The sequence below is a fragment of the Panulirus ornatus genome, chromosome 37 (assembly GCF_036320965.1).
Source record: "Panulirus ornatus isolate Po-2019 chromosome 37, ASM3632096v1, whole genome shotgun sequence".
Taxonomy (NCBI): domain Eukaryota; kingdom Metazoa; phylum Arthropoda; class Malacostraca; order Decapoda; family Palinuridae; genus Panulirus; species Panulirus ornatus.
Window position 1 is genome coordinate 31048674 of NC_092260.1, and position 72089 is coordinate 31120762.

Consider the following 72089-nt stretch of genomic DNA (forward strand, 5'->3'; position numbering starts at 1 on the left):
CCCTTTCTAATCTGCCCACCTCCCACCTTTCTCATGCCACAAGCATCTTTTGCTCAAGCCATCATTGCTTCCCTAAATACATCCCATTCCTCCCCCACGCCCCTTATGCCATTTGCTCTCACCTTTTTCCATTCTGCACTCAATCTTTCCTGATACTTTCTCGCACAAGTCTTCTTTCCAAGCTCACTTGCTCTCACCACTCTATTTACCCCAACGTTCTCTCTTTTTTGTGGGAGATATCAAGAGTATATGGTGTGGGAGGTAAGTTGCTAGAAGCAGTGAAAAGTTTTTATCAAGGATGTAAGGCATGTGTACAAGTAGGCAGAGAAGAAAGTGATTGATTCCAAGTGGATGTCGGTTTGCGGCAGGGGTGCGTGATGTCATCATGGTTGTTTAATTTGTTTATGGATGGGGTTGTTAGGGAGGTGAATGCAAGAGTTTTGGAGAGAGGGACAAGTATCCAGTTTGTTGTGGATGAGAGGGCTTGAGAAGTAAGTCAGTTGATGATATAACGCTGTGGTTGATTCGGGTGAGAAACTGCAGAAGTTGGTGACTGAGTTTGGTAAAGCGTGTGAAAGATGAAAACTGAGAGTAAATGTGAATAAGAGCAAGCTTATTAGGTTCAGTAGGGTTGAGGGACAAGTCAATTGAGAGGTAAGTTTGAATGGAGAAAAACTGGAGGAAGTGAAGTGTTTTAGATATCTGGGAGTGGATTTAGCAGCGGATGGAACCATGGAAGCTGAAGTGAAGTCACAGGATGGAGGAGGGGCGAAAGTTCTGGGATCGTTGAAGAATGTGTGGAAGGCGAGAATGTTATCTCGGAGAGCAAAAATGGGTATGTTTGAAGGAATAGTGGTCCCAACAATGTTATATGGTTGCGAGGCGTGTTGGAAATGAGATGTTTGAGGACAATATATGGTGTGAGGTAGTTTGATCGAGTAAGTAATGAAAGGGTAAGAGAGATGTGTGGTAATGAAAAGAGTGTGGTTGAGAGAGCAGAAGAAGGTGTATTGAAATGGTTTGGTCACATGGAAAGGATGAGTGAGGAAAGAATGACAAAGAGGATATATGTGTCAGAGGTGGAGGGAACGAGTGAAAGGGTGAAAGGCGTGCAAAGAATAGAGTGAATTGGAACAATGTGGTATTCCGGGGTCGACGTTCTGTCAATGGATTGAACCAGGGCATGTGAAGCGTGTGGCGTAAACCATGGAAATTTTGTGAGGCTTGGATGTGGAAAGGGAGCTGTGGTTTCGGTGCATTACACATGACAGCAAGAGACTGAGTGTGAACGAATGTAGCACTTTTGTCATTTCCTAACGCTACCTTGGGCGCACGCGGGGGGAATGGGGGGATGCCATTTCATGTGTGGCAGGGTGGCGACGAGAATGGATGAATGCAGGAAGTGTGGATGTGTACACGTGTATATATGCATATGTCTGTGTATGTATATGTATGTATACGTTGAAATGTATAGTTACGTATATGTGCGTATGCGGGCGCTGCAAAATCCACTCCAGACATCCAAAGCACTTCACTTCCTCCAGTTTTCTCCATTCAAACTTACCTCCCAATTAACTTGTCCCTCAACCCTACTGAACCTGATAACCTTGCTCTTATTCACATTTACTCTCAACTTTCTTATTTCACACACTTTACCAAACTCAGTCACCAGCTTCTGCAGTTTCTCACCAGCAACAGCCATCAGCGCTGTATCATCAGCGAACAACTGACTCACTTCCCAAGCCCTCTCATGCACATCAAACTGCATACTTGCCCCTCTCTCCAAAACTCTTGCATTCACCTCCCTAACAACCCCATCCATAAACAAATTAAACAGCCATGGAGACATCACGCACCACTACCGCAAACCGACATTCATTGGAAACTAGTCACTTTACTCTCTTCCAACTCGTACACATGCCTTACATCCTCGATACAAACTTTTCACTGCTTCTAGCAACATACCTCCCACACCATATATTCTTGGAACAATCCACAAAACATCTCTATCAAACCTATCATATGCCTTTTCGATCCACAAAAGCTACACACAAATCCATTCGTTTTCCTAAGTATTTCTCACATAAATTCTTCAAAGCACACACCTGATGCACACATCCTTTACCACCTCGGAAACCACATTGCTTTTCTCCAGCCTGATGCTCTGTACATGCCTTCACCCTCCCAATCAATACCCTTCCATATAATTTCCCAGGAGTACTCAAAACTTATACCTCTTTAGTTTGAACACTCATCCTTATCCCTTTGCCTTTGTGCAATGGCACTATGCATGCATTCCGCCAATCCTCAGGCACTTCAACATGGTCCACGCATACATTGACTATCCCTACCAACCAATCAACAATACAGTCACCCCCTTTTTTTAATGAATTCCACTGCATTACCAACCAAACCCGTAGCCTTGCCGGATTTAATCTTCCGCAAAGCTCTCACTAACCCTTCTCTCTGCTCTAAATCATTCTCCCTGACCCTTTCACTTCATACACCTCCCCGGCCAAAACACTCTATATCTGCCACTCTATCCTCAAACACATTCAACAAGGGTATGCCAGATGTGTGGTAATAAAATAATGAGGTTGAGAGAGCAGAAGAGGGTGTGCTGAATTGGTTTGAGCATATGGAAAGAGTGAATGAGGAAAGGTTGACAAAGAGGATGTATGTGTGAACAGTGAAGGGAACAAGGAGAACAGGGTGACCAAATATGATATGAAAGGATGGAGCGAAAAAGAGTTTTAGTGATCGGGACCTGAACATGCAGGAGGATGAAAGCCTTTTAATATTACACGCTGCTTTCTTCCGATAAGTCGGTCTCTGACCCCTTACTTTGACCCTCCCCGCACTGGACCCTACCAGCCTTGGTCCTAAAAGTTACCTGAGAGTTGACCTATAGCTGTGCTAACCCGCTACTTATACTGCTCGAGATCGTTTGAGACTATGTCGTCAAAATTACCGAAGACATATTCTATCTTAGCACCTGCATGACATAAGTCCTTCCTATTTCTACTCTTCGCACAAAACTCTAAGACCTGGCAATTCGGTTCTAAACTTATCCAAGAGGACTCGAAGTAGGGACCAGTCTGTGTTACACGTCACAGCAGCCCATCTTTATCACATCTGTGACTCAGGCAGTAGCCTGTCTGTCACATCTGTGACTCACTCCGCGGCCCACCTGTGTCACATCCATAACAAGAGATTAACAGCGATTTCCGATGAACGAGTCGCAACTGATTACCTTTCCGAGTGGATTAATTAATGGCGGAGACGCTCGGAGAGGGGTAGAGAGAGAGGGGGTTGGGGGTTGGGGGAACTCAAATAGGTGAAGTGGAAGAGCAAAATAGAGACAGAAAGAGGGGGAAGGGGAGGTAAGAGAAACAAGGAGGCGAGAGGATAAGAAAAATAAAGCATATACAGCGATAGAAAGTAAAGATAAAGAGAAAAGTGGGGGAGGGGGCACTAGAGAAATCATTATGTAAACAAAGGAGAGACGAGATGGGGCCACTAGGAACAACTGGCTGAAGCAGAGAGACTGGTCACTGCAGTTACCTTGAAAAATAACCAAAACAAAAATGATGACCACATTGCATCAACATCATTACACAACAAGTGAGCAGCTTGAGTTTACACACAAACACAGCAAAATAAAGAGCAAGAGGAGGAGAGTCTCAAGAACGATGTGCTTAGTTCAAACCAACAACATACATGACAGGAGCCACTGGGTGGAGAGGCGACAGGTGAGACACAGAGGAGAACATGCATCAACGCAGACAACAGGGTGACTGACAACAGGTTGTAGACGGAGACAAGATCTTATCGATAAAGTGGAGTTGTATAGAAATATGTCGACCAACGATTCTCTCTTAAGTAACATACAATAAACATTTTGTCGACCTCAGACTCGGTAGAATGAAACTAATCTGTATTAATGTTTTTTCAAGGATACTTTACGTTGAATGGGGGCTGAGAGGTAAGGTACCTTTTTACCTGAGACAGTGGTTTTTAGAAGTAAAGTAAAATTTTTTCCTTTCTTGTTGTAGCAATCATGATAACGCAGAGTGAGCGCCAGTTGTGTCTGCCGCACTGATGATAGACGTACGCGAGACAAGGTCAGTAATCAGGTCTAGCTATAAGTTAAGATGAACTTCAGAGAAAATGTTAACAGTGATTTCTGATTGTTGTGAGATTCATGTGGTCACGGGATCAATTTAGGTCGCTTCGGGTCACGGACAGTAGTATCTGGAGGTCGATTTGCGGTTGTAAAAGGGCATTTATCACTGTCCGTTATTGCTGCAAGCACGTCATCCACGAGGCAAAGCCTTCCTTTATTCAAAAGAAGTGCGATAACCTCTCCTCGTCATGCACTGATAGATCTTTCTGGTCTTTAGCTAAGGGTATCTCTAACAAATTCTGTCGCTTTACTTTCCCTTGACTTTTCCGCTCTGACGGTACTACAGCTGTCTCTCCCGTAGACAAATCAACTCTCTTTGGTTCCTGTTTCTCTTTTAACTCCACCTTGGATGACTCTAACATTCCTTTACCCCATGATGCTCCTCTTACTAAACTTATGCACCTTCCCGTCATCTCCTTTCGAACTGTCCGAAAAGCACTTCTTTTTCCGGACGCAAGAAAGGCTTGTAGTCCCGATGGCATCCATCCCTGTGCACTGAAAGAGTGTGCCTTTATGCTTGCTCGTCTGTTCCGTTTCTGCTTAAAAAGCAAAACTTTTGTTTCTCCTTGGAAGCTCCATCGATACATTCTATCCCCAAGAAGGGTAACCGTTCTAACCCCTCTAACTATCGTCATTTTGACATCTGCCATCTCAAAATACTTTGAATCCTTCCTCAACTCCTATATCTTAAAACACCTCGAATATCACTGTCTTCTCCCTGATCACCAGTATGGCTTCTGTAAAGCAAGATCCACTGGAGATATTCTTTCCTATCTAACTAATGACTGATCATCCCTGAAAGATTTTGGGGAGACAAGTATAGTTGCCCTTGACCTATCTTAGGCTTTTGCGCCCCTCTTTTGGCTTCCCTCTCTCTCTCTGAGCTCCTTCATATCTAGCTTCCTCTCCGGCCGATCTATCTCTGTGGTTGTTGATGGATCAGCCTCCCTCCTTTTCGCCGTCAACAGCGGTGTCCCTCAAGGTTCTGTCCTGTTCCCTAAAAATTTTCTCATTTTTTTCAACGATTTCGTCTTCTCCACAAATAATCTAATGCACTCATTCGCTGCATTCAACCACATCCTTCATTTATGCCACCTCTTCTCTCACTTCTCTCACTCGATCTGCATCTCGTCTTAACACAGCTTCCTCTTTAAACTTACACTTGGACAGGATATCTCTGTGGGGTACACAAAATCTTTTTAAGTTCAATGCCTTCGAGACCCAGCTTTTACCCTTCTCTCCATCAGCATCTCCTCACAACTTTCGTCTCCTCTTTGACGGTTCCCTAATTCTACCTCTTGACTCAATGAGCATTCTTGGCATTACTGTAACATCCACCCAGTCTTGAAAACCCCACATTACCGAGATAGCTAAGTCTGCCTCTAAGAAACTGGGAGTCCTGTTCAGATGCCGAAACTTCTATTCTGAACAGTTGCTCCGTTTATACAAGGGATTGATTCGTCCTTGTTTGGAGTACTGGTCTCACATTTGGGGTGGTACTAGCTCTGCATCCTTACTTGACAGAGATGAATAGAAAGAGATCCGCCTTATAAAATGTCCCAGGATAATATCCAAACTTGACCCCTTTGCCCTACTTTGCAATATTGGTTCACTTTCCCTCTTCTATAGGTATTATTTTGCTTTTTTTTCCAAGAGCTGGTTGCTTGTGCGTCCCCACCACTAGCTAGACTACACAATACTCGGCAAGCTGCTGCGTCACGTCATTATTGTGTGGTCATCAGCAACTCAGGGGTGGACCGGTTTGATACCTGGTTTTTTTCCCTACAGGTCGAAGCTCTGGAACTCTCTACCTTCTCATGTCTTTCTCACTAACTATGACCTGGCACATTTCAAAAGACAGGGTCTTCACTTTCTGAAAAATTCGTAAATACTTTCCCTTGTCTTTTCTTTTTCCTTTTCATTATTCCATATTTCAATTAAGGCCAGGCCTTGATGTGGACTTTCGTTCGTGATTGGAGCCTTCAACATAAAACAAATCCAATCATGTGTCGTGAAAGGTAATTCGAAACATTGTCCACTGAATTAGGGAAATATTTTCATGCGTCTAAAAGAAATCAGCGAAATCAATTTGTTGGTCTTTTTCTCGTTTTATTGAGTATGTGGTTATAACTTCATGATAAAGCGGTTCACGTGTGTTGGGCCGGCATCCCAGCCCCCGTGTACCCTCATCTGTCTCCCTAACAAACTAAACTTTGTGATAACTTAATACCCGACAGTGTTTACAGCATCAACGCAGATTAACTATCTGGACAGGTGGTAGCTCAAGGTACTTTAAGCAACTGTGACCATTTAAAAAAAAATGAAATTTTTGAGGTGATCAAGATTCTGTCAACAGTAGAGCCAGGTGAAATGGCAGGGTGTCCACCTGTTGGCCAGTAGTGCTGATCGCTACCACTACCATAGTTTTATGAGACGAGGAGGTTTCTTGCCTCGGACAAGTGTATTTTCATGGCCAAATGCGGTACCACCAAGAGAAACGTAACCATCAACAAATGTGCCATGATACTTCCTCCTCTCCAAGCAAAACACAGCAGTGAAAGTCTCTTCCTTCTTTCGTCTTTTCCTTTCCTCATAGTCTTTATATATATATATATATATATATATATATATATATATATATATATATATATATATATATATATATATATATATATATATATATATATATATATATATATATATATTTTATATATATTTATTTTATTTTGCTTTGTCGCCCCTTCCCCACCCTGTGACTCACTTCCGCTTCCATGGTTCCATCCGCTGCCAAATCCACTCCCAAAGATCTAAAGCACTTGACTTCCTCAAGTTTTTCTCCATTCAAACTTACCTCCCAATTGACTTGTCCCTCAACCCTACTGAACCTAATAACCTTGCTCTTATTCACATTTACTCTCAGCTTTCTTTCACACGCTTTACCAAACTCAGTCACCAACTTCTGCAGTTTCTCACATGAATCAGCCACCAGCGCTGTATCATCAGCGAACAACAACTGACTTACTTCCCAAGCCCTCTCATCCACAACGGACTGCATACTTGCCCCTCTCTCCAAAATTCTTGCATTTACCTTCCTAACAACCCCATCCATAAACAAATTAATCGTGGAGACATCACGCACCCCTGCCGCAAACCTACATTCACTGGGAACCAATCACTTTCCTCTCTTCCTACTCGTACACATGCCTTACATCCTCGATAAAAACTTTCCACTACTTCTAGTGACTTACCTCCCACACCATATACTCTCAATACCTGGCAGTGCTACCGCTCTCATCTCAGGACACCGCAATTCAGGTTCGCCAACCCGCCAAGGGGCGCTCATTACTGCGCGTCTTTATTTTTTCCCTCCGTAACTTTCATAATGTTTAATGAACTTAGTCTAAATATTTCGACGTATTTCCTGAGCATGTGACTCACTTATTTGCAAGATGATTTTACGATGGTGGTGCCAAAAAGACTTTTTAGTGAGTCATTTAATGAGCCAGACCACATTTTGAGCAGTCATGGGAAATTTGAACATTTGTGTGTGTCCCATACTGCAGCAGCACCAAATTTCACATAGTCCTTGTTATGGATGAAACTTTCATTTAAATGGAAAATTAAACCAAGAAGCGAACCACCTGATGAATAAATGATAAATGTGTACTCTTCTTAGGCGTTGCCCTGCATTCCTTCCTTTACTATTCTACTCCATTATAGGTGTAAAAGACCAAGTGTTGATATTACTTGAACATCACTATAAACGCATTGGTCCTCAAGGCGAAATTTCAAAGTTGTGTATGTCAGTTGCTCATATTCTCATAGTCGGTCCCCTCTTGTGATGTAGTTAGTAATCAAGAAGTGAACACTCATATTCCTATATATTTTTTTGCTTAATATTCACTTCCTGTTGATTATCAATGTAAAATTTGAAGGTAAATATTTGGTCTCTAACATTGTGTTAGAAAACCCTTTTCTATAATGAGCTCCATGAGGCTGTGTTGACAGTTCCCAATCTCAAACTTTGCAAGATAATGTTTGTTGAGCAATTCCGAGTTGGGAAAGGATTTTGCACTATAGTGACAAGTCTTGTTACGTGGTTGATTCTAGATTACATCAGGTTAGGAGGTTAAAGTTGGGATATGTTAGCTCTGTTTTTGTTAGGCAGCTGGTTAAGTAAGCTTTAGTTCAGTTTAAGCATCAGAAAATTACGTCCATAATAAGGGAAAATAGGCCACATTCCTAAAGATATTGTAAAAGAGTTCCATCCCTCAGAGCATGGTGTACCTAACTTGATCATCGCTGGTGTTGTACTCACTTACGACTAAATAAATGTTTATTGATTAGAAATGGAATAAACTGGTACAATACGTCGCTATGGGCAGCCATCAGTATGAATACAAATCTTCGAGGCCAGATGGGCGTTTGTCGAGATATAAACTATTTTCATTACCGAAACGGGACGACTTTGCTAACGAACTCAAGCTGTAACTTACAACCCAGTGGACGTCAAATGAATACCTATCCAACTTATTTGTAGATATAAGTATGAAAGATTTGCTGAATGTAAAGGTATTAGGTTTCAAATGGCGAGCGTCGCGAAGCTTTTATGATATAGGCTTCGACACCTGGTACTGTCATATCATTTCCGCTTGAGAAATACTGCTTAAAAATTGCATAGATTGTCCAGTGAGTGTATTCCCACGTGCATTAATGCAGCGAATAGAACTTTTTTCAGTATTCGTCATTTAGTTGTTTATCTCAATTAATGGACAAACTTGATTTGATATGATATCTGCTTATCATTGATCCTTTCCTCTGGAAGGCGATGTAATGCTTTTCCTCAGTCTTCCCACAGCCAAATTTTGCGCGACTCTGTCATTTTGGATCCGTATGATCTAAACTTTAGCAGGCGTATACTCTGGTTCAGGACGCCGAGACTCCTCTTTCATTTTGTCTTTACTTGGGTCTCATAAAAGGTTTTGTTATGTCAAAAGTCAAGCAACCAAAGTTGACTTCTTGATCTACATTTCCTTATACAGTCAGATGAGAGGAAGCACTATATATAAAGGAATCTTAAGCCCAAAGGCCCAAATGATGTACAGGGAACAAAATTGTGTTTTCAACCATTGCTGCTGTTTTGCAATGGTCAAAAATAACTAAAAAGAGACAATCTCTTTTTTCTCACCATTCATTAGCCATACTACAGCCACTGTTCATGAAATATAACAATACACGTCCTCACACAATCTCCAAGTAGTGCACATCAAATCTGGGATTTGACCAATTTTGGCAACCATTTATTGGTCAAAGGACACAAGGAAGAACAGCTGGATTTTTTGTCCATTTTTGAGAGTGATGCGTATGGCCCAGTCAAAGATTAACACAAAGTAATTGCTTTGCCTGATGAGTCTTGGCAACAAATGGTACCAGATTTACGAGAGCTATGCGACATCGTTAAGTTAGAGGTCTTAGATATAGCCACAACGGAAGAGTATAGAGCAACGGGTGACTTGTTTATAACCTTTAAGTTTCTAAACCATTTTGATGATGTGGACAGTGAGCAGATAACAGCCGAGTTGAGTTAAAGAGATAGGTAACCCCCCCCCCCCCTCCCACACACACACACACACACACACACAAACGAGCGCACACACTCGTCTCTGTTGGGACGAAATGCCTCAGATGTTGGGGTTTGAGAGCCCTACACACCACACCTGCTTACACTCCACACCTGTTGTGGTTGAGAGCCCTGCACACCACACATGCTAGATTGGAGAGCCCTACACACCGCACCTGCAGTGGTGGAAAGCCCTAAACGCCACACCTGCTAGTTTCGAGAGCTCTACACACCAGACCTGCTGTGGTGGAAAGCCCTACACTTCACACCTGCAGCGGCTGGGCGCCCTATACATCACACCTACTGTGGTGAGGTGCCCTACACATCACACCTGCTGGAGTTGAGAGGGAGTCTGGGGGTTATGGACGAGGCGCCAGTGATGAAGGCAACAGTCGCCGTCGCTACCATTGTCTTGTAAACAATGGGAAGTCATCAGGCCACACGGGCGGCTGCTTCCTCTCTGCTGCCACACTCCGCTGTTACTTCGCCTCCCCTGCAAGAGACAAAGAAATTGTTCAGGTCCAAAAACAATGACAGTATCATCCTGTGACGCGAGTGAATGTTTCTCTGTTATAACTCATGTTAGCTTACCAGTGAAAGGACCACCAGTGGTGACTGTGCCAGTGAAAGGACCACCAGTGGTGACTGTACCAGTGAAAGGACCACCAGTGGTGACTGTACCAGTGAAAGGACCACCAGTGGTGACTGTACCAGTGAAAGGACCACCAGTGGTGACTGTACCAGTGAAAGGACCACCAGTGGTGACTGTACCAGTGAAAGGACCACCAGTGGTGACTGTACCAGTGAAAGGACCACCAGTGGTGACTGTACCAGTGAAAGGACCACCAGTGGTGACTGTACCAGTGAAAGGACCACCAGTGGTGACTGTGCCAGTGAAAGGACCACCAGTGGTGACTGTACCAGTGAAAGGACCACCAGTGGTGACTGTACCAGTGAAAGGACCACCAGTGGTGACTGTACCAGTGAAAGGACCACCAGTGGTGACTGTACCAGTGAAAGGACCACCAGTGGTGACTGTACCAGTGAAAGGACCACCAGTGGTGACTGTACCAGTGAAAGGACCACCAGTGGTGACTGTACCAGTGAAAGGACCACCAGTGGTGACTGTACCAGTGAAAGGACCACCAGTGGTGACTGTACCAGTGAAAGGACCACCAGTGGTGACTGTACCAGTGAAAGGACCACAAGTGGTGACTGTACCAGTGAAAGGACCACCAGTGGTGACTGTACCAGTGAAAGGACCACCAGTGGTGACTGTACCAGTGAAAGGACCACCAGTGGTGACTGTACCAGTGAAAGGACCACCAGTGGTGACTGTACCAGTGAAAGGACCACCAGTGGTGACTGTACCAGTGAAAGGACCACCAGTGGTGACTGTACCAGTGAAAGGACCACCAGTGGTGACTGTGTTAGTGTGGGAACCGCCTGTGGTGACTGTCAGTGTGGTGATCACTAATGGTGACTGAATCAGTCCGATAAGTAACTGCCTAATAATGTGTATATTGACCCCAGCAAATCTTGAATGAAGTTCAAAGTTTCTGAAATGATGTACAAGATCTTTTAGATAATAAAACTGTGTAAAACATGGATACAGATTAGGTAAGGTCAAAACTCAGAGCAGTGGAGATGGCTGATTTGCGTACTATAGTATGAATTATAAGGACAAAGAGCATGAAGAATGGAAATATGAAAAGGATATGTAATGTGGGCAAGTCATTAGAAATGTACATGGGTGAAGGTTTAACAGTGTACACCTGTGGCAGATGAAATGTTACTTAAGAAAAACAAGTAGAAGTAGAAGGTTAGGAAGAACAAGAAGTAGATCTCTAAAGAGACGGTTAGATACAGTGGTGAGCGCTGCGGATGCTTAAAATGAAGGTGTTAGAAGGATAAGGAGTCTTAGATTCAGAATATCTATTGTCTAGATATGCAAAGACAAAGCAATTCAGTGAGTGCATGGCTTAAGTGCACAAATACAAAGCTGATTTAATGGAGGCATATTGTGTATGGAGGTGGTATGGACTGAGGAGTTGGTGTGACTTGAATTAACTGTGTACAAAATGAAAGAGCATTAAGCAAAAGATGTATGTGGTTGCTTTCAGAGGTTGACCGCCCCTGACCATCCCTAGGCAAACCGGGAATAAAATTAATGATGATGGAATGACAGACGGAGAAATCCGCAAATACAACTGTATCGGCTCATCTGTCAGTTCCCCGAGTCTTCGTCTGAATAATCATATATCTAAAGTTTTCATTCACGTTTTGTTCACCTCCCCACATGTGACCAAGTCAGCTGCCTAACGAGGAAGTAGAAAAAAATTGTCTTCACTTTGGGTCTTTAATGAGCGAGCTCATTACCAACTCTTGCATGACAAAAATCTTTTATTCCTTATTATCATGCCGTCCCCTCAGTGGCCTGCCCCGACTGAGCCTTCACTGCTCACGCGCTTGTTTGAGTGTCAACACAAGTCATGTGTGGCCTTGTCCCTGTCGGACTCTTGGTGTGGCTAGTTTCCTTGAGATATACGTCACAACCAGGACAGTCTTTCCCAGGGGGACACCATATCAAGCGGTCGGGTATATATATATATGGATTTGTATGTAGCATTTATGGATCTGGAGAAGGAATATGATAGAGTTGATAGAGATGCTCTGTGGAAGGTACCAAGAATATATGGTGTGGGAGGCAAGTTGTTAGAAGCAGTGAAAAGTTTTTATCGAGGATGTAAAGCATGTGTACGTGTAGGAAGAGAGGAAAGTGATTGGTTATCAGTGAATGTAGGTTTGCGGCAGGGGTGTGTGATGTCTCCATGGTTGTTTAATTTGTTTATGGATGGGGCTTTTATGGAGGTGAATGCAAGAGTTTTGGAAAGAGGGGCAAGTATGCAGTCTGTTGTGGATGAGAGAGCTTGGGAAGTGAGTCAGTTGTTGTTCGCTGATGATACAGCGCTGGTGGCTGATTCGGGTGAGAAATTGCAGAAGCTGGTGACTGAGTTTGGTAAAGTGGGAGGAGGAAGAAAGTTAAGAGTAAATGTGAATAAGAGCAAGGTTATTAGGTACAGTAGGGTTGAGGGTCAAGTTAATTGGGAGGTAAGTTTGAATGGAGAAAAACTGGAGGAAGTAAAGTGTTTTAGATATCTGGGAGTGGATCTGGCAGCGGATGGAACCATGGAAGCGGAAGTGAATCATAGTGTGGGGGAGGGGGCGAAAATCCTGGGAGCCTTGAAGAATGTGTGGAAGTCGAGAACATTATCTCGGAAAGCAAAAATGAGTATGTTTGAAGGAATAGTGGTTCCAACAATGTTGTATGGTTGCGAGGCGTGGGCTATGGATAGAGTTGTGCGCAGGAGGTTGGATGTGCTGGAAATGAGATGTTTGAGGATATATGTGGTGTGAGGTAGTTGGATCGAGTAAGTAATGTAAGGGTAAGAGAAATGTGTAGAAATAAGAAGAGCGTGGTTGAGAGAGCAGAAGAGGGTGTTTTGAAATGGTTTGGGCATATGGAGAGAATGAGTGAGGAAAGATTGATCAAGAGGATATATGTGTCGGAGGTGGAGGGAACGAGAAGTGGAAGACCAAATTGGAGGTGGAAAGATGGAGTGAAAAAGATTTTGAGTGATCGGGGCCTGAACATACAGGAGGGTGAAAGGCGGGCAAGGAATGGAGATAATTGGATCGATGTGGTATACCGGGGTCGACGTGCTGTCAATGGATTGAATCAGGGTATGTGAAGCGTCTGGGGTAACCCATGGAAAGTTCTGTGGGTCCTGGATGTGGAAAGGGAGCTGCGGTTTCGGGAATTATTGCATGACAGCTAGAGACTGAGTGTGAACGAATGTGGCCTTTGTTGTCTTTTAATAGCGCTATCTCGCAAACATGAGGGGGGAGGTGGATGTTATTCCATGTGTGGCGAGGTGGCGATGGGAATGAATAAAGGCAAACAGTGTGAATTGTGTGCGTGTGTATATATGTATATGTATATGTATATGTCTGTGTGTGTATATATATGTGTACATTGAGATGTATGGGTATGTATATTTGCGTGCGGGGACGTGTATGTATATACATGTGTATGGGGGTGGGTTGGGCCATTTCTTTCGTCTGTTTCCTTGCGCTACCTCGCAAACGCGGGAGATAGCGACAAAGCAAAATAAAATAAGTAAATATATATATATATATATATATATATATATATATATATATATATATATATATATATATATATATATATATATATATATATATATATATATGAATATATATATATATATATATATATACATATATATATATATATATATATATATATATATATATATATATATATATATATATATATATATATATATATACACGAATAATGTGCATATGAACGCGTTCATATGCACTTTGTTCGTATTCATATACCTCCGAGTTGTACAGTTAGGTTCGGTAAAATTCTATCTGCTGGCTATGTGAGTCTGATAGGAAATGACCGGTGTAGACCCCATTGCTCACCACCGTGAGACGAAGGGTATTTGAGTATATGATATTCGAATAGTATTTCTCTATTAGGGGCGATCATAGCCTAGCGGTAGCGCTGGGGTCCCGGGTTCGATCCTGGATGTTGGGGGTTTGTATGTTATATATATATATATATATATATATATATATATATATATATATATATATATATATATATATTCTTTTTTTTTTTTTTTTTTGCTTTGTCGCTGTCTCCCGCGTTTGCGAGGTAGCGCAAGGAAACAGACGAAAGAAATGGCCCATCCCACCCCCATACACATGCATATACATATGTCCACACACGCAAAATATACATACCTACACAGCTTTCCATGGTTTACACCAGACGCCTCACATGCCCTGATTCAATCCACCGACAGCACGTCAGCCCCGGTACACCACATCGCTCCAATTCACTCTATTCCTTGCCCTCCTTTCACCCTCCTGCATGTTCAGGCCCCGATCACACAAAATCTTTTTCACTCCATCTTTCCACCTCCAATTTGGTCTCCCTCTTCTCCTCGTTCCCTCCACCTCCGACACATATATCCTCTTGGTCAATCTTTCCTCACTCATTCTCTCCATGTGCCCAAACCATTTCAAAACACCCTCTTCTACTCTCTCAACCACGCTCTTTTTATTTCCACACATCTCTCTTACCCTTACGTTACTTACTCGATCAAACCACCTCACACCACACATTGTCCTCAAACATCTCATTTCCAGCACATCCATCCTCCTGCGCACAACTCTATCCATAGTCCACGCCTCGCAACCATACAACATTGTTGGAACCACTATTCCTTCAAACATACCCATTTTTGCTTTCCGAGATAATGTTCTCGACTTCCACACATTCTTCAAGGCTCCCAGAATTTTCGCCCCCTCCCCCACCCTATGATCCACTTCCGCTTCCATGGTTCCATCCGCTGCCAGATCCACTCCCAGATATCTAAAACACTTCACTTCCTCCATTTTTTCTCCATTCAAACTCACCTCCAAATCGACTTGACCCTCAACCCTACTGTACCTAATAACCTTGCTCTAATTCACATTTACTCTTAACTTTCTTCTTTCACACACTTTACAAAACTCAGTCACCAGCTTCTGCAGTTTCTCACATGAATCAGCCACCAGCGCTGTATCATCAGCGAAAAACAACTGACTCACTTCCCAAGCTCTCTCATCCCCAACAGACTTCATACTTGCCCCTCTTTCCAAAACTCTTGCATTCACCTCCCTAACAACCCCATCCATAAACAAATTAAACAACCATGGAGACATCACACACCCCTGCCGCAAACCTACATTCACTGAGAACCAATTACTTTCCTCTCTTCCTACACGTACACATGCCTTACATCCTCGATAAAAACTTTTCACTGCTTCTAACAACTTGCCTCCCACACCATATATTCTTAATACCTTCCACAGAGCATCTCTATCAACTCTATCATATATATATATATATATATATATATATATATATATATATATATATATATATATTTATACTTTGTCGCTGTCTCCCGCGTTTGCAAGGTAGCGCAAGGAAACAGACGAAAGAAATGGCCCAACCCCCCCCATACACATGTATATGCATACGTCCACACACGCAAATATACATACCTACACAGCTTTCCATGGTTTACCCCAGACGCTTCACATGCCTTGATTCAATCCACTGACAGCACGTCAGCCCCGGTATACCACATCGCTCCAATTCACTCTGTTCCTTGCTCTCCTTTCACCCTCCTGCATGTTCAGGCCCCGATCACACAAAATCTTTTTCACTCCATCTTTCCACCTCCAATTTGGTCTCCCTCTTCTCCTTGTTCCCTCCACCTCCGACACATATATCCTCTTGGTCAATCTTTCCTCACTCATCCTCTCCATGTGCCCAAACCACTTCAAAACACCCTCTTCTGCTCTCTCAACCACGCTCTTTTTATTTCCACACATCTCTCTTACCCTTACGTTACTCACTCGATCAAACCACCTCACACCACACATTGTCCTCAAACATCTCATTTCCAGCACATCCATCCTCCTGCGCACAACTCTATCCATAGCCCACGCCTCGCAACCATACAACATTGTTGGAACCACTATTCCTTCAAACATACCCATTTTTGCTTTCCGAGATAATGTTCTCGACTTCCACACATTCTTCAAGGCCCCCAGAATTTTCGCCCCCTCCCCCACCCTATGATCCACTTCTGCTTCCATGGTTCCATCCGCTGCCAGATCCACTCCCAGATATCTAAAACACTTCACTTCCTCCATTTTTTCTCCATTCAAACTCACCTCCCAATTGACTTGACCCTCAACCCTACTGTACCTAATAACCTTGCTCTTATTCACATTTACTCTTAACTTTCTTCTTCCCCACACTTTACCAAACTCAGTCACCAGCTTCTGCAGTTTCTCACATGAATCAGCCACCAGCGCTGTGTCATCAGCGAACAACAACTGACTCACTTCCCAAGCTCTCTCATCCCCAACAGACTTCATACTTACCCCTCTTTCCAAAACTCTTGCATTACCTCCCTAACAACCCCATCCATAAACAAATTAAACAACCATGGAGACATCACACACCCCTGCCGCAAACCTACATTCACTGAGAAGCCAATCACTTTCCTCTCTTCCTACACGTACACATGCCTTACATCCTCGATAAAACTTTTCACTGCTTCTAACAACTTTCCTCCCACACCATATATTCTTAATACCTTCCACAGAGCATCTCTATCAACTCTATCATATATATATATATATATATATATATATATATATATATATATATATATATTTTATACTTTGTCGCTGTCTCCCGCGTTTGCAAGGTAGCGCAAGGAAACAGACGAAAGAAATGGCCCAACCCCCCCCATACACATGTATATAGCATACGTCCACACACGCAAATATACATACCTACACAGCTTTCCATGGTTTACCCCAGACGCTTCACATGCCTTGATTCAATCCACTGACAGCACGTCAGCCCCGGTATACCACATCGCTCCAATTCACTCTGTTCCTTGCTCTCCTTTCACCCTCCTGCATGTTCAGGCCCCGATCACACAAAATCTTTTTCACTCCATCTTTCCACCTCCAATTTGGTCTCCCTCTTCTCCTTGTTCCCTCCACCTCCGACACATATATCCTCTTGGTCAATCTTTCCTCACTCATCCTCTCCATGTGCCCAAACCACTTCAAAACACCCTCTTCTGCTCTCTCAACCACGCTCTTTTTATTTCCACACATCTCTCTTACCCTTACGTTACTCACTCGATCAAACCACCTCACACCACACATTGTCCTCAAACATCTCATTTCCAGCACATCCATCCTCCTGCGCACAACTCTATCCATAGCCCACGCCTCGCAACCATACAACATTGTTGGAACCACTATTCCTTCAAACATACCCATTTTTGCTTTCCGAGATAATGTTCTCGCTTCCACACATTCTTCAAGGCCCCCAGAATTTTCGCCCCCTCCCCCACCCTATGATCCACTTCTGCTTCCATGGTTCCATCCGCTGCCAGATCCACTCCCAGATATCTAAAACACTTCACTTCCTCCATTTTTTCTCCATTCAAACTCACCTCCCAATTGACTTGACCCTCAACCCTACTGTACCTAATAACCTTGCTCTTATTCACATTTACTCTTAACTTTCTTCTTCCCCACACTTTACCAAACTCAGTCACCAGCTTCTGCAGTTTCTCACATGAATCAGCCACCAGCGCTGTGTCATCAGCGAACAACAACTGACTCACTTCCCAAGCTCTCTCATCCCCAACAGACTTCATACTTACCCCTCTTTCCAAAACTCTTGCATTTACCTCCCTAACAACCCCATCCATAAACAAATTAAACAACCATGGAGACATCACACACCCCTGCCGCAAACCTACATTCACTGAGAAGCAATCACTTTCCTCTCTTCCTACACGTACACATGCCTTACATCCTCGATAAAACTTTTCACTGCTTCTAACAACTTTCCTCCCACACCATATATTCTTAATACCTTCCACAGAGCATCTCTATCAATTCTATCATATGCCGTCTCCAGATCCATAAATGCTACATACAAATCCATTTGCTTTTCTAAGTATTTCTCACATACAATTTTCAAAGCATATATATATATATATATATATATATATATATATATATATATATATATATATATATATATATATATATATATATATATATATATATATATATATATATATATATATATATATATTATCCCTGGGGATAGGGGATTAAGAATACTTCCCACGTATTCCCTGCGTGTCGTAGAAGGCGACTAAAAGGGGAGGGAGCGGGAGGCTGGAAATCCTCCCCTCTCGTTTTTTTTTAATTTTCCAAACGAAGGAACAGAGGAGGGCCAGGTGAGGATATTTCCACAAAGGCCCAGTCCTCTGTTCTTAACGCTACCTCGCTAATGCGGGAAATGGCGAATAGCTTAAAAGAAAGAAAATATATATATATATATATATATATATATATATATATATATATATATATATATATATATATATATAATCCCTAGGGATGGGGGAGAAAGGATACTTCCCACGTATTTCCTGCGTGTCGTAGAAGGCGACTAAAAGGGGAGGGAGCGGGGAGCTGGAAATCCTGCCTTCCTGTTTTTACTTTTCCAAAAGAGGGAACAGAGAAGGGGGCCAAGTGAGGATTTTCTTTCTAAGGCCCAGTCCTCTGTTCTTAACGTTACCTTGCTAATGCGGAAAATGGAAAATATATAAGGAAAGAAAAAAAAAAAAAAAAAAAATATATAGATATATATATATATATATATATATATATATATATATATATATATATATATATATATATATATATATATATATATATATATATATATATATATATATATATATATATATATAGTGAATTGGATCGATGTGGTATACCGGGATCGACGTGCTGTCAATGGATTGAATCAGGGCATGTGAAGCGTCTGTGGTAACCCATGGAAAGTTCTGTGGGGCCTGGATGTGGAAAGTGAGCTGTGGTTTCGGCATTATTACATGACAGCTAGAAACTGAGTGTGAACGAATGTGGCCTTTGTTGTCTTTTCCTAGCGCTACCTCGCACACATGAGGGGGGAGGGAATGTTATTCCATGTGTGGCGAGGTGGCGATGGGAATAAATAAAGGCAAACAGTATGAATTATGTACATGTGTATATATGTATATGTCTGTGTGTGTATATATATGTGTACAATGAGATGTATAGGTATGTATATTTGCTTGTGTGGACGTGTATGTATATACATGTGTATGGGGGTGGGTTGGGCCATTTTTTCGTCTGTTTCCTTGCGCTACTTCGCAAACGCGGGAGACATCGACAAAGCAAAAAAAAAAAAAAAAAAAAATATATATATATATATATATATATATATATATATATATATATATATATATATATATATATATATATTTATATATATATATATATTTATATATATATATTCTTTTTCTTTCAAACTATTCGCCAAATCCCGCGTTAGCGAGGTAGCGTTAAGAACAGAGGACTGGGCCTTTTTTGGAATATCCTCGCCTGGCCCCCTCTGTTCCTTCTTTTTGAAAAAAAAAAAGAAAAAAAAACGAGAGGGGAGGATTTCCAGCCCCCCGCTCCCTCCCCTTTTAGTCGCCTTATACGACACGCAGGGAATACGTGGGAAGTATTCTTAATCCCCTATCCCCAGGGAATATATATATATATATATATATATATATATATATATATATATATATATATATATATATATATATATATATATATATATATAAATATATATATATATATATATATATATACGTACATATATATATGCATATATATATATATATATATATATATATATATATATATATATATATATATATATATATATATATATATATATATATATATATATATATATGTATATATATATATATATATATATATATATATATATATATACGTACATATATATATGCATATATATATATATATATATATATATATATATATATATATATATATATATATATATATATATATATATATATATACGTTGGGGTTGGAGGTGGGGGGGTGGAGTGGGGGGGATTTTGTGTGATCGGGGCCTGAACGTGCGGGAGGGTGGGGGGAGGGCGGGGAATGGAGTGAGTTGGAGCGATGTGGTGTGCCGGGGTTGACGTGCTGTCGGTGGGTTGAGTCAGGGCGTGTGGGGCGTCTGGGGTGAACCATGGAAAGCTGTGTAGGTATGTATATTTGCGTGTGTGGACGTGTGTATATACATGTGTATGGGGGGGGTTGGGCCATTTCTTTCGTCTGTTTCCTTGCGCTACCTCGCAAACGCGGGAGACAGCGACAAAGTATAATAAAAAAAAAATAATATATATATATATATATATATATATATATATATATATATATATATATATATATATATATATATATATATGTATGTATATATATATATATACATAGAGAGAGAGAGAGAGAGAGAGAGAGAGAGAGAGAGAGAGAGAGAGAGAGAGAGAGAGAGAGAGAGAGAGAGAGAGAGAGATACCATAGTCTGAGCCAAGTACCCATTTTATCGACCAACCCCTAGGGTGGATGAACAGCTGAGTTGACTGTGGACCGACTGCCGCAACCAGGATTTGAACCAATATATGACTGTATATCCATCATTACTCAGCTCAACATGACAGAGTTAGATTATTATCATTCCAGTTTATGTTCCTTAAGACATTACGTATATGTAGTCCAGAGTTCATATTGATAATTTTGAGAAAATATATTCTATTGGATCCAAATCAAAGTATCACAGATCTTTCATTGATAAATCCCTTAACGTGGCAAAGAAATCATTTGATAGAGTTGAGCCCAAACCTCAGCTTGATACCAAAAACCTTTTAGTTCTCCCTTTTGATAATAATTTTGCATTACTTCCCATGTTGCTTAAATCCTTTATTGTGAATGTTGCCTTCAGCAACAACAATACAATAAAGAATATCTTAATCAAAAACTCACCCGAAAGTTCTGCTGGCTGTATTTATAGAGCACCATGTAAAAATTGTAATGTTTTGAATTGGGCAGATTGGTAAGGATCTTTTTGTTAGACCTAAGTAAACTGAATATAGCGTAATAACAGGACAAGTATCAAAAGCCTTGTTTCATCATGTTACAAATTATGATCATCATATTGACTGGAGTAATGCCATCTCAGTTGTTAAGTCTTAACTCCCGTACCAAGAAAAATATCATTGAATCTTCCATTATTGAATATATAAAATGAGTGAAACATTTATATTATTGAATGTCTATACAAATTGGATAGCTTTATTGTTCATAAAAATTTTGAATCGTTCCATTTTTTGTCCACATAATAGATTTTATAATACGAATGTTGCCAGACTTGATCGCACCCGACATCCATTCAGGTAGTCACTTGTTTACCAAATTGCGTCTTCCCTAGGTCTCTTCCATGTATAACAACTAACTTTATCATATCTTTCTTACAGTATTTCATTCTTCCGGTGGATTAGAAGGAATCGACTTTATCACTCGCTCAATTGTGATCTTCACTCTCTCAATCAATACCTTCCCATACAAACCCCTAGGAACACTCAACAAACTCATGCCTCTGTAGTTTGAACACTCACCTTTATCCCCTTTGCCTTTATACAATGGCCCTATACACACGTGCCGCCAATCCTCGGGTTCCTCACCTCGATCCACACATACAGTGAATACCTTACCAACCAAACAACAACACAGCCACCCCTTCCTTAACAAACTCCACCGCAACACCACCCGAACCCGCTGCCTTGCCGGATCTCACCCTCTGCAAAGCTCCCACCACCTCCCCCTTCTCAACCAAACCTCTCTCCCTGACCCTCTCAGTCCGCACACCACCCAGACCAAAACACCCCATACCTGCCACTCTATCATCAAACACATTCAACAAACCTTCAAAACTTTCACACCATCTCCCTCTCACTTCATCACTACCTGTTACCACCTCCCCCCTTGTCCCCTTCACCGATGTCCCGATTTGTTCTCTTGTCCTACGAACATTATCCACCTCCTTCCAAAACATCCTCTTATTCTCCCCAAAGTCCAATGATACTCTCTCACCCCAGCTCCCAACCGTCCTCCCTTTCAACCCCTGCACCTCCCTATCGACCTCCTGTCGCTCCCTCCCATACATATCCAAGTCATTTACACTCCCTCCCTGTAAGCATCGTCTAAAAGCCTCTCTCCTCTCTCTCACCAACAAATTTACTTCTTCATCCCACCACTCACCACCCTTTCCAATCTGCCCACCTCCCACCTTTCTCATGCCACAAGCATCCCCTGCATATGCCGCCACTGCTTCCCTAAATGCATTCCATTCCTCACCCACTCCCCTCACGTCATTTGCTCTCATCTTTTGTCATTCGACACTCAATTTCTCCGGGTACTTCCTCACGCAAGTGTCCTTTCCAAGCTCATTTACCCTCACCGCTCTCTTCTCCCCAACATTCTTCTTTTTTGAAAACCTTTACACATCTTCACCTTCGCCTCCACAAGATGGTGATCAGACATCCCACAAGCTGCCCCTCTCAGCACATTAACATCCAAAAGTCTCTCTTTTACACGCCCATCAACATAAAATCCAATAATGCCCTTTGACCATCTCTATTACCCAGATACGTAAGCTTATGTATATCTCTCTTTTTAAACCAGGTATTTCCAATCACCAGTCTTTTTTCAGCACACAAATCCACAAGCTCTTCACCATTTCCATTCACAACACTGAATACCCCATGTACACCAATTATACCCTCAACTACCACATTACTCACCTTCGCATTTAAATCGCATTTAAATCACCCATTACTGATACCCGATCTCGTGCATCAAAGCTGCTGACACACTCACTCAGCTGCTCCCAGGAGGCTTGCCTCTCATGAGCTTTCTTCTCATGAACAGGTGCATGATTCAGTCTGATAGTGTGCTGTCAGTTGGTTCACCAACCCTTCGTGACCCAAGAGATAATATGTCTGTTTCAGTAATTGTGTCTTATAAGGCTGGTGGTGATAGAGAAACATCATGAATCAAAAAGATGTTAATATCCTTCCCAAAGAATACCAATATAAACCAATATATACCAATATATACCAATATAAACCTATATATAAACCAATATAAACAGAATACCGTCGGTTAGATTCGGTGCTACACACCTAACACGCAAGACGTGTGATCGGAGCGGCGACCCTAGTAGCCCACAAGTGCCGTGGATCCGTTTCCTGTCTTACTGATTAATTGCCTTCATTACGTGACCCAGAATACAAAGCTGCCAAGAATAATTAGTATTGGGCGCCAGACTTATCCATAAAGCGGGAGGAACGGGATGCAGCTCAGTAGGACGCTGATGACAGGAGAACCCGGCCTCCTTTGGCACTCCACCACAGCTGTTCTCTCACTTCATTACGGCGGCGACATCTGGGACCTGGGGCGATAAGTAGGCCGGCATGGGTGGCTCCCTCAATTCTCCCGGTCCTCCCTCTGGCACCTATGAGAGCGAGTGACGCCTATAATCAGCTGGGAGATTGTGATAATGATATATATTGTCGGTAATGGTAGTAAAGTGTGTGTTGTTTAGGAAAAGCTGCATGATATCTCTCCTAACGCTACAGATACGGACCATTACCTGCCCTCAGCGACTCCAGGAACTATCTCCAAAATGAGGCGTAGTGGTTATACAGTGTCAGTAGGTGGAGTCCAGGTTTACATCCCTTCACCGCACATCAGTAATGAAATATGCACTAGATCCTTCATTGAGTTGTATTATGTGTGTGTGTGTGTGTGTGTAAATGAATAAAATGACAAAAATATAGAAACAGTTTATCGAATTTAGGCAAACACTTGGTCTAAAATACACAATAGAGATATACGAGGAGTGGAAGGTCATGGTAGTAACTAGATGATTAATCACAACAGAGCTTATGATCAAGGTGGAGCTGGATGTTTCTACGCTTTGGAAAATTACATGAATGACGTACAGCTTCACAGTACAGGAAGTTTTACAGAACAAATTCTATGGTTTATGAATTATGCATTTAATGGAATGTCTTTAAGCGATGAAAAGTTGTACATTTGTTGAATCGTAGTAACACTGTGGTTGACATGCATTATGTTTTTAATGGTGAATACTAAGTGATGAACAGTTTCACGTTGGTTAAGTTACAGTAATATAGTAGTTGATATACACATAACCAAGATAGAACTAAGCTATATCCTTGCTTAACAGTGCACTTATTCGTGGATTGTTTATGACATTCACAGTGGGAGGTATGGGAATATTCTTGTATCGTCTGTACGAACGTCGGTCAGCAGATGTTAGGGTGGGATGAGGCCTCGGTGACAGGTGAGGACCGCGCTGTTGCTAGTATCTGTTCGTGTCATGGTGTCTGGCCGACTGTAGCTTTGACCCTCTAAAACTGATGAAAAGATTATCATTGAGTCGCTGGGTCATTTGTTCACGTGTGGAGGGTCGGAGTTAGCGTCATCGTGTTTTACTAGCGACCACAGATCCAGCTCCAAACCCACACGCCTCTCGAGAAATTCTCAGTCACTGGTTCACTGATAAAGTTATCAAGCATACACCTTTTTCACAATTAAATTCACTCGTAGCTAGCAATCTTGTGTGAAGTTGGCAGGTTCAGTCAGACATAATCCATTATCTAGTGGGGGGAGGGGGTAATTGGCCTCTGGAGGCTCGAGAGCTTCACTGACACACGTCTGACCCTGTGTGTGTGTGTGTGTGTGTGTGTGTGTGTGCGTGATTTCTGCTTCATCTGGGACAGGACAAATATACTCTCTGATATTGCATTGGGAAGCTTTGTCACTCAGAATGTTCCAATCCCAAAATATAAATTGGTCAGTACGAGCCTGGTGAGTGCCGTGAGTGTTCTGGGCAGACACCACCTCCCGGTTTTGCATCTGTTGCTTTAATGTCATCACCTGGACTTGGGGTTCCTCTCTTCCTCATGAACTGTTTACGTAGAGAAGACATCTCCCGTCAAAGCCGAAGCTTGGTCCATGGTCGAAAATGGTCGTTTCTCGTCACATACGTACAAATTAAAGTTTTTTTTTGCACAACTCTGTTTGTAAAGTCGTAGGTAAACTGTCGTTTTCTCGGTTAGAACTTGTTTAAAATATTGCCAAACTTTTAATGTTCTAGTCGTCGTCCGCAGCGGAACCCTAGAAGAGGAAAATTATTAAAAGTCGTTACCAACTTCCTTCCCCGGAGTCTCGACTAAAAATAGTTGGTAAAAGTGTAGTTATCATGACAACCAATTTGCGGTTATTCAGTCATGTGGCACTGACAGGATGGCACTGATCTGGTTCTTTGGAAATGACTTGTAGGTATGTGATTGCATTTTGGTTATTAAGCCTGAATGAAAAACATAAGTGACGCGTAAAGGATGGGAGAGGTAATGAGATACATGAGGGAGGCTTCACATCTGCACTCGGTGCTGCAGTTCTTCCTAGGGAATCTACTGTTGCATCAAGTTATGTGTCTTGTCTTCAAAATGATTCTGTTTTATTTTCATCCCAGCAGCATTTGCTCCAGCAGATCTCTTGGGCTTCTGCTTACCTTTGTATCGTGCGTTGAATTGTTCTCATCAAGCAACACCTGGCAGTGATGTAAATAAAAGGAGTCAATAATAACAGATGACAAGAACAGACATTATGAAATATGTCCGGGACGCAACCTTCCCTACACGGTATAACAGAAGATAATTCATCATGTGATCAATGTGCTCCATGGACCTCGGACTTTATCAAAACGTCGCCTCAAATAATAATCTCTGGTTTTTCATCATTTGAGTCTATCATGATGCCCAGCTAATTACCTGAGATTCCGTAGTTTTTCCAGGAACTTATTGTCTTGTCTGGAAGTCTGATATCATCACGTGGTGATACACATTCACTATCGCTAACCACCCACTTTGACAAGGACTGCCAGTTAGACGATATATATATATATATATATATATATATATATATATATATATATATATATTTTTTTTTTTATCAAACTATTCGCCATTTCCCGCGTTAGCGAGGTAGCGCTAAGAACAGAGAACTGGGCCACTGAGGGAATATCCTCACCTGGCCCCCTTCTCTGTTCCTTCTTTTGGAAAATTAAAAAAAATTGAGAGGGGAGGATTTCCAGCCCCCCGCTCCCTCCCCTTTTAGTCGCCTTCTACGACACGCAGGGAATACGTGGGAAGTATTCTTTCTCCCCTATCCCCAGGGATAATATATATATATATATATATATATATATATATATATATATATATATATATATATATATATATATATATATATATATATATATATATATATAGCAATGCTAGGCGGACGGTGGCGCTGATCCGCCGTAGATGGTGAGATAAACATTTCTGGGTAGGTGGTGGGTCCCGCCACACAGTGCAGGTGGCGGCATAGCCATACTGGGTAGGTGGTTCAGGATAACAGTATAGGACGAGGTTGGATCATGCCAACATAAAACGATGAACTGGGGGAGCGTCGTTGGCTGGGTGTGAGGCGCTGAGTGTAGCAAGGAGGTTGTGCCACTGGTACAAAAACGACACTGAGGGTCAAGGAAAATGAGCCATACGCAATATGCTGCCAGCAATATAAGGGAAGACGGGGCTTAGCACTGGCATTTTCGAACATGAGAAGAATATTAGATAAATGGGAGAATAAAGCCGGGAAATGGAAGTAAAGGGGCAGGGCACTGCAGAGGGATAAGGAAAATAGCGGCAGAATACATAGTTGGGGAGAAGTGAAGAATTAGTTGGTGGATAGGACTTTGGCAGATGAGTAAGCTTCACTAGGATTATGTTACTGGGACGAGAGGCTCACCTGCTGATATATGGAGTAGTTTGTTAAGAAGGTTTTCGTCACTTTTACATCATATCTAAAACTTTCCCATCAATTTTTCAGTTTGTTTCACATCTGAGGCGGAAACGAATCTTTTACATCTCTACTAAGGCTTGTTGCGTTTTGTATCGAGAGGTCGAACCTTGAATCCCAGTTTTTCATTTGTTTCGCTTAAAAACATTATTGCAGTAACACCCGTCACCAGCCACCTGGGCCCCGCACTAGTTGCCTACACCCGCATCAGCTGCCTGTGCCCAGCATCATCTGCCTGCACCCTACTCCAGCTGGTTGAAAGGACATTCCTGAACGGAGACCATCTTCACTTTTTGTGAATGCGACGGGCTTTTGAATGACAATCAGTGGAAAACAGGAGTGAGAGAGAGAGAGAGAGAGAGAGAGAGAGAGAGAGAGAGAGAGAGAGAGAGAGAGAGAGAGAGAGAGAGAGAGAGAGAGAGACTACGTAGGATGAGAGCAATAGAGAGAAGATAAGAAGGGGGGAGTGAGTTAGATGTGTTGGATCACAAGAGGACACATCCTGCAGTTTGAAGGGTGGATCAGTCTGACCCTTTAGCTGTGAACCCCAAGGTGGATCACCGTGTCTCACCATGTGTGAACCTTAGGGATCGGTACGATTGCTAAGTACGAACCCTCATTTAACGTGAGCAAAGTCAGGGGTTGATGAGAGGACAAGAGCTAAAGAAGGAACTGCACTACTCATGAAGCAGGAGTTGTAGGAGTGTGTGAAAGAGTGTGAGGAAGTGAATTCTAAATTGATGAAGGTAGAAATAAAAGTGATTGGCGAGAGATCGATGGTCATTAGCGCTTATCCACCCGGCCTTGGCAAGAAAGATTACGGGAGGCAAGTGTTTTGAGAGCAGCTGAGGTTAGCAGTTTTGATGCAAGAGATCGGATATTAGTGATGGGTGATTTGAATATGATGCTGAATGATGTGGCAGTTGAGGATATAATTGAGGGTATGGGGTATTCAATATCATGAATGAAAATGGTGAACAGTTTTTGGAGTTGTGTGCTGAAAAAAGACTGGTAATTGGGATTAACTGGTTTAAAATGAGGGACATACACAAGTATACACATGTGATCAGGAAAGAAGGTCAGCGGGATTCAATGGACTATATATTAATTGATAGGCGTGTAAAAGAGAGACTTTTTTATGTTAATGTGCTGAAAGGGGCAGCTGGTGGGTGTCTGATCTCTATCTTGTGGAGGAAAGGGTGAATACTTGTAGAGGTTTGAGGAAAAGAGGGAACAATATCGGTAAGAAGAGGGTGGCGAAAGTAAGTAAGATTGGAAAATAGATTTGTGTCAAGAAATACCAGGAGAGACTGAGAGTAGAATGGCAAAAGATGAGATTGAATAAAGCAATGGGAGTGGGTGAGGAATGGGAAGTATTTAGGGAAGCAGTGCTAGTATGTTAGAGAGATCCTGTGGCGTGCGAATGTTAGGAGGTGGACAGATTAGAAAGGGTAGTCAGTGGTGGATAAAGAAATCAAGTTTCTAGTGAGAGAAAGAAGGGAAGTGTTTAGGAGGAAAGGAGTGCAGATGAGTTGGGGATGTATAAAAGAAAGAGACAGTAGGTCAAAAGGAAGGTGAGGGGATTGAAAAAGAAGATAAATGAGAGTTGAAGTGAGCGGTTATCACTTAAATCTAGGGAGAATGAAATATTTTGGAGAGGGTAATAATGCGCTAAAAACAAAAGAGCACATGGGAACATCGATGAATGGGACAAAAAGCAAAGCGGTAACAGGGAGTGATGAAGTAAGGAGGCGGTCGAGTGAATATCATGAAGGACTGGTGAATTTGTTTGATGGTAGGGCGGCATATACGACCCAAGTTTCCCCACATCTATTGTATCCCCAGGTCGATGCTTCTCCTATAATGTCCGCTACGTTCGACCCTTCTCCTCTCATGTTATCCACAATCGACCTCTCCTTCCCTGCTCTAATGTCAGTCCCAATCGATTCATTCCCTCTAATGTCAGCCATAACTACCTCTCCTCTAATGTCAGTATCAATTGATCCGTACCTCTAATGTCAACCACAGCCGACCCTCCTACAGTAAATAACTTTTAATCTACTTCACACTCATAAAGATGTTTTATTCCTCATCTCTCCCTCATTCGTCAACTCGCAACATTTCCAACAACCGTCAACTCGCAACATCCCTTCATCGGTCAAACCCCAACATTTCTCATATACGTCAACCTGCAGCATAACTCATAACAGGTTGTTATTACAGGCTCAGGAAAAATCGATTGGCATCATACACTGCAGCATCACAATGTCTGGTATCCCTAAAAGATTCTCTCACTCTTGAGGGTCTGCAGCAGCCGTCTCAAGTCTTCACCAGTTTATAAAACACTTTGAACTTTGCTCATTATAATGTTAACTTTACTGTTTTCGAATTTGATGTGACATGATACTATTTCCAGGTTGTATGAGTTTCACATGCTACCGTCACTCATGGAGCAGATCCCAGAGCCACACATCTCACCTGACGTGTCACATATACGTACATTCTATCCTCCCTTTCCTTCTGCTGGTGTTTGTTTGTATCCATATAGCTGACTTACACATTAAGTTTTCCTACATTGCTATTTCAGGGACACAATATTCTTGGCACATCTCTACCCCATCACTTCCTTTTCCTCTCCTCCTGACACCCAACTGCAAAGCCATACCCAGTCCAAGTAGCACTACCACCCCTTACACCACCAATTCCGGCCTAACTACAATCCATCTACATCACTGTTCATCCATTAACCACTGCATGTACTCATCACGGCAAGTCGCTCGAACCTGGACAGTACAGATCACCACTCCCTTTGCTTACAAGGAAACGAGCAGTTTGCATGGTGGCGCCCGAGCTATGGTCATGTTACCAACGTCATTTCATAACGTAGTGTTTTGTCCTGCAAGATTCTGTTCCTTAGTCTTAGTGAGTGGCCTTGCATATCTCCAATATAGCTGATGGTACAGTATTACTTATCATTATTACTTCTCATTACTGATGCAGGGAAAAAAGGAATTCACCTGTTTACATGTTTGGTTAAGGAATACTATGTGTGGACCATCTATGGCCATGTTAGCTGCAGTACCTTGTGGGCCAACCATAGCCACGTCAGTTGCATTATCTTGTGGACCATCTGCAGCCACGTCAGTTGCAGTACCTTGTGGGCCATTTGTAGCAGTGGTCGGTCACAGAACCTGCAAGCGATGGTACAGAGTGGAAAGCATGCCTCACCTCCACGACGAGGGACGGCGGCGTCGCTCGGGGAGTCCAGTTCCTGCAAGCGTTGTTCCTCCACTTTACTGCGCGTCCTTATAGCATGATGCAACCTTTTATGTCGGTTGATTTTCATGTGTATAAGTACATGCGAATGCATCTTTCTAATATCTAAGCTGCTATTATGAGCTCCGGCACTATGCAATACAAGGGTGGGCCGTTTTGATAACTGTCTTTCATCACAACTCGAAGCTTTGGAACTCTACCTTCTCATGTCTTTTCCAATAACAGTGACCGGGCACATTTTGAAAGACGCTTTTAACATCCTCCAAAAGTCGTAAACACTTTCCCTTGTCTTTTCTTCTTCCCTTTTATAATTCTTCCTACAGTCTAATCAAGTCCCCGACCTTGATGTGGACTTTTGTCCATGACTAGATCCTTCAACATTAAAAAAAGAAATTAGAATCTAAGAGTTTTTGGTTCTGAAATATTACACACGTTACAAAAATACAGAGGGGGATAGTGACCTCCTACAACCTCTTCTGACCAATTTTTATTCTTCTTGTATAGCTATTTGGATCATCGATAAATGTTTACCTTTGTTTACATGAATATTGGAAGATTTGTTTATAATGTGAAATCATAACTGTGTTGTGCACTATGGTTACGTTACATTTTATTTATGTCACAGTGAGTGATGATGCATTTGGTCAATCCGGTCATAATGATTCACCTTCCAACCTACATATGTAACTATACAACGGTGATGGTACGGGTAAGTTATACATGGTAAGAGTTATATATGAAGATTGCTTACTTCGTTTGTTTGGATTTGTTATTCTCATCCACTTTTAAGATAATGTGAAAAAATATAGAAATAGATATAACACTTCACTCGGCACCATTGCCGAGCATTGGGACGTAGTAGTACCTCTTATTATGACAGTTGCCGCATTTTATACATGAATATAAGGTATGAATATGTATGTGTTCAACGAAAAATATAGAAGATGCATGTCTTACTGCGAACTGCAATGCCAGCTCTCAGCCGTACAAGAGGCACTAGAAAAATAAAATCTTCCTTATGTCCATCGTATCTTCTGCTATAGTCTATTCTGAGGAGTGAATCATCGGCGTGGCCGGACAGAGGTGTTCCCTTCCTGGAAAGTAAGTGTTGCCTGCAGTTAAGGATAATCGATGAACAATCTGATTACACTCATAATGATTACCATAACCTGAAGGGTGCAGGAGGCCAACGGGTGAATATTTCTGTGGACTATGTTCCCAACTTAGGTGATCACTCTGCCTGCATCCACGGTGCATATGTTCCTTGGCCATAACAAATGTAAGTCGATGATTATGGAAGGCAGAGTAGCAAGTCTGCTTCAGGAACCATGCGTCCGCGCCGGGCAGGTCCACGGGACCTACCAATACAGCAAAGTTCATTCCCACATTCTCTCTCTCTCTTACTACCTTCTTACCTACCTACCGACCTACCGATACCTTTCTACCTACTTACCTACCCACCAATACTACCTTCTTACCTACCTACTTACCTACCTACCAATACTACCTTCTTATCTGCCTACCGATACCTTTCTACCTACCAGTACTACCTTCTTATCTGCCTACCGACACCTTTCTTCCTACCTACCTACCTATCAATACTACCTTCTTATTTAACTACCTACCGATACCTTTCTACCCACCTACCTACCTACCGACACCTTTCTACCTACCTGCTAACAATACTACCTTCTTACTTTACCAACCGATACATTTCTCCCTACTTACCTACGTACCAGTACCTACAAGATTCTGCCGCAAGGCAAGTACAGCTCGGAGAGCTCACTACTTGGAAAGAGAGAGAGAGAGAGAGAGAGAGAGAGAGAGAGAGAGAGAGAAGAGAGAGGTGGGGTAGAGGGCGAGGTTTGTGCATGACCCTCAAAGGATCAATAAGTATGGATCGGATGGAGTGAGTCAGCCGCGGCCAACGGGTCCACACGCGTCCCACCGCCAGCAACAGGTCAACTGGTCCTTCCCAGCCTTTCAGATGTCACTAGGTTCTTCTCAGTCTCCTACAGGTCACCAGATTCATCTCAGCCTCTCACGAGCTGTCGGGTTTCATCTAACCTCTCGCAGGTCACCATGCTTCTCCAAGCCTCCCGCAGTTCACTGTGCTACTCTTAGCCTCCCACGTGTCAAGACGCTACTCTCACAGGTCATCAGGATCATGCCAGTCTTTCAAAGATCATCCTGCTCCTCAGCCCCTCAGAGGTCACCGGTTCTCAACGGTCACCACGCTGCTTCCAGTCTCTCCCAGGTCACCAGGTTCCTCTTAGCCTCTTGAGGGTTACCGCGTTGCTCCAAGCCTCTCATAGATCAACAAGTTCCTCTTAGCCTCACAGAGATCACCATGCTACTCTTACAGGGTAATGGGCAATTCTCGGCCTCTCACAGGCCACCACACTGGTCTCGCCTTCTCACAGGTCACCACGCTAGTCCCAGCTTCTCACAGGTCATGATACTTTCACAGGTCACCATTTTAACTCTCATCTCTCACCCTCCATGATCTTCTGTCCATGACACTCCTCAGTGACATACGTATGTCGACATAATGCTTATATCAGACACTGGACATAAATCGTACAATCCAGACAATGTCTCGCCAAGCGTCTTTTTTCCACACAGTAATATTCTATGGTTGTTCCACTGTTTATGATTGAAGTTGGGTGGCTGTTCATTTTGGTCCAATACATCTACTCCATCTTTGTTTCAATCTTTACTCAAGACCATTTCTTGAGGTTATAAACTCCAGTTCAAAACATTGTTTGATTTATCTACCTCCTTATGTACATGTGGAAGTCAAAACATCACTCCACTGGAGCAGTACAAATCAGACCAACACGAGCGAAGCTGAAGCTTAGTCGAAGAAAAATGATTTCCGAGACTCACACTTCTTTGTTTCCTGACCATTTTACATAAGTACGCATCACCGATCCTTAGCAGGTTGGATATGTGGACAAAGTTCCTCTGACTTTCACACTACCACAAGAGTAACATTAAAACTACACACAGACAACAGTTAACTATCATCACCAGCCTCATGAGCACCTATCGGACCTCAGAGCTCTGCTGGTCGAGAATACGAAAAGCTGCCCTCCATCAATATCAGCAACGTCACCAGCGTCGGAGCACGTCAGCCTCCACAGTCCTGATGCTTAGGGACGTCAACAAGAACTCACTGCTACAATCACTAGCGTCAGCAGCGTCAACGCCTGTCGGCCTCCAGAGCCCTGCTGTCAGGGCCATCAACAGGAGCTCACCACCATTGCCAGCAGCGTCAGCGTTTATCAGCTTCCAGAGTCCCGCTGGTCGGGGACATCATTAGTCTTCTACATCAAAGACTTCAAAGGGCAGAGTCCGGTCCTCGCTGAAATTACATCGACCTATGGGTTCTATTTCCAGCTGTGTCAAGATTTTTAACCAAAAATCATTTTTGACCATAACTTCGGAATATATCCTGTCAGATATGCAACAGCTGCTCTGGATAACATCTTCCTCACCAACAGTAACTACTACGACTTTTACTAATGACGATAATGTCGATAATTGACTGTATGTATATCAATAATGATATTGTACGAGTATGTCAGGGAAGAATCCCCACAGCTGATGCTTCCAGGTCGCTCGGAAACAACTCAACTGCTGTTTCCAGGGCCCTGGGTTCCAGGTTTTTGGGAAAAAAGGAACTTTATCTGAGGTAATCTATGTAAATAGTTTGTATGACCTTGAACGAGCTTGGTGAAGATAAGGATATTGTGAAGATGAGGTTAAATTAGTGAGTCTAGTAGCTTAGTAAAAGCAAAGGTATTGCAAAGATAAGGATTCGGCCGGCTATAGTGAATCTAGGATATTACGATTATAGAATGTAATGAGAAAAAGGATTTAAGGATGATAAGGGGACAGTGAAGATGGTGTAGTGAAGATGATGTTTTAGTGAAGATAAGTGTGCAATGAAAATGAGTTTGCAGTGAATATAACGGTGTAGTGATAATAAGGGCATGATGATCCCCAAACTTCTAACACAACACCCACAAAACATATACATACTAGAAATGACAAACATTAAACAACCCCTCTCCTAACTCAAACACCATCTCACCAAACTTACCTACACCCATCTGAAACCACATTCCCATGACATACTGTAAACGGGTTTTACTTTCTCGCCTATGCATCTGACGTCAACTATCCCTATAACAACACAATCACCGATTCAACATGATTCAAGACCCTTCATGTCCATGATGCAACTACCACAACAGTGAAGGCCACTACGGTATTCCCTTTCGTCTGTGGTTTGTGAAACGGATGTACCAATGTATCTAATTTTTGAGTTCGGTGTTTGTAGCAGAGATGTATGGGATGTCCGCATCCGTGCTTCTGATAAGATAAACATCCGCATCTGCATCCGCATCCTTATCACACACAAAGAGGATGTGGTGGATATACAAAAAGAGGATTGAAAAACAAGAACTGGCAGCGGTGAGTGCTTCTTATCACTCCGTGATAAAGTGTTGTAGGGGAGATGGCGTGAGTCATACCACCACGTACTGGCCTCAGTGTAGAGGAGCTTGCCACAGGAGTAGGCAGTGTGTCAGTCGATCACATTACTTGAAGTTAAATAATCAAGTTTACAAAGCCTTAGTGACTTTTTTATACGCAATATAGTCAAGAAGCAGTCAAGTGTGGAAGTACTTCGTGGAAGAGGCAAACATCTTAGCGCAGTTCTGTTGTGCAAAAAAGATTATTCACCAAAGGGACGTGGAACTACGTCTTTGAAAAATCATTTGAAATCAATGCACAAAGAACAGTTTTAAGAGTTAGAAGCAGAGGAAAGAAAAAAGTTGAAAGAGAAGTAAAGACAAAATTTTTTCAAAAAGTGAAGTCAGACATTAAGCAAAGAAATGTTGAAGGATATTTTGCGTGAAAAGTTGTGATGCTTCTGACTTGAAATTAAAGAAATTGGACAAATGTGTAGCACAAATGTTAGCAACGCATGATTTACCAGTCAGTCATGTTGATGACATTTGATTCATGAGACTGATGGCTGAAGCTGCTCCACAATATAGGCTGAAGCAGCGAAACTTTCCTTTCTCATTGGTATACAGTAACATGCATGAGTCTGTCTTCAATGAAGTAAAAGAACTGATTGATGTGGTGAAGCCGGGCAGCAAGATTTCCTTCATAACTGATGTGTGGTCAGATACGTCAGCAGGTGTTTCATTGCTGAGTCTAACTGCACATTAACTGCACATGCCATCAATAAGGACTTTGAAAGAATGGACTTTGTGTTAGGTGCTGAGCTACTACAAGAACGGCACACACGAGAGTATACTTGTAGAAAGTTTGATGATTGTTGATGATGTGGGACATTTCTAGTATGAATGTGCACTGTGTTTTGCGTGATGCTGGAGCAAATATGGGAAGAGCTCTATTCCTGTCTTGTGCAAACAATTTGGATTATGCTGAGCATAATATACAAGTTGTTAAAAGTGGAATATCATCACAGGATGAAATAGACAAGATAATTCAGAAATGTCGCAGCATTGCTACTCATTTTAATGACTCAACGATGGCACAAGATGAACAAAAAAATTCAGTACAGACTGCAAGAACCTAAGCTATGTGTTGTCCATGAAACACCCAGAAGGAAGAACGCACCTTGCACATGCTGAAAAGTACATTAGAAATAAAAGAATCATTGTGTTTGTATGCTGCTACCAACTCTATAATAAAGCAACTCAGCACAACGAATGGTCAATAATGTACAAATGTGCAAAAGTTCTGGGACCTTATGAAGACATCACAAAATAGTGAGTGACTCATCTTCTACAGTAGGTGATGTGATGCCTCTTGTAGTTTCCTTGAAAACCACACTTCAACCAAACACATGGGAAGTTTTTAAGGTAATTGATACCTCAGTTTCAGGCTCTGAATCAGATATCGAATCAATGATTGTGTCACCCCCTGATACAAAGCAACACAGGTAGTAAACATCATGAAACAAACAATGCGAACTGATGGTGAAATAAGATTTTCCTGGCTTGAAAGAGAAGATTTGTAGAGTTGTAACATATCTTAATCTACGATATAAAAGTGAAATCTTTTCCTCCTCTCACTTCGCTGATCAAGTGAAATCATTAGTTGCCAGACTATGTGAAGAGCTGACTCAGTTGAGCACCATGGCAAACGAAGACGATGAACCAACCAGAACACGAAAGAAACGACACACAAATAATTAACACATCTAACACCTATGGAACATTGGGTGAAGCAATGACCTCTATTGTTTCCTGTAGTGATGATGAAGATGAATAGACACATGCAGCAAGGAAGAATGCAATGGAAGATAGTATGTACGTATCACAAAGGAACAAGTGAAGACAGTTTGCGATGTTGGAAAGAAAAGATTTGAATCTACCCTGATTTGGCGAAGGTTGCTTGCCTATATCTTTGTTGTTCCCCAAGCATCGTCCCTAGTGAGCAGCTAGTCAGTGGTGCTGGCTTGATCTATGGTGCAAAACGTAAGCAAATTTTAGCAGAAAAGGTAGAGAAACTTTTGTTTTTGAAGAAAAACTTGCCTATCTTGAACTTTAAATACTGAATGATTAAATGATGAAAGAGCAACCATTAATGGATTGGGAGTTAAGTTAACCACTTTCAAAAGGGTGGAGGAGGTTGGGGTAAGTGGTTGGTGTGATGCACGACGAGGTAGATCCCCGTCCAGCCTCCTGGTAACATACAACTTGTGTGGCTGAAACTCGTCATAATAGTAAGAAACTACAATCATATAGAACTTTGCAATGAAAGTAGCTGCCATTTTGAAATAATTGATGTTCTATAACGAATGAATATATACTAAAGTATATGACAAAATATCCTGAAAACATCCTCATCCGCGTCAGCATCCGCATCCGCAAGAATGTCATAGTCTGGTATTTGCATCCGTATCCACAAAATACGTAAGCATGATATCCGCATACACATCCGCATCCGCAGATCTCTTAATTCAGATATCCGATACATTTCTAGTTTGTAGCATCAGAGCTGGCGATAATCTCCTTCAGTTACGTTAACATTGATTTAAAAAGCATCTTTGCCGCATAGCTGCCTGATCTTGTAACATTTGAAGCTTTATCAGGATACCCATCAATTTAGCAATATACATATGAGTTATTGGTGTTGTGCGTCTGTCTGTAGAAAAAGTTCAAGGCCAACCTTACATCTACCTTAGAAAAGATAAGAATCTTGTGGAAATAAAGGTATAATGAAGAAGAGTATAGTGAACACAAAAGATCCAGGCTTAGTTAAAAAAAAAATAATGATATTGTTAAGATGAAGATATACATGCAGTAAAAATGAAGAGACAGTAAAGTTGAAAGTCAGTAAAGGTTAGGGTGTAATGAAGATGTACTTGGTGAAGGTTAAGGTGCAGTAAAGATGGCACTTTTCACCGAACCTCCGATATGATCCAAGCTAGCTTTAAAGCCGGCTGCAGGAGTTGGTAAATCGAGAGATGTGTCTCGTGTTAACGTAGGATATCATTTCATTGATAGTTTTCCTTCTCATGGAAACTGTTGGTTGTGACAGATTCTTGGTAAATGGTCTTATGGACGCTGGCAGTCACGTAACTGTGATTCAAGCTGACTCGATGAGCAAACAAACATCCTGACGCTGATTGAATCAGGTCTTTTCGACGTGTTAGTCGTAAATATTGACTTTAAAAACGAACTAGATAAGTTAATTTCATTTGTTAGTTTTGTTGCATTGTTACATTAACCAAGCTAACATAATGTAACTCCTGTGGCATGTTATTTATTTGTGTAGTTCTCCAGGGTCAGGTTCGTGGGTTCGGACGGTACGTATGTTGGGGCACCACTGGTAGGTGCCTCCTCATCCGTCACCTTTACACCGACAACAACAACATGATGAGTGAAAGTATTTACAAAAGGGGGAAAGGCGACCACTAGAGTGACACAGTAACTTCGTGACGCTCAGCGTTACTACTCGTCCGTCCTCCACTCCTGTCGAGCGTAGATAAGTTATCATACATTGGTGATCTCACGTCCGCACACGCAAATATACATACCTATACATCTCAACGTATACATGTATATACACACACAGACATGTACATATATACACGTGTACATAATTCATACTGTCTGCCTTTATTCATTCCCATCGCCACCCCACCACACATGTAATAACAACCCCCTCCCCCCTCATGTGTGCGAGGTAGTGCTAGGAAAAGACAACAATGGCCCATTCGTTCACACTCAGTCTCTAGCTGTCATGTAATAATGCACCGAAACCACAGCTCCCTTTCCACATCCAGGCCCCACACAACTTTCCATGGTTTACTCCAGACGCTTCACATGCTTATCTCATCTCAACATGACAGAGTTAAATTATCATCATTTCAATCTATGTTCCTTAGGGTTTTGCGTATTTGCGGTCCAGAGTATAATGATGCTGAGTTTTAGATGTATTCTATTGGATCTCAGTAAAGTACACTAGATCTTTCATTGATAAAGCCCTTAAGTTAGCAAAGAAATCATTTTATAGAGTTGAGCCCAAACCTCCCACTGACACCAAGAATCTTTTAGCTCTCCCTTTTAATGATAATTTTACTTTACTTCCCATATTCCTTAAATCCTTTAATGTAAATGTTGCCTTCAGCAACAATAATACTATAAAGAATATCTTAATCAGGAATTCACCAGAAAATTCTCCTGGGTGCATCTATAAAGAGCCATGTAGAAATTGTGATAAGTTTTATGTTGGGCTGACTGGTAAGGATCTTTCTGTTAGACTTAAGCAACATGAATATTGTATAAGAACGGGACAAGAATCAAATGCCTTTATCAATCACTTTCGTGTAATAATCGGTGCATTATCTATGATAGCTGGAGAGTGAAAGTGAGCAAATAAGAACGTTCTTCGTTTGTTCCTGGCTGTATTTCGCTACAGTATGGGAAAAAGAAATGTCAGCGTGCTTGACGAACACTGCTCCACTTAGTACGAGGATATGAGAACTGGCCACCTAGAGTCTCCTATACCCATACCCTTTCTTCTGTCTATTTACAGTGTTAAGATATTTCCCTCCACATCTCTGCAACCCAGTTCTCCCCGTTGAGCTCGTTGCTCAACCTTCACTTAGTGTTTCACTCCTCGTCATGTCATCTACTCTATGTCATGCCTTTCATCCTCACCTCATGTTTAATATTTCCCTCCTCATTCTCTTATCATAATTCCGCTGAGCTTGATCATTTATCTTTCAGTATCTCCTTCCTAAAATCTTTCCCTTTCTTTATTTGCCCACCTGCTTTACCTCCAAGACTTCTGGAAAAATCATTATGATGTTCCTCCCTGTTTCCCGTCCCATTGATCCCCAATAGTACGCTCCTTCCTTCCGTCACTCAACCTCTCTCTGGTAAATATGCTTTTCTTTAGACCGGAAAAGAAAATCTCGCATAATGTAATCTTGTTCAACTCTCTTCCAGTCCTCTCCTTTCAGAGTCCTTTGTTCCTCCTTATTCAGTATCCTTTAAATTACATCTTATTCCACATCATTCATCTCACCGTTTTCGCTCATAATCTTTTCTACCTTTAGCAGTTTTCGGGGACTTGCCGTTGTGGTTTTCTACCCCCCCCCCCCCCCCATGTCCTGTGCGGCAGGACCAACACTACTGTGTTACAGCAACAAGCGATGTCGTCCCTCCACGTGGTGATTGATTTTCAGTAAAGGAACGACAGAATTCCTTCCTCGATGATAATTTTAAGAGAGAAGTGCGTGTGTGTGCCCCATGGGACGACTGCCTCTGATATGAATGTGTGGAACGCAAGACAATGATGGTTTTGGAAATATAGTGGATGATATCTGCCTGTTGAAGGCAAAGTATATGCATAAAGAGCATAAACTTTGTGAATCATAATACTCGTCCTCCTCAGCATCTTGATAAAAGTTATAAGAAGTATATCTGTTTTATATGACTGAGCATAACAAACCCCGTACTGTTTGCGGTATATTCCCGGATATGCAGAATGTACTGACAAGGAGTATACTGCATATGGTTTTGTTTGGCATGTACATCGGACGATGATGATCAAATATTTATGAGGTTCCAATCACTGAAATGTTACTTCCTCATCGAAAGGTCAGCGTGTCCTGGGGAGTGTAAAGTCTTTCGCTTCTCCCGCTTTCATTATAAGGAACAAGTATTCATTTCGTGTATGATGTTCCTTGATCAGGTGACGTCATCTTAATGTATTTTTCTCTAAATTAAAACTTTCTTGCAAAACCATAATGATTTCAGAGAATAACTAGACGAATTTAGTCATATAAGACGTATCTTTAGGCAATTATATTATCTCAATTGGTTTGTAAACAAAGCTTACTGGAAAGCTAGAAAGACATTTTATGCTTCGACAAAATCTGCTTTAAGTGGAACTAAAACAAGTGTGAAGTAGGTGGGAGTAGGTAGAGGGAAGATCAGGTACCTCTGGAGAAGGTAAGGAGAGGAAGGGTAAGGACCGTGAAAGAAACTTTGGCCTTAGAGGAGGTTTCTCCCTCCTGAGGGCGAAGAACGGGGGTGGAGGTACAACATCTTGATATACCTGAGTCATATACAAAATACTATTACCAAGTGGCAGGACTCCATTATTGGTTTGCATCTTCATATGGGAAGAAACTTATTATCCTGACGCTTAGATGTGTGTGTGTGTGTGTGTGTGTGTGTGTGTGTGTGTGTGTGTGTGTGTGTGTGTGTGTGTGTGTGTGTGTGTGTGTGTGTGTAAGGTCTAGAGGCAGCGGGAGGGATGCTCACGTCATACTTTACATAAACAACATTGGACCACCACTCCGCCTCCCAGGTTATAATAATCTTCACGCAGAAAAACAGACAAAATACCCAGAAATATTTGTATCCAAAATGGAAAACTTCCAGCATACATATGAGACGTAGGATTTCCATAATTGCATTTTATTTCACAAGAATTTTAAGTCAGGAAATATGATATCTTAAAATGCTTTCTTGCTCAGTTAATGCGCGAGTTACAGAAAACATTTTTCGCTGTACTTAACAGGACCAATGTTACTAACTACTCTGTCAAGCAAACAAATGATGTGTGTCCCATTCAACCTATCTCTCCTTGTGTATGTCCCACTCCACGAGCCTCTCCTGGTGTGCATCCCACTTCACCAGCCTCACCTGGCGTGCGTCCCACTCCACCAGCCTCACCTGGCGTGCGTCCCACTCCACCAGCCTCACCTGGCGTGCGTTCCACTCCACCAGCCTCACCTGGCGTGCGTCCCACTCCACCAGCCTCACCTGGCGTGCGTCCCATTCCACCAACCTCACCTGGCGTGCGTCCCACTCCACCAACCTCACCTGGCGTGCGTCCCACTTCACCAGCCTCACCTGGCGTGCGTCCCACTCCACCAGCCTCACCTGGCGTGCGTCCCACTCCACCAGCCTCACCTGGCGTGCGTTCCACTTCACCAGCCTCGCCTGGCGTGCGTCCCACTCCACCAGCCTCACCTGGCGTGCGTTCCACTTCACCAGCCTCGCCTGGCGTGCGTCCCACTACACCAGCCTCACCTGGCGCGCGTCCCACTTCACCAGCCTCACCTAGCGTGTCCCACTCCGTTTACTGCTCTCTACTACTGCAAAGTTACTCTCACCCTTCTTACAAGACATCGTGTGGTCTCTCATATAGAACCAATTAAAAATGGAGGGGCAGCATGACAATACCTGAACATTCCCTCACATCTTGACACCCAATGGTAATCATTTGATTCTTTTAACTAGATTCATTTTGCTGTTGTATATATACGTGTTTATCTATATGATTATATACGGCTATGTAAATATTTTTGTATCTCTGCATGAATGTACGTGAATGCCAGAGCTTTATCTGGTATCATTCTGTTGGGTGTAGTTTGTGAAATGGATTTATGTTAGGGCATGTCACTCCCTTCCTCCCCATGATAGTAATAAATAATGGGTGTGTTAACGTTATTGTTATAGGAAGAAATAATATGTTTGGAAGCTACTTAGCTCACATTGGCGCGCGTCGAACATAAATAAGTTTGTTGCTTTAGTGGCAATATTCTTCAGATTTCCCCAAAGACCACTGCCTGCTGGGGTACGGAACGACGCCTTCCTCCCCTGACCACGACTCCTCCAACCTCACACTCACACACGACCCAAATCTTCTCATAACCAGCCTCACCCTCACACACAATCCATGGCTTCTCATGACCAGCCCCACTCTCACACACGACCCGGGGCTTCTCATGACCAGCCGCACACTCACACATGACCCTGGGCTTCTCATGACAAGCCCCATTCTAACACAATCAATGGCTCCTCATATAGTTATGAGGAGCCATTGGGTTAGGGTTTCTAACAATCAGTTTAATTGGTTGTAAAGTATATCTTTTTTTATTATTATTTTGCTTTGTCGCTGTCTCCCGCGTTTGCGAGGTAGTGCAAGGAAACACACGAAAGAAATGGCCCAACCCACCCCCAGTACACATGTATATACATACACGTCCACACACGCAAATATACATACCCATACATCTCAATGTACACATATATATACACACAGACATATACATATATACAAATGTACATAATTCATACTTGCTGCCTTCATTTATTCCCATCGCCACCTCGCCACACATGGAATAACAGGTAGCGCTAGGAAAAGACAATAAAGGCCCAATTCGTTCACACTCAGTGTCTAGCTGTCATGTAGTAATGCACCGAAACCACAGCTCCCTTTCCACATCCAGGCCCCACAGAACTTTCCATGGTTTACCCCAGACGCTTCACATGCCCTGATTCAATCCATTGACAGCACGTCGACCCCGGCATACCACATCGTCCCAATTCACTCTATTCCTTGCCCGCCTTTCACCCTCCCGCATGTTCAGGCCCCGATCACTCAAAATCTTTTTCACTCCATCTCTCCACCTCCAATTTGGTCTCCCACTTCTCCTCGTTCCCTCCACCTCCGACACATATATCCTCTTGGTCAATCTTTCCTCACTCATTCTCTCCATGTGCCCAAACCATTTCAAAACACCCTTTTCTGCTCTCTCAACCACGCTCTTTTTATTTCCACACATCTCTCTTACCCTTACATTACTTACTCGATCAAACCACCTCACACCACATATTGTCCTCAAACATCTCATTTCCAGCACATCTACCCTCCTGCGCACAACTCTATCCATAGCCCACGCCTCGCAACCATACAACATTGTTGGAACTACTATTCCTTCAAACATACCCATTTTTGCTTTCCGAGATAATGTTCTCGACTTCCACACATTCTTCAAGGCTCCCAGGATTTTCGCCCCCTCCCCCACCCTATGATTCACTTCCGCTTCCATGGTTCCATCCGCTGCCAGATCCACTCCCAGATATCTAAAACACTTTACTTCTTCCAGTTTTTCTCCATTCAAACTTACCTCCCAATTAACTTGACCCTCAACCCTACTGTACCTAATAACCTTGCTCTTAACAAGTGATAAAGAGTAGTGGTGATGTGAGAAGGAGATGGAGTGAGTATTTTGAAGGTTTGTTGAATGTGTTTGATGATAGAGTGGCAGATATAGGGTGTTTTGGGCGAGGCGGTGTGCAAAGTGAGTGTTAGGGAAAATGATTTGGTAAACAGAGAAGAGGTAGTAAAAGCTTTGTGGAAGATGAAAGCCGGCAAGGCAGCAGGTTTGGATGGTATTGCAGTGGAATTTATTAAAAAAGGGGGTGACTGTATTGTTGACTGGTTGGTAAGGTTATTTAATGTATGTATGATTCATGGTGAGGTGCCTGAGGTTTGGCGGAATGCGCGCATAGCGCCATTGCACAAAGGCAAAGGGGATAAGAGTGAGTGCTCAAATTACAGAGGTATAAGTTTGTTGAGTATTCCTGGGAAATTATATGGGAGGGTATTGACTGAGAGGGTGAAGGCATGTACAGAGCATCAGATTGGGGAAGAGCAGTGTGGTTTCAAAAGTGATAGAGGATGTGTGGATCAGGTGCTTGCTTTGAAGAATGTATGTGAGAAATACTTAGAAAAGCAAATGGATTTGTATGTAGCAATTATGGATCTGGAGAAGGCATATGATAGAGTTGATAGAGATACTCTGTGGAAGGTACTAAGAATATATGGTATGGGAGGCAAGTTGTTAGAAGCAGTGAAAAGTTTTTATCGAGGATGTAAGGCATGTGTACGTGTAGGAAGAGAGGAAAGTGATTGGTTCTCAGTGAATGTAGGTTTGTGGCAGGGGTGTGTGATGTCTCCATGGTTGTTTAATTTGTTTATGGATGTAGTTGTTAGGGAGGTGAATGCAAGAGTTTGGAAAGAGGAGCAAGTATGAAGTCTGTTGTGGATGAGAGAGCTTGGGAAGTGAGTCAGTTGTTGTTCGCTGATGATACAGCGCTGGTGGCTGATTCATGTGAGAAACTGCAGAAGCTGGTGACTGAGTTTGGTAAAGTGTGTGTAAGAAGAAAGTTAAGGGTAAATGTGAATATATATATATATATATATATATATATATATATATATATATATATATATATATATATATATATATATATATATATATATATATATATTTTTTTTTTTTTTTTTTTTTTTTTTTTTTGCTTTGTTGCTGTCTCCCGCGTTTGCGAGGTAGCGCAAGGAAACAGACGAAAGAAATGGCCCAACCCACCCCCATACACATGTATATACATACGTCCACACACGCAAATATACATACCTACACAGCTTTCCATGGTTTACCCCAGTCGCTTCACATGCCTTGATTCAATCCACTGACAGCACGTCAACCCCGGTATACCACATCGCTCCAATTCACTCTATTCCTTGCCCTCCTTTCACCCTCCTGCATGTTCAGGCCCCGATCACACAAAATCTTTTTCACTCCATCTTTCCACCTCCAATTTGGTCTCCCTCTTCTCCTCGTTCCCTCCACCTCCGACACATATATTCTCTTGGTCAATCTTTCCTCACTCATTCTCTCCATGTGCCCGAACCATTTCAAAACACCCTCTTCTGCTCTCTCAACCACGCTCTTTTTATTTCCACACATCTCTCTTACCCTTACGTTACTTACTCGATCAAACCACCTCACACCACACATTGTCCTCAAACATCTCATTTCCAGCACATCCATCCTCCTGCGCACAACTCTATCCATAGCCCACGCCTCGCAACCATACAACTTGGTTGGAACCACTATTCCTTCAAACATACCCATTTTTGCTTTCCGAGATAATCTTCTCGACTTCCACACATTCTTCAAGGCTCCCAGAATTTTCGCCCCCTCCCCCACCCTATGATCCACTTCCGCTTCCATGGTTCCATCCGCTGCCAGATCCACTCCCAGATATCTAAAACACTTCACTTCCTCCAGTTTTTCTCCATTCAAACTTACCTCCCAATTGACTTGACCCTCAACCCTACTGTACCTAATAACCTTGCTCTTATTCACATTTACTCTTAACTTTCTTCTTTCACACACTTTCCAAACTCAGTCACCAGCTTCTGCAGTTTCTCACATGAATCAGCCACCAGCGCTGTATCATCAGCGAACAACAACTGACTCACTTCCCAAGCTCTCTCATCCCCAACAGACTTCATACTTCATTTTTTTTTTTTTTTTTTTGCTTTGTCGCTGTCTCCCGCGTTTGCGAGGTAGCGCAAGGAAACAGACAAAAGCAATGGCCCAACCCACCCCCATACACATGTATATACATACGTCCACACACGCAAATATACATACCTACACAGCTTTCCATGGTTTACCCCAGTCGCTTCACATGCCCTGATTCAATCCACTGACAGCACGTCAACCCCGGTATACCACATCGCTCCAATTCACTCTATTCCTTGCCCTCCTTTCACCCTCCTGCATGTTCAGGCCCCGATCACACAAAATCTTTTTCACTCCATCTTTCCACCTCCAATTTGGTCTCCCTCTTCTCCTCGTTCCCTCCACCTCCGACACATATATTCTCTTGGTCAATCTTTCCTCACTCATTCTCTCCATGTGCCCGAACCATTTCAAAACACCCTCTTCTGCTCTCTCAACCACGCTCTTTTTATTTCCACACATCTCTCTTACCCTTACGTTACTTACTCGATCAAACCACCTCACACCACACATTGTCCTCAAACATCTCATTTCCAGCACATCCATCCTCCTGCGCACAACTCTATCCATAGCCCACGCCTCGCAACCATACAACTTTGTTGGAACCACTATTCCTTCAAACATACCCATTTTTGCTTTCCGAGATAATGTTCTCGACTTCCACACATTCTTCAAGGCTCCCAGAATTTTCGCCCCCTCCCCCACCCTATGATCCACTTCCGCTTCCATGGTTCCATCCGCTGCCAGATCCACTCCCAGATATCTAAAACACTTCACTTCCTCCAGTTTTTCTCAATTCAAACTCACCTCCCAATTGACTTGACCCTCAACCCTACTGTACCTAATAACCTTGCTCTTATTCACATTTACTCTTAACTTTCTTCTTTCACACACTTTACCAAACTCAGTCACCAGCTTCTGCAGTTTCTCACATGAATCAGCCACCAGCGCTGTATCATCAGCGAACAACAACTGACTCACTTCCCAAGCTCTCTCATCCCCAACAGACTTCATACTTGCCCCTCTTTCTAAAACTCTTGCATTCACCTCCCTAACAACCCCATCCATAAACAAATTAAACAACCATGGAGACATCACACACCCCTGCCGCAAACCTACATTCACTGAGAACCAATCACTTTCCTCTCTTCCTGCACGTACACATGCCTTACATCCTCGATACTTCATACTTCATATATATATATATATATATATATATATATATATATATATATATATATATATATATATATATATATATATATATATATATATATATATATATATATATATATATATATATATATATATATATATATATATATATATATATATATATATATATTCCTATGATTCCACGGGGAAAATGAAACACGATAAGTTCCCAAGTGCACTTTCGTGTAATAATCACATCATCAGGGGAGACACAAGAGAAAAATATAAGTCAGCTGATATACATCGAAGAGACGAGCTAGGACGACATTTGGTAAACATGCGATTGTCCAAAACATACAACGAGCGTTCATAAACTTATCATTTTACAAATTTTATCAACAACAAAGTATCTATTTTGTATAGACCATCAATAATATTAAGGTTATAATTCTTTGTGTATTTAATGATAGAAGATTCAATGATATTTCTCGTCGTAATAGAGTTAGAGTTAATAACTGAGGTGGCATTACTCCAGTCAATACAATGATCATAGTTTTAAACATGATTAAACAAGGAATTTTCTTGTCCGCTCCTTATACTATATTTATGTTGCTTAAGTCTAACAGAAAGATCCTTACCAGTCTGCCCAACATAGAATTTATCACAGTTTCAACCTGGCACTTTATAGATGCATCCAAAAGAATTTTCTGGTGAATTCATGATTTCAGAAGTGGTAGAGGATGTGTGGATCAGGTGTTTGCTTTGAAGAATGTATGTGAGAAATACTTAGAAAAACGAATGGATTTGTATGTAGCATTTATGGATCTGGAGAAGGCATATGATAGAGCTGATAGATATGCTCTGTGCAAGGTATTAAGAGTGTACGGTGTGGAAGGTAAGTTGCTAGAAGCAGTGAAAAGATTTTATCGAGGATGCAAGGCATGTGTACGAGTAGGAAGAGAGGAAAATGATTGGTTCCCAATGAATGTCGGTTTGCGGCAGGGGTGCGTGATATCTCCATGGTTGTTTAACTTGTTTATGGATGGCGTTATTAGGGAGGTGAATGGAAGAGTTTTGGAGAGAGGGGCAAGTATGCAGTCTGTTGTGGATGAGAGGGCTTGGGAAGTGAGTCAGTTGTTGTTCGCTGATGATACAGCGCTGATGGCTGATTCAGGTGAGAGACTGCAGAAGCTTGTGACTAAGTTTGGTAAAGTGTGTGAAAGAAGAAAGCTGAGAGTAAATGTGAATAAGAGCAAGGTTATTAGGTACAACCCCTTCCCCCCGCATGTGCGCGAGGTAGCGCTAGGAAAAGACAACAAAGGCCACATTCATACACACTCAGTCTCTAGCTGTCATGTATAATGCACTGAAACCACAGCTCCCTTTCTACATCCAGGCCCCACAGAACTTTCTATGGTTTACCCCAGACGCTTCACACGCCCTGGTTCAATCCATGGACATCACGTCGACCCCGGTGTACCACATCGATCCAATTCACTCTATTCCTTGCTACTCCTATTTTTTACCAGCATGAACTAGATGCCTTCTCCACGAACCAGACAGCGACCGGCATATCTAAATTAGACGGCAATCCCCACAAATGCCTCCAACAATGACCCGCACCGCAAACTCCGACAGCGACCCGTATACCTGACTACGAAAACGAACCCCTACTCCTGGCTCCGACGGCGACCCCGCACACCTGTCTCCGATAAGCTGGCATTTCATATGCTGATGTATTGATTCCTAGAACACACACACACCAGACGCTTCCACATTTTGTTGGTTGGGCTATCTGCTTACCATGAAACGATGACGTCGCCTGAGGTAGGCTATGTTCTGCCATTAGACAACGGATTACATCTATGCTGTATGCCTCCAGCTGATGCCAGTTAGAATATCTCTACACAATCACTTTTTTATTGGGTTTTCAAGAAAGCAATCATGAACTGACAAACCCTGCTCGTGGTAGGTGAAGATCCTCGTCAATATGACGTAGCTCTGCAAGTGGTATAGCAATGTTGTATCGACCCAGCAACAGACTGGTGGCCCACACTTCCCGCCACACACACACACACACACACACACACACACACACACACACACACACACACACACACACACACACAAAGGAACTCGCATCGAGAACCAGAATAGTCTGTTCAAACGCGTAATTATAGTCATTCTGCTTTGGTTGTGATGAAAGGTATTGGTTACGAAGGGAATGGTGGGTAGGGCTCTGGTAGAGGCTGCAGTAAGGACAGGTAATGGCAGGACAGTAGTGGTTGGCAGGAAGAGCAGTCGGACAGGAACGACGATTGGAACCAAATGTGACAAGATATTGGGTGTGTGACACCTCCCACTACATATGTGACAAGATATCTGAGTGTGTGACACCTACCACTACATATGTGACAAGATATCTGAGTGTGTGACACCTACCACTACATATGTGACAAGATATCTGAGTGTGTGACACCTCCCACTACATATGTGACAAGATATCTGACTGTGTGACACCTACCACTACATATGTGACAAGATATCTGAGTGTGTGACACCTACCACTACATATGTGACAAGATATCTGACTGTGTGACACCTACCACTACATATGTGACAAGATATCTGAGTGTGTGACACCTACCACTACGTATGTGACAAGATATCTGAGTGTGTGACACATATCACTACATATGTGACAAGATATCTGAGTGTGTGACACCTACCACTACATATGTGACAAGATATCTGACTGTGTGACACCTACCACTACATATGTGACAAGATATCTGAGTGTGTGACACCTCCCACTACATATGTGACTATATCTAAGTGTGTGACACCTCCCACTACATATGTGACAAGATATCTGAGTGTGTGACACCTCCCACTACATATGTGACAAGATATTGGGTGTGTGACACCTCCCACTAAATACGTGACAAGATATCTGAGTCTGTGACACCTCCCACTACGTATGTGACAAGATATCTGAGTGTGTGACACCTCCCACTACATGTGTGACAAGATATTGGGTGTGTAACACCTCCCACTGTATATGTAACAAGATATCTGAGTTGTGACACCTCTCTCTACATATGTGACAAGATATTGGGTGTGTGACACCTCCCACTACATATGTGACAAGATATCTGAGTGTGTGACACCTCCCACTACATATATTCTGCATGAGTGACTATTCAATAGTATCTTTCCAGTTTTCTCTGCTGCAAGACCTCGCTGTATCCTTCCAATGGTTATTGTATTTTGCGTTACTTTGCTCTTTGATGTTGTACTATGGATCTGTGGCTGTGATGTTGGATTTGTTAGAGTGGTAAGAGAGCTGCAATGATGGCATGGTAAGTGGTGCAGGTGCGGGCATTTCCTTTACTTAAGACGAAATCAGAATTCATTGGAAATGTGCTTTTTGTGATGATCATCTGGTGCTTTTCTGGAATCACCAGGTCCTGAGAAGGTTGATCATGTCGTGACTCATCATGTCATGAATGCAGACAACAAACTCTTCCTGGAAACTATTTAGTTGTAGTCTCTTTAGTGAGTGTCTAACTGGAAGTCCCCGCTTCTAACATAACTGGAAGTCCCCCCTTCTAACATAACTGGAAGTCCCCCCTTCTAACATAACTGGAAGTCCCCCCTTCTAACATAACTGGAAGTACTCCCTTCTAACATAATTGGAAGTCCCCCCTTCTAACATAACTTGAAGTACTCCCTTCTAACATAACTGGAAGTACCCCCTTATAACATAACTGGAAGTCCACCCTTCTAACATAACTGGAAGTCCCCCTTCTAACATAACTGGAAGTACTCTCTTCTAACATAACTGGAAGTCCTCCCTTCTAACATAACTGGAAGTCCCCCCTTCTAACATAACTGGAAGTCCCCCCTTCTAACATAACTGGAAGTCCCCCCTTCTAACATAACTGGAATTCCCCCCTTCTAACATAACTGGAAGTCCACCCTTCTAACATAACTGGAAGTCCCCCCTTCTAACATAAGTGGAATTCCCCCCTTCTAACTTAACTGGAAGTTCCCCCTTCTAACATAACTGGAAGTACTCCCTTCTAACATATCTATCACATCTCTGGCTTCCCCATGTGAACGTTACCTGTAAGAGAGACTGTCAAAATTCTCTCATATGTTCTGTCGGAATATAGATTGAATTCTACAGTCGTGCACCAGAAAGAAATACGTAAAATATATTAAAAGGCTGCTAAATGCACGACATGCTGGTAAAGGAAATTTTCTTGTATACATTATGAGAACTTGCGTTTGTATGACTCTGATGTGAGTGTGTGTGTGTGTGTGTGTGTGTGTGTGTGTGTGTGTGTGTGTGTGTGTGTGTGTTCACACTAAAGACATGGTACGATTGTAAGATTCTCTCACCGTAACAAGCAGATATTAACCACACATTCAGGCATGTATATGAAATCATTCCTAACCTGTCGCCAGAGTCCCACGTTTGGAGAATAGTTAAGGAGACAAGTAGTCTGATGGCATTCCAAGTATAAGGCTGGGTAGATATTCAGCAATCTGTTCACATCCTATATTAGACCAAAACTAGAATATGACTCTCCTGTTTGGTCAACGTACTTAAACACCAAGAACTAATAGCGAAGGTCCGGAAGAGGGCAGCAAAGATGGTACCAGAATTAAGAGAGCTGAGAGAAAGGCTAGAGGTCTTAAATTTGCCCATCATGGAAGAGACAAGAGTTAGGGGTGAGTAGATCTTATAATCTAAGTTTTTAAATCACCTTGATGATGTAGATAGTGAATAGTTTTTCGGAAGGTGTAAGTACTGCTACGCGATAGGACCGGGTTTCGAACCCTCAGCGCCGAGAGGTAAATCGTTATCATATATGCCATGTCTTCAGTACATGTTAAAGATGTATAAACTTTCCCAAAGTACTGGAGGATTGATTTGCTGCTAGCGACGACTCGTGTGGGCGCAGGCTTTCCCTTGCCCCTTAGGTCATGTGATATGATGGGGGATCTCATGGATCGTTGATTAGTCTGAGATGGAAAGCTTTTTTCGCCTAGTGGTCCAATGGCTAGCTTACCGGTTTGCTACGCGGTAGGATTGGGTTTCGAATCCTCGGCGTCCTGAGGTAGTTCGTTATTATCTGTTCCATTTATCTAAAACATGCTAAAGATATATAGATTCGCATGATGTCCCCAACAGCAAGGATTCGTACCTCGTACCATTTGCGTGGCAGCTGGGCACACTGACCAGTCAGCTATGCTGCCCATGACAAGGAAATGACCATTCGATAACTCGTAACGGAATACCCTTCGTCTCACATTGATGAACAACGGGGTCTACACTGGTCATATCCCGTCAGGCTAACATTGCCTAGTGGTCACCAATTTTACCAAAATTACAGTCAGAACGCAGAGGTACATAAATTACAGTCAGACGCAGAGGTATATAAACACGAATACAAACGATTACTTTCACAGAGCATATAATGACCAAGGGGCAGCCTAACTCAGTGGTCAATTTACACAGCTGCCAAGTACATGGCACAAGATTCGAATCCTTGCTGTTGAAGGGCATTATATGTTCTATGAAGGTGCGAATTCATACTTACAGTGTATGTGTATATATACATATATATACAGCGACAAAGTATAAAAAAAAAAAAAATATATATATATATATATATATATATATATATATTTTTTTTTTTTTTTTTTTTTCATACTATTCGCCATTTCCCGCGATAGCGAGGTAGCGTTAAGAACAGAGGACTGGGCCTTTGAGGGAATATCCTCACCTGGCCCTCTTCTCTGTTCCTTCTTTTGGAAAAAAAAAAAAAAAAAAAAAAAAAAAAAAACGAGAGGGGAGGATTTCCAGCCCCCCGCTCCCTTCCCTTTTAGTCGCCTTCTACGACACGCAGGGAATACGTGGGAAGTATTCTTTCTCCCCTATCCCCAGGGAAATATATATATATATATAAATATATATTTTTTTTTTTTTGCTTTGTCGCTGTCTCCCGCGTTTGCGAGGTAGCGCAAGGAAACAGACGAAAGAAATGGCCCAACCCACCCCCATACACATGTATATACATACGTCCACACACGCAAATATACATACCTACACAGCTTTCCATGTTTTACCCCAGACGCTTCACATGCCTTGATTCAATCCACTGACAGCACGTCAACCCCGGTATACCACATCGCTCCAATTCACTCTATTCCTTGCCCTCCTTTCACCCTCCTGCATGTTCAGGCCCCGATCACACAAAATCTTTTTCACTCCATCTTTCCACCTCCAATTTGGTCTCCCTCTTCTCCTCGTTCCCTCCACCTCCGACACATATATCCTCTTGGTCAATCTTTCCTCACTCATTCTCTCCATGTGCCCAAACCATTTCAAAACACCCTCTTCTGCTCTCTCAACCACGCTCTTTTTATTTCAACACATCTCTCTTACCCTTACGTTACTTACTCGATCAAACCACCTCACACCACACATTGTCCTCAAACATCTCATTTCCAGCACATCCATCCTCCTGCGCACAACTCTATCCATAGCCCACGCCTCGCAACCATACAACATTGTTGGAACCACTATTCCTTCAAACATACCCATTTTTGCTTTCCGAGATAATGTTCTCGACTTCCACACATTCTTCAAGGCTCCCAGGATTTTCGCCCCCTCCCCCACCCTATGATTCACTTCCGCTTCCATGGTTCCATCCGCTGCCATATCCACTCCCAGATATCTAAAACACTTTACTTCCTCCAGTTTTTCTCTATTCAAACTTACCTCCCAATTGACTTGACCCTCAACCCTACTGTACCTAATAACCTTGCTCTTATTCACATTTACTCTTAACTTTCTTCTTTCACACACTTTGCCAAACTCAGTCACCAGCTTCTGCAGTTTCTCACATGAATCAGCCACCAGCGCTGTATCATCAGCGAACAACAACTGACTCACTTCCCAAGCTCTCTCATCCACAACAGACTGCATACTTGCCCCTCTTTCCATAACTCTTGCATTCACCTCCCTAACAACCCCATCCATAAACAAAATAAACAAACATGGAGACATCACACACCCCTGCCGCAAACCTACATTCACTGAGAACCAATCACTTTCCTCTCTTCCTGCTCGTACACATGCCTTACATCCCCGATAAAAACTTTTAACTGCTTCTAACAACTTACCTCCCACACCATATATTCTTAGTACCTTCCACAGAGCATCTCTATCAACTCTATCATATGCCTTCTCCAGATCCATAAATGCTACATACAAATCCATTTGCTTTTCTATGTATTTCTCACATACATTCTTCAAAGCAAACACCTGATCCACAAATCCTCTACCACTTCTGAAACCACACTGCTCTTCCCTAATCTGATGCTCTGTACATGCCTTCACCCTCTCAATCAATACCCTCCCATATAATTTACCAGGAATACTCAACAGACTTATACCTCTGTAATTTGAGCACTCACTCTTATCCCCTTTGCCTTTATACAATGGCACTATGCACGCATTCCGCCAATCCTCAGGCACCTCACCATGAGTCATACATACATTAAATAACCTTACCAACCAGTCAACAATACAGTCACCCCCTTTTTTAATGAATTCCACTGCAATACCATCCAAACCTGCTGCCTTGCCGGCTTTCATCTTCCGCAAAGCTTTTACTACCTCTTCTCTGTTTACCAAATCATTTTCCCTAACCCTCTCACTTTGTACACCACCTCGACCAAAGCACCCTATATCTGCCACTCTATCATCAAACACATTTAACAAACCTTCAAAATACTCACTTCATCTCCTTCTCACATCACCACTACTTGTTATCACCTCCCCATTAGCCCCCTTCACTGAAGTTCCCATTTGCTCCCTTGTCTTACGCACTTTATTTACCTCCTACCAGAACATCTTTTTACTCTCCCTAAAATTTAATGATACTCTCGCACCCCAACTCTCATTTGCCCTCTTTTTCACCTCTTGCACCTTTCTCTTGACCTCCTGTCTCTTTCTTTTATACATCTCCCACTCATTTGCATTTTTTCTCTGCAAAAATCGTCCAAATGCCTCTCTCTTCTCTTTCACTAATAATCTTACTTCTTCATCCCACCACTCACTACCCTTTCTAATCAACCCACCTACCACTCTTCTCATGCCACAAGCATCTTTTGCGCAAGCCATCACTGCTTCCCTAAATACATCCCATTCCTCCCCCACTCCCCTTACCTCCTTTGTTCTCACCTTTTCCATTCTGTACTCAGTCTCTCCTGGTACTTCCTCACACAAGTCTCCTTCCCAAGCTCACTTACTCTCACCACTCTTCACCCCAACATTCTCTCTTCTTTTCTGAAAACCTCACGTGTCGTAGAAGGCAACTAGAGGAGACGGGAGCGGGGGGCCAGAAATCCTCCCCTCCTTGTATTTCACCTTTCTAAAATGGGAAACAGAAGAAGGAGTCACGCGGGGAGTCCTCATCCTCCTCGTAGGCTCAGACTGGGGTGTCTAAATGTGTGTGGATGTAACCAAGATGTGAAAAAAGGAGAGATAGGTAGTATGTTTGAGGAAAGGAACCTGAATGTTTTGGCTCTGAGTGAAACGAAGCTCAAGGGTAAAGGGGAAGAGTGGTTTGGGAATGTCTTGGGAGTAAAGTCAGGGGTTAGTGAGAGGACAAGAGCAAGGGAAGGAGTAGCACTACTCCTGAAGCAGGAGTTGTGGGAGTATGTGATAGAATGTAAGAAAGTAAATTCTAGATTAATATGGGTAAAACTGAAAGTTGATGGAGAGAGATTGGTGATTATTGGTGCATATGCACCTGGGCATGAGAAGAAATATCAGGAGAGGCAAGTGTTTTGGGAGCAGCTGAATGAGTGTGTTAATGGTTCTGTTGCACAAGACCGGGTTATAGTGATGGGTGATTTGAATGCAAAGGTGAGTAATGTGGCAGTTGAGGGAATAATTGGTATACATGGGGTGTTCAGTGTTGTAAATGGAAATGGTGAAGAGCTTGTAGATTTATGTGCTGAAAAAGGACTGGTGATTGGGAATACCTGGTTTAAAAAGCGAGATATACATAAGTATACGTATGTAAGTAGGAGAGATGGCCAGAGAGCGTTATTGGATTACGTGTTAATTGATTGACAGGCGCGCGAAAGAGAGACTTTTGGATGTTAATGTGCTGAGAGGATATTCCCTCAAAGGCCCAGTCCTCTGTTCTTAACGCTACCTCGCTAACGCGGGAAATGGTGAATAGTTTGAAAATATATATATATATATATATATATATATATATATATATATATATATATATATATATATATATATATATATATATATATATATATATATATATATACACGCACATATACATACCTATACATTTCAAGGTATACTTACATATACATGCACAGACATATGCATATATACACATGTACATATTCATACTTGCTGCCTTCATCCATTCCTGTCGCCATCCAGCCACACATGGAATGGCACCCCCTTCCCCCGCTAGGAAAAGGCAACAAAGGCCACATTCGTTCACACTCAGTCTCTAGTTGTCATGTGTAATGCACAGAAACCACGTCTCCCTTTCTACATCCAGGCCCTACAAAACTTTCCATGTTTTACCACAGACGCTTAAACCATTGACAGCACGTCGACCCCGGTATACGTATATATACATAAACGCCCATACACGCAAAAATACATACATATACATCGAACCCCGGACCCCTGTGCAACAGGTGGGAGCGCTACCGCTAGGCTATGATCGGCCCTAATAGGAAAATGACCATTCGAATACTATGTACTCGAGTACCCTTCGTCTCACGTTGGTGAGCAACGGAGTCTTCACCGGTCATTTCGCATCAGGTTCACACAGCCAGCAAATAGCATTTTAGCAAATAGCCTTGGGCTGCAGGAGCCTCTGGAGGGAGAGTCTGGGTAACGCTAAGACTTCTTAGAAAGAGGTCTTGATGTGATTATAGATGAGATACATAGACAGATAATTACACACACAGACACACGCACACACATACGCACACATATACACACACACACGTATTCTTTGTATAATGACAGTGCAACTTTAAGGGCGGGTAACGAGGTTAGGTGTAACACTACGTCTGTAAAACATGGTAATCTTTAGAATAGTTCTATTATGCACGACTGTAAGGGAATTAACCACCAATTTTCTTTGAATGAATTTATTTGAAGGCAGTGAATAGATGATTGGCAGTCCACGATCTTTACATTTTGGTGGCTATGTTATTTATTTTCTTGATATGTTGTTATCAAACGAAAATTCACAAAACCAAATACTGTAATGGAGTTTATATCAATAACGTTGATTATATGTAAGTTTGATGATGCCAGCATATCTTCATTTGATACTTTCATGATATTATCTCAATGTTAGATCATTTTCCGGCTGCCTTTACCAGCAAGTCTGGCATTTAGGAGCTGGTCTTTGTTTTCATAATACCAAACTATTCAAAGGGACCAACCAGATATTGTTCACCAGTACAACTGAAACAGAATCCTCTTTCTCCACATCAACATGCATGTGAACAGTTCTGCCATCGTGTGAAAATCGAAGGATATGTAAGTACTTGAGGTCAGAGAATATCAAAGTATCTAAAGTCATATGATTTCTAAGTGCGTGAAGTCAAAGGACATCTTAATATATAGTCAAAGGATAGAAATTTATAAGATAATATATATATATATATACACATATATATATATTCATATATATATACATATATATATTCATATATATATATATATATATATATATATATATATATATATATATATATATATATATATATATATATATATATATATATATATATATATATATATATATATATATATATATATATATATATATATGAATATATATATATATATATATATATATATATATATATATATATATATATATATATATATATATATATATATATATATATATATATATATATATATATATATATATATATATATATATATATATATATATATATATATATATATATATATATATAAGAAGAGTGAATGTTGGGGTGAAGAAGGTGGTGAGAGTAAGTGAGCTTGGGAAGGAGACCTGTGTGAGGAAGTACCAGAAGAGACTGTGTACAGAATGGAAAAAGGTGAGAACTATGGAAGTAAGGGGAGTGGGGGAGGAATGGGATGTATTTAGGGAGTCAGTGATGGATTGCGCAAAAGATGCTTGTGGCATGAGAAGAGTGGGAGGTGGGTTGATTAGAAAGGGTAGTGAGTGGTGGGATGAAGAAGTAAGAGTATTAGTGAAAGAGAAGAGAGAGGCATTTGGACGATTTTTGCAGGGAAAAAATGAAATTGAGTGGGAGATGTATAAAAGAAAGAGACAGGAGGTCAAGAGAAAGGTGCAAGAGGTGAGAAAAAGGGCAAATGAGAGTTGGGGTGAGAGAGTGTCATTAAATTTTAGGGAAAATAAAAAGATGTTCTGGAAGGAGGTAAATAAAGTGCGTAAGACAAGGGAGCAAATGGGAACTTTAGTGAAGGGCGCAAATGGGGAGGTGATAACAAGTAGTGGTGATGTGAGAAGGAGATGGAGTGAGTATTTTGAAGGTTTGTTGAATGTGTCTGATGATAGAGTGGCAGATATAGGGTGTTTTGGTCGAGGTGGTGTGCAAAGTGAGAGGGTTAGGGAAAACGATTTGGTAAACAGAGAAGAGGTAGTGAAAGCTTTGCGGAAGATGAAAGCCGGCAAGGCAGCAGGTTTGGATGGTATTGCAGTGGAATTTATTAAAAAAGGGGGTGACTGTATTGTTGACTGGTTGGTAAGGTTATTTAATGTATGTATGACTCATGGTGAGGTGCCTGAGGATTGGAGGAATGCGTGCATAGTGCCATTGTACAAAGGAAAAGGGGATAAGAGTGAGTGCTCAAATTACAGAGGTATAAGTTTGTTGAGTATTCCTGGTAAATTGTATGGGAGGGTATTGATTGAGAGGGTGAAGGCATGTACAGAGCATCAGATTGGGGAAGAGCAGTGTGGTTTCAGAAGTGGTAGAGGATTTGTGGATCAGGTGTTTGCTTTGAAGAATGTATGTGAGAAATACTTAGAAAAGCAAATGGATTTGTATGTAGCATTTATGGATCTGGAGAAGGCATATGATAGAGTTGATAGAGATGCTCTGTGGAAGGTATTAAGAATATATGGTGTGGGAGGCAAGTTGTTAGAAGCAGTGAAAAGTTTTTATCGAGGATGTAAGGCATGTGTACGTGTAGGAAGAGAGGAAAGTGATTGGTTCTCAGTGAATGTAGGTTTGTGGCAGGGGTGTGTAATGTCTCCATGGTTGTTTAATTTGTTTATGGATGGGGTTGTTAGGGAGGTAAAGGCAAGAGTTTTGGAAAGAGGGGCAAGTATGAAGTCTGTTGGGGATGAGAGAGCTTGGGAAGTGAGTCAGATGTTGTTCGCTGATGATACAGCGCTGGTGGCTGATTCATGTGAGAAACTGCAGAAGCTGGTGACTGAGTTTGATAAAGTGTGTGGAAGAAGAAAGTTAAGAGTAAATGTGAATAAGAGCAAGGTTATTAGGTACAGTAGGGTTGAGGGTCAAGTAAATTGGGAGGTGAGTTTGAATGGAGAAAAACTGGAGGAAGTGAAGTGTTTTAGATATCTGGGAGTGGATCTGGCAGCGGATGGAACCATGGAAGCAGAAGTGGACCATAGGGTGGGGGAGGGGGCGAAAATTCTGGGAGCCTTGAAGAATGTGTGGAAGTCGAGAACATTATCTCGGAAAGCAAAAATGGGTATGTTTGAAGGAATAGTGGTTCCAACAATGTTGTATGGTTGCGAGGCGTGGGCTATGGATAGAGTTGTGCGCAGGAGGATGGATGTGCTGGAAATGAGATGTCTGAGGACAATGTGTGGTGTGAGGTGGTTTGATCGAGTAAGTAACGTAAGGGTGAGAGAGATGTGTGGAAATAAAAAGAGCGTGGTTGAGAGAGCAGAAGAGGGTGTTTTGAAATGGTTTGGGCACATGGAGAGAATGAGTGAGGAAAGGTTGACCAAGAGGATATATGTGTCGGAGGTGGAGGGAACGAGGAGAAGAGGGAGACCAAATTGGAGGTGGAAAGATGGAGTGAAAAAGATTTTGTGTGATCGGGGCCTGAACTTGCAGGAGGGTGAAAGGAGGGCAAGGAATATAGTGAATTGGAGCAATGTGGTATACCGGGGTTGACGTGCTGTCAGTGGATTGAATCAAGACATGTGAAGCGTCTGGGGTAAACCATGGAAAGCTGTGTAGGTATGTATATTTGCGTGTGTGGACGTATGTATATACATGTGTATGGGGGGGGGTTGGGCCATTTCTTTCGTCTGTTTCCTTGCGCTACCTCGCAAACGCGGGAGACAGCGACAAAGTATAAGAAAAAAAAAAAATTTATATATATATATATATATGTATATATATATATATATATATATATATATATATATATATATATATATATATATATATATATATATATATATATATATATATATATATATATATATATATATATATATATTCATATATATATTCATATATATATTCATATATATATTCATATACATTCATATATATATATATATATATATATATATATATATATATATATATATATATATATATATATATATATATATATATATATATAAATATATATATATATATATATATTCTTTTTTTTTATTATTATTATTCATTTTCATTTTGCTTTGTCGCTGTCTCCCGCGTTAGCGAGGGAGCGTTAAGAGCAGAGGACTGGGCCTTTGAGGGAATATCCTCACCTGGCCCCATTCTCTGTTCCTTCTTTTGGAAAATTAAAAAAAAAGAAAACGAAAGGGGAGGATTTCCAGCCCATCGCTCCCTTCCCTTTTAGTCGCCTTCTACGACACGCAAGGAATACGTGGGAAGTATTCTTTCCCCCCTATCCCCAGGGATATATATATATATATATATATATATATATATATATATATATATATATATATATATATATATATATATATATATATATATATATATATATATATATATATATATATATATATATATATATATATTTTTTTTTTTTCATACTATTCGCCATTTCCCGCATTTGCGAGGTAGCGTTAAGAACAGAGGACTGGGCCTTAGAGGGAAAATCCTCACCTGGCCCCCTTCTCTGTTCCTTCTTTTGGAAAATTAAAAAAAAAAACGAGAGGGGAGGATTTCCAGCCACCCACTCCCTCCCCTTTTAGTCGCCTTCTACGACACGCAGGGAATACGTGGGAAGTATTCTTTCTCCCCTATCCCCAGGGATATATATATATATATATATATATATATATATATATATATATATATATATATATATATATATATATATATATATATATATATATATATATATATGTATATATATATATATATATATATATATATATATATATATATATATATATATATATATATATATATATATATATATATATATATATATATATATATATATATATATATATATATATATATATATATATATATAATTCTTATTCTTAACTTTCTTCTTTCACACACTTTACCAAACTCAGTCACCAGCTTCTGCAGTTTCTCACTTGACAGCCGTATGGCTGTCAAGTGCATTGTCCTACAGCAGCCGATGATTGTACCACAGCAAAAGATGGTGCTGGACGAGCGGCTTGTACTATAAGAGCACATGTCAATAACCCCATTATACCAACAGAGATTTCTCATTTGCTTTACTCCGCCATCTTTACATCTAAAGTTCATTCTGAACAAGATTCATAATCTTAAGCTGGAAACCTTTCATCTTATTTCTACGTTTTCTCTAAATTTCCTGAATCTCTAATCTTATATATCTGAGCTCATCTCCCGTCTGTTTCCCTTCTAATTAGAACCAGCTTATGATTAATCAACAGAAATCGATGGTATGAGTACCACATCCCATTCTTTGGACCTCAAGATAATAATTCTTGTAATGAAATGATCTGTAAGGAGTTATGTCTTATTCAGATGATATCTGAGATTTGTTTCCTGATATCAATTCATTTTCGACAGCATGTTCTTGGTAACCATGTTTATACATACAGAAATACCAGGGCATGTGAAGCGTCTGGGGCAAACCATGGAAAGGTATGTGGAGCTTGGATGTGGAAAGGGAGCTGCGGTTTTGGTGCATTGTACATGACAGCTAGAGACTGAGTGTGAACGAAGGTGGCCTTTGTTGTCTTTTCCTGGCGCTACCTCGCTAGAGGGGGGGGGGGATATGCTATTTCATGTGTGGCGGGGTGGTGACGTAAATGGATGAAGGCAGCAAGTATGAATATGTATATGTGTATATATGTTTACACATACACATATCCCCGGTATCCCTGGGGATAGGGGAGAAAGAATACTTACCACGTATTCCCTGCGTGTCGTAGAAGGCGACTAAAAAGGAAGGGAGCGGGAGGCTGGAAATCCTCCCCTCTCTTTTTTTTTTTTTCAAAAAAAGAAACAGAGAAGGGGGCCAGGTGAGGATATTCCCTCAAAGGCCCAGTCCTCATCCTCTGTTCTTAACGCAACCTCGCTAATGCGGGAAATGGCGATTAGTATAAAAAACAAGTATATTTTTGTGAATGTATATGTAAATATGCACTGAAACGCATATGTATGGACATGTGTGTGCATGGGCGTTAATGTATATACATGTGTATGTGGGTGGGTTGGCCCCTTCCTCGTCTGTTTTCTTGTGCTACCTAGCTGACGCGAGAGAAGGCGATTAAAATTATTATGAGAGAGCTTGGGAAGTGAGTCAGTTGTTCGCTGATGATACAGCGCTGGTGGCTGATTCATGTACGAAACTGCAGAAGCTGGTGACTGAGTTTGGTAAAGTGTGTGAAAGAAGAAAGTTAAGAGTAAATGTGAATAAGAGCAAGGTTATTAGGTACAGTAGGGTTGAGGGTCAAGTCAATTGGGAGGTAAGTTTGAATGGAGAAAAACTGGAGGAAGTAAAGTGTTTTAGATATCTGGGAGTGGATCTGGCAGCGGATGGAACCATGGAAGCGGAAGTGGATCATAGGGTGGGGGAGGGGGTGAAAATCCTGGGAGCCTTGAAGAATGTGTGGAAGTCGAGAACATTATCTCGGAAAGCAAAAATGGGTATGTTTGAAGGAATAGTGGTTCCAACAATGTTGTATGGTTGCGAGGCGTGGGCTATGGATAGAGTTGTGCGCAGGAGGATGGATGTGCTGGAAATGAGATGTTTGAGGACTATGTGTGGTGTGAGGTGGTTTGATCGAGTAAGTAAAGTAAGGGTAAGAGAGATGTGTGGAAATAAAAAGAGCGTGGTTGAGAGAGCAGAAGAGGGTGTTTTGAAATGGTTTGGGCACATGGAGAGAATGAGTGAGGAAAGATTGACCAAGAGGATATATGTGTCGGAGGTGGAGGGAACGAGAAGTGGGAGACCACATTGGAGGTGGAAAGATGGAGTGAAAAAGATTTTGTGTGATCGGAGCCTGAACATGCAGGAGGGTGAAAGGAGGGCAAGGAATAGAGTGAATTGGATCGATGTGGTATACCGGGGTTGACGTGCTGTCAGTGGATTGAATCAGGGCATGTGAAGCGTCTGGGGTAAACCATGGAAAGATGTGTAGGTATGTATATTTGCGTGTGTGGACGTATGTATACACATGTGTATGGGGGTGGGTTGGGCCATTTCTTTCGTCTGTTTCCTTGCGCTACCTCGCAAACGTGGGAGACAGCGACAAAGCAAAAAAAAAAGATATATATATATATATATATATATATATATATATATATATATATATATATATATATATATATATATATATATATATATATATGTTTTTTTTTTTTTTTGCTTTGTCGCTGTCTCCTCGCAAACGCGGGAGACTGCGACAAAGCAAAAAAAAAAAGATATATATATATATATATATATATATATATATATATATATATATATATATATATATATATATATATATATATATATATATACTTTTTTTTTTTTTTTTTTGCTTTGTCGCTGTCTCCCGCGTTTGCGAGGTAGCGCAAGGAAACAGACGAAAGAAATGGCCCAACCCACCCCCATACACATGTATATACATACGTCCACACACGCAAATATACATACCTATACAGCTTTCCATGGTTTACCCCAGACGCTTCACATGCCTTGATTCAATCCACTGACAGCACGTCAACCCCGGTATACCACATCGCTCCAATTCACTCTATTCCTTGCCCTCCTTTCACCCTCCTGCATGTTCAGGCCCCGATCACACAAAATCTTTTTCACTCCATCTTTCCACCTCCAATTTGGTCTCCCTCTTCTCCTCGTTCCCTCCACCTCCGACACATATATCCTCTTGGTCAATCTTTCCTCACTCATTCTGTCCATGTGACCAAACAATTTCAAAACACCCTCTTCTGCTCTCTCAACCACGCTCTTTTTATTTCCACACATCTCTCTTACCCTTACGTTACTTACTCGATCAAACCACCTCACACCACACATTGTCCTCAAACATCTCATTTCCAGCACATCCATCCTCCTGCGCACAACTCTATCCATAGTCCACGCCTCGCAACCATACAACATTGTTGGAACCACTATTCCTTCAAACATACCCATTTTTGCTTTCCGAGATAATGTTCTTGACTTCCACACATTCTTCAAGGCTCCCAGAATTTTCGCCCCCTCCCCCACCCTATGATCCACTTCCGCTTCCATGTTTCCATCCGCTGCCAGATCCACTCCCAGATATCTAAAACACTTCACTTCCTCCAGTTTTTCTCTATTCAAGCTCACCCCCCAATTGACTTGACCCTCAACCCTACTGTACCTAATAACCTTGCTCTTATTCACATTTACTCTTAACTTTCTTCTTTCACACACTTTACCAAACTCAGTCACCAGTTTCTGCAGTTTCTCACATGAATCAGCCACCAGCGCTGTATCATCAGCGAACAACAACTGACTCACTTCCCAAGCTCTCTCATCCCCAACAGACTTCATCCTTGCCCCTCTTTCCAAAACTCTTGCATTCACCTCCCTAACAACCCCATCCATAAACAAATTAAACAACCATGGAGACATCACACACCCCTGCCGCAAACCTACATTCACTGAGAACCAATCACTTTCCTCTCTTCCTACACGTACACATGCCTTACATCCTCGATAAAAACTTTTCACTGCTTCTAACAACTTGCCTCCCACACCATATATTCTTAATACCTTCCACAGAGCATCTCTATCAACTCTATCATATGCCTTCTCCAGATCCATAAATGCTACATACAAATCCATTTGCTTTTCTAAGTATTTCTCACATACATTCTTCAAAGCAAACACCTGATCCACGCATCTTCTACCACTTCTGAAACCACACTGCTCTTCCCTAATCTGATGCTCTGTACATGCCTTCACCCTCTCAATCAATACCCTCCCATACAATTTGCCAGGAATACTCAACAAACTTATACCTCTGTAATTTGAGCACTCACTCTTATCCCCTTTGCCTTTGTACAATGGCACTATGCACGCATTCCGCCTATCCTCAGGCACCTCACCATGAGTCATACATACATTAAATAACCTTACCAACCAGTCAACAATACAGTCACCCCCTTTTTTAATAAATTCCACTGCAATACCATCCAAACCTGCTGCCTTGCCGGCTTTCATCTTCCGCAAAGCTTTTACTACCTCTTCTCTGTTTACCAAATCATTTTCCCTAACCCTCGCACTTTGCACACCACCTCAACCAAAACACCCTATATCTGCCACTCTATCATCAAACACATTCAACAAACCTTCAAAATACTCACTCCATCTCCTTCTCACATCACCACTACTTGTTATCACCTCCCCATTTGCGCCCTTCACTGAAGTTCCCATTTGCTCCCTTGTCTTACGCACTTTATTTACCTCCTTCCAGAACATCTTTTTATTCTCCCTAAAATTTAATGATACTCTCTCACCCCAACTCTCATTTGCCCTTTTTCTCACCTCTTGCACCTTTCTCTTGACCTCCTGTCTCTTTCTTTTATACGTCTCCCACTCAATTTCATTTTTTCCCTGCAAAAATCGTCCAAATGCCTCTCTCTTCTCTTTCACTAATACTCTTACTTCTTCATCCCACCACTCACTACCCTTTCTAATCAACCCACCTCCCACTCTTCTCATGCCACAAGCATCTTTTGCGCAATCCATCACTGATTCCCTAAATACATCCCATTCCTCCCCCACTCCCCTTACTTCCATTGTTCTCACCTTTTCCCATTCTGTACTCAGTCTCTCCTGGTACTTCCTCACACAAGTCTCCTTTCCAAGCTCACTTACTCTCACCACCCTCTTCACCCCAACATTCACTCTTCTTTTCTGGAAACCCATACAAATCTTTACCTTAGCCTCCACGAGATAATGATCAGACATCCCTCCAGTTGCACCTCTCAGCACATTAACATCCAAAAGTCTCTCTTTCGCGCGCCTGTCAATTAACACGTAATCCAATAACGCTCTCTGGCCATCTCTCCTACTTACATAAGTATACTTATGTATATCTCGCTTTTTAAACCAGGTATTCCCAATCATCAGTCCTTTTTCAGCACATAAATCTACAAGCTCTTCACCATTTCCATTTACAACACTGAACACCCCATGTATACCAATTATTCCCTCAACTGCCACATTACTCACCTTTGCATTCAAATCACCCAACACTATAACACTATATATATATATAATTCTCTTCCTTCTGCTGTCTACCCCTCTTCATCTAATCTTCCTTCCTTTAAAAGTCAGGTCTACAAACACCTGATGAATCCTGATTGATATCTAGTTTCTTTTTCTTTTCTTTTCCTTTCACCCAAAATGGACTTGAAAGGGACATGTTATTTGTCCTTGTCAAGTTGGTCACAAACAATAATGCACTGCCTCTGCTGTTAAATTCTCAAGATTATTTCTTTATCTGCGGCACCTTTACCAACACACAAATCTTGCCCATATTGTTTCCACATAGTAGAAAGAATATCCTGTGTTAGTCGTGTGTGTGTGTGTGTGTGTGTGTGTGTGTGTGTGTTACGGGTAGTGTTACACTCGTGTTGTCCCATCTCTTAACCTTTCATATTCATACCATGTATTCCTATATGTGTACACACACACACACACACACACACACACACACACACACACACACACACACGAACATATCAGCCGAAGCCAGGTACCCATTTATTGACCAGCTCCGAGGGAAAGATGATCACCTGAGTTGGGTGTAAGCGGATAACCACGCTCAGGTCTCGAACCCTTGCGGATCCAAACCCGGGCTGGCCCGTACTCATGGATAGTAACGCTAACAACTACACCGTGGAGGTTCGTGTGTGTGTATGTGTTGGCCCTCAATAAGTGTGAAGTGATGTATATTGCGGCAAAAAAAAATAGTTTACGTGTCTTCTTCTGTGACCCAGACATAGGGTCAGGCTGGCACCAAGTCCTTTCCTGTGCATGGCTGGCGCCAAGGGCCTCCTTTTATAACCCGGACACTGGGTGTCGCTGGCGCCAAATGCCTAGTTCTGTGACCCGGACACACGTTATGGCCTGCTCGAGGTGCCTCCTTGTGTGACTCGAACCCTGGGTATGGCTTGGATCAGGTGCCTCCCAGTGTGACACAGACACTGAGTGTGGCTGGCATTAGACTATCAATATTCGTGTCACTTCAGTTTATGATGATATTACTGACTCCTCTAATGGCTAGACTCACTCTGGTACACTTGGGTCGAGACTCCTTCCATCTCACCACAAACACCAACTTAACCAAGCGGGTCGTTTATCAAACATTCTTTGTGTGCGAGTAAAGTTGCCGGTGGGTCAGTGGATCAGGACGAGCAGAACAAAGAAGACTTGAAGATGAGACTCATAAAGTCTGGCGTTTAATAATAACGCCTCGTCGAGCAGAGGTGACTCTAGCAACATAGAGGAAAATCTATTTTCTTTCCGCAGAGAAATTTTCTTCGTAAGGAAGATGTTATCGAGTGAAAGTATAATACATAATCTAACACAAAGGAACGTATACCTTGCTACAGAAACAGAAAAATGAAAAGGAAGCAAAGTGTAGTACTGACGTTCATAACAAATGATTAAAAACTTTGTCATGAGATTTTCCTTGCAGGTCATTTTTCATATATAAACATAAAGGTAAGAGTTAGAAGACCTATGTGATTGCTGGGGAAGAAGCTTTAGTGCTTCGGTAGTGTTGGTGGTAATGTGGGTAGTGTTGGTGGTGGTGTGGGTAGTGTTGGTGGTGGTGTGGGTAGTGTTGGTGGTGGTGTGGGTAGTGTTGGTGGTGATGTGGGTAGTGTTGGTGGTGGTGTGGGTAGTGTTGGTGGTGGTGTGGGTAGTGTTGGTGGTGGTGTGGGTAGTGTTGGTGGTGATGTGGGTAGTGTTGGTGGTGGTGTGGGTAGTGTTGGTGGTGGTGTGGGTAGTGTTGGTGGTGATGTGGGTAGTGTTTGTGGTGGTGTGGGTAGTGTTGGTGGTGGTGCAGGTAGTGTTGGTGGTGGTGTGGGTAGTGTTGGTGGTGATGTGGGTAGTGTTGGTGGTGATGTGGGTAGTGTTGGTGGTGATGTGGGTAGTGTTGGTGGTGATGTGGGTAGTGTTGGTGGTGATGTGGGTAGTGTTGGTGGTGATGTGGGTAGTGTTGGTGGTGGTGTGGGTAGTGTTGGTGGTGATGTGGGTAGTGTTGGTGGTGATGTGGGTAGTGTTGGTGGTGATGTGGGTAGTGTTGGTGGTGATGTGGGTAGTGTTGGTGGTGATGTGGGTAGTGTTGGTGGTGATGTGGGTAGTGTTGGTGGTGATGTGGGTAGTGTTGGTGGTGATGTGGGTAGTGTTGGTGGTGGTGTGAGTAGTGTTGGTGGTGGTGCAGGTAGTGTTGGTGGTGGTGTGGGTAGTGTTGGTGGTGATGTGGGTAGTGTTGGTGGTGATGTGGGTAGTGTTGGTGGTGGTGTGTGTATTGTAGCCACAGGCTACAGCGGGGACTGAAGACAGTGTATCGCTAAGAAATCGCAACTTGTTAAATCTTATAGATGAATATTTGCATCCAGGGAACAGATAAGCAGTGGAACTCTCTTCCTACTTTTGTCTTGCCATCCTTTAAAAAGAGCCAGTTCTACAAACAACTGCAGAGCCCTGATTAGTTTCCACTTTCTTATTCTTTCATTTTTCTTTCTTTTATCCGAGATGGCCTTTGACTGGGGCATGGTTGGCCCGTGTCAAGTTACTCACTATCGAGTAAAAAAGGTTTATATCGGATCTTCTTTGAGCACTTTGCTCGTGGATGATACGTTTTGGGGAGTCATGTACCGGACCGCAGAGAGAGAGGCCTTTGACAAGTCACTTTTACACATAGTGATTTTTCCCGCCAGAGCTATAGAACTTATGAATTTAAGAACATCTGGTTTACATAAGAATATTTGGTTTACATAAGAACTTTTGCATAAGAACATTTGATTTACATAAGAACATCTGGTTTACATAAGAACATTTACATAAGAACATCTGGTTTACTTAAGAAAATTTACATAAGAACATCTGGTTTACATACGGAACATATTAGCGTGAAATGTTGATTTGGACTTTCATATGACGTGAGGTACGGGCGTATCAGGTCTCCTTAACTCAGGATATATCATGACATCCCGGGCTGGCCGTCTTGTGTCATGTCATTTAAACCAGTAAGTTGGCACTGCATAATGGTCACTGGTAAGCATTAGAAAAAATTTATTTACGTACTGACAGCATTGTATAATTTCACTGTGACATCTTCATAATGAATATTTTCAATAGAAATTATTTCACTGTGAATGTTTCCATCTTGATGTGCTTCTCATATACACTAAAGAAACTATCCATGATGATGGCATAATGGGCAGAGTTAATTTCCTCTGAGTCCTGCCTTATTCAAGAACTCTGCATTTCGCCATGTTGCAGACTGGAAGGTGCATTATAGATGTGATATTTCGGGTTAAGTTCCTGATTATCCCTGTTGGGGATCAGTCAAGCTGGCATTACCTCGCATGTCGCCAGGGTCATGAAATTATACAGCGTCACAGCAACACACCTGACACACTCTCCATCATACCTGCACACACCTGATACACTCTCCATCATACCTGCACACACCTGACACACTCTCCATCATACCTGCACACACCTGACACACTCTCCATCATACCTGCACACACCTGATACACACTCCAACATGCTGTCCACGCCTATCATCTGCCTGCTGAATATAATAACATTTCATTATTCATATTAACATATCATGCTCTTTGGTATCCAGTGTTGTCAGGGTGGGTCCTGGCTATGGTACAGCTCCGATATCCGAAGTCTTTGACACAGTCTCTGTATTGTGTGAGGCAGCAGGGTATCGCAAGCATGCTTTGTATATCTGGGGACTGTTGTGAAGGCTGGTGGTCACTGGGGAACATCTTAGCCACGACTCAGGAAGTAAGTGTGTGTTAACAATGTCACTCCAATAGTCCAGTCTATACCAACGTTTCTCGGAAAAAAAGAATCTCTTTTTTAGTAGCAGGTACTTCCATCTTACTATAGAATATATCATTTCTTACAAAACCAACCAGGACAACATTCTTATTTCATATCTCATTTATTGCCAGTCCGCGCTCAGGCTGAGATAGTCACCTCGCCGTGAATGTTGAGCATGTCTGCATCAGCACGGCGCCTGCTCACCTTGTGAGTAGCAATTTCCTTCTAAATCAGTCTTCTGTTGCCTGCCTCTCCGCCAGCACTCGTGTCTCCCAAGACAGTCGTTATTGTAACCCTAGTTCATTGGACGGTGAGAGAGGTTCTCCCAGGAACAGTATTACAAGTTATGTCTGTATAGTCAGAAACACAAAGAGATGCATATTATTATTCAAACTTATCTAGAGGAATTAATTGTTTATGTAAAAGTTGTATTGACAAGGTCATCTGCACATGGCCAGACCAGTACACTTTGATGGCGTTATTACACTAGATAATTTTCTCTTTCGATTGAATTTACCCTTGAATTTAAACATTTCTACCCTCTTAGCCACAGACATGTTAATAACTTTATGTTTAAAAGATATTGGAAGCTAAAGAAAGTTATGCTGATATGTCCACTACTGTTCGTTCAACCCAGCAGCACAGAATCTTGTGGAAAACCCCAAAAGATGTACCTTAAGTGACACTATCTCAGCAATGGTCTTCTGCTGCCACCTTGTACCCATATCTTTTTCGAATCCCTTCATCTTCTTAAAACTTTTGATACTAAGTTTGTTTACAAAAACCTAGTTGCAGCTAGGGACATATCTGTTAAAAATTCTGATAATTTACGCGGATATTGATATCAGATTCCAAGTAAACGGGTTAAAAGTTGAATATTAGACAAATAGGTGAGGAGTTTAGAACTAGATTATTGCAGTATGAAGATAGTATTTTAATTGGGAACAAATCTAAGGCTTTATCTGGTTATGGAAGAAATCAGAATCCTCCTGAATAAAACTACTCTTGTAGAGGA